Genomic DNA, 72,089 nt, shown 5'->3' on the forward strand with positions numbered 1-72,089 from the left:
CAGTACGCAAGATTCCACCCATTCTGCAGGAATATTCTTCCAAGAAAATAATATACTGATGAATGATGGTAGTAATTTTTTACTTGAAGATCATAACGAGGGACCGAAAGACAGAAAGCGGAAAGGGAAAAGCATGTCTACTTAATTATGAATCATTCTTTGTGGATGGGACCTTCAAGAGTTCGAACAAGCAGTTTGGACAGTTGTTTGCACTTCACGCCGACCTTAATAGTTCCTGGGAGAGAACTAACACCATTCCAGTCGTTTGCACTTTGTTGCCAAATAAAAAGCGAGAGACATATGAACGTCTGCTTTGAAATATTGCAACTGCAGCCCTGCATCTCTGATGATGGACTTCGAAATTGGCATCGTGCAACCAGCTAAAGTTTTGTTTTCTAGAACAGAGATCACTAGTTGCAATTATCATTTTAATCAATGTTTGTGAAAACAAGTTCAGTGTTGCGGCCTCGTTCCAGCCTATAAGGAAAACATGGAAATACAGACGACGTCAGAAAAGCAAAAGCGTCAGGACTTTTATGACTGTTTAGTGGAGCAGTGGCTCGATAACGAACTTTTGCCAAGAAAGATGTGGAGCTGCAGTGGAAGGCGCCATCGCATTTGTAACGTTACAGAAGGATGGAACCGAAGAATAAACACATTAATATCAAAGTTCACCCTAATGTTTACTCTTTAGTGAAGAATCATCGAGAAGATGCAGAGGACCAGAGCCACCATTTTGACCGACTAATTTTAAACGTTGATGGGAACACAAGACAAAAGTTAGCAATGAAGATGACGAAACGATTGCAAAGGCTTTGAAGAAACTCCTAGCTGATGGGAACTCAAAATCATTTCTGACTTGTGTGGCCTGCCCACAGAAGTTACAGTGACAAAGAAAACGTCAGAATCAGTGAAACATTTGCAAATATTGAAAAGTAGTTTGATGTTTTCGTTGGAAACCTTGTAAATATTGTAAACAAATTTAATCGGGGACGAAACGAGACTACCTTCTCTTGATGTTCTCTGGGAACGACACAAAATCTGCTAAATATATCTCGAAATTTGCTAAATATTCCCTAATGAAGATTGACAAGGTTACTCAAATACCAAGATTATTCTAGGGAATAATCGCAGCATTCGCCTTGAGAGGTTCTTGCAATCGAAAACTTTGTGGGCCGACACCGAATACTAAATATTTGCAGCGGAAACGCAGGAAAATGTCATGCAGTGAAACCCGTACTTTCTCCCTCCGTTAGAAGATGGGAAAACCAGCATGAAACTAGTATAGACAAAATAAATTATCATAAAAAAGTGACTGATCGCATTTTTGCAACCTTTCAACATATGTTAAAACTAATTTCAAGTAACTCATGTCGTAGGCTACAGCAGGCCTGTTGGGGATGCAGGTAGGCGATCAACAGCGGCCACCTTCGCTCGCCGCCTGTGTTGTGAGTGTTCGCGGTAAAATGCGACGGTCAGACGTCGTTACGTAATACAACGTGACCGACTGGTGCTACCTTCAGAAGAATTGCCATATTTAGGTTCGGCGTAGCCTTAGATACGAACACACAGTATATACGGCGCAGTGCTCAAGGGGAAATGCCACCCAAAATTTAAATTTTCTTGTAGTTTCCCGACGACAACCAAATTTTAACATCGTGTCTATCTTAGAATGATGAATCATTACCCAAATTTAGAACTCCATAACTTCAGTCGTTTCGATTTTTGAATTTTTAGTACGATTTTAATCGTATTGTTGAAAATCAACTTATGGTGCTCACAGCACAATTTCCACATGACAGATTTTAAAGGTATATTCCCAAAATATAGTTCAACGGTTCAGTCCATTAACTTTTTGAGAAATATTAATAATTTTGTTTTCATAGCTTATCTGAAATTTTTACCTTAAATTTTCTCAAATTATCAGTACATAAACGTGGTGATAAAATAAACATATTTTAGATAATATTAACGCATAGAAGTATGGAAACACATCAAGCTACTTCCTGCAAAAATTTCATTGGAATTTATTAATACTTATGCTAAAAAATGTTGGTAGTGAGCTTAGAATAACAAACTTATCGTAAAACGGATGTTAACATTCCATCAAAGAATGAAGGTGACTACAAGACACACACGCATTAAAATTCACCGGCATGATAACGTTTACCGTTCTTGCTTATAGGAGGATTCTTCTTATAATCTCAATATCAAGGTAGCCTTTTTCTTGAATTTCCTGAATAAAAATCTGCTCACACTCTTCCTGTGGAGGTACGTGGTAGGGATATCTGATCGCAAGCCAATGCCTGTTTCCTTGGAGCGTGTTGATGATACAGAACAGGACTTCGTTGTGTTCCCTAAATTTATATCTATACTGTCACCAGGCAAACGAATTGATTCCTAACGACTGACTGCCAGGTGTTTATCTTCAGTTTTCCTGGAAATCTTGCAGCTTCGTTTTCCCAGTTTGACTATGCAAAGTTCGCTATAAAGCTGGTTCTGTTTTATGACGATAGAAATCAAAAATTATCTTTGGCATCTTTCAGTGTCCTACGTCCCCTTACACAGTCCTTATTTCAAACATTTCTTAGACGTGCTTGTAATTCGAATACAGCCAAACTGATTTGGGATCTAAGAGTTAACACATCAAAAACGTGAAATAGTCATTAAATTTCTTTTGAAAAAAAAATTAATTTTTAGGAAGGTGTTTGTAAAGAGTTGAGAAGTAGCATAATGGTCGGGTTAGGAACTTCAAGGCAGTCAGACATATCAACATCAATGTATCAGTGCTGGATACCTAGTCTATATGTTTATTGTATGTGCTTGTATCTTGATACCCTTAGTGTTCTATTAATATGCTTCAAAACTTTGAACACAAAGAAAAAATTCCGGGTTAGAAGAACATTACAATAGCTTCCATGCAAAGGATTATGGATACTTGGAAGGCAAACAGTGAGAAGCTGAAGTTGAAAAAAAGAAGGAAAAAGGAAACCTTTTAAGTGATCTGACTGAAGAAATTGTTCATCATATGGGAGCAGAGAAATAAAGACCTCAACAATTTTCTCAACATTTTCACAAGGAAAAAACATTTTTGTTTTTTGAGGGGGAACACTCAGCGAATGAATCTGCATTTAGATACAGTTACCATAAACTACTTTTCAGCTTGCAAAGGGTCGCGGGCGCAACTTCACTGATTTTCTGGTTATGCTGGCAGTGCGGAAACTCGGCTACAGCTGCAACTTACACACCAACAGTGTGGCGTTTGGGCGATTAATATTTCACAGAAAAATTAGTTTCGTCGATTTCTGTTTCTTCTACGTGAAGTTTCGCGACTTCAGAAGTCTGCAGGTACGATTATGTCAATGTTTAGGCTTACATGTACATGGTGCTATGTTACTCAATGAAGAGAACGAAATTCGTCTACAGTAGCTCACTGGCAGATTTAAGAGCTTGACTTCGCATCAGAATTACTCAAAAACTGATACCATATGTCGTGCAAGGTAAAAAAAGTAATATTCATCGACATGCTGTCTTTTTACGAGGGTCATTCAGTAATGAAAGAAACAAATCGGCCTGGGGAAAACACTGTTAGTAGGGCAAGTTTGGTGCTTTTATGGCTTTAAGTTGGCATGACTGGGATGAGCCCTGATCAGCTGATGTACCAACGTTGTTTTGTTTACAACCTCAAAAATACATTTCTAGATCGCGATTCCGCTTTAAACGTTCACAATAGTTGAACAACGTTCTGTTATTCGTTTTTTACTTGCTGAGGAGGAGAAACTAGTGAATATATACTGTAGAATGTTTAAAGTTTATGGTGAAGGTTGTATGGATCGCACAAATTTTTACAAGTTGGTAGCGCAGTTCAAGGTCGTCGCGACTCATTGACTGACGAACACCGTTCTGGTCTACCAGTTGCAGTTTAAACTCCCTCACTTGTAAGTCGAATTGATGACATTATTCATGACGACCACCGTGTGACTGTGGAAATGATAGTTGATAAAGTTCAAGTTGGTACTGGTACAGTTCATAGCATTATCTGTAACAAGCTGAAGTACCGCAAAACATGTGCAAGATGGGTCCCAAAGGAATTGACTTGGCTACACAAGGAAACAAGGTTGAGAGTGTGCACAGAGCAAAAGGGACGTTATGAAAGAGAAGGTGAGGACTTCCTCAACAAAATATTAACTTGTGATTAATATTGGGTTTGCTATTATGAGCCAGAATCAAAAAGACAAAGCATGGAGTGGAAGCATACCAACGCACCTGTAAAGAAAATTTCAGAACCCATGCATTAGCATGAAAAGTCATGTTGACGGTGTTTTGGGTGCAGTAGGTCCAGTTTTTAGTGATTATCTCGAAGAGCAGCGTACAATGAATAGCCAATACTACTCGGATTTGCTTTTAAACAAGGTGAAGCCATCTACGAGAGAGAGACGTCGTGGATCTCAGAGGAGAGGTGTGATTCCACAGAAAGACAACGCACTTCCTCATATTGCTCGACTAACTCGTGAAACCATCGACAAAATGGGCAGGGCAGTACTGCCTCATCCCCCTTACAATCTGATTTAGCACCTAGTGATTTACATTTGTTTGGTGGATTGAAGGAGGCATTATGTGAGAAGAGGTTCCAGGACAACAAGGACGTGAAAAAGTTTGTGGGAAATTGGTTCAAACATCAAGATAAAGAGTTCTTTGCAGCCGGAATAAAAAAAACTTGTAGCCCGTTGGAACAAGTGCATAAATGTTCAAGGGGATTATGCTGAAAAGTGAATAAGATATTGTCTTGTAAAAATAAAGGCATTTTTCTCCAGACCAATTTTTCCCTTTAATTATTGAATGACTCTCAGATGTTCAACGTTTCAGTAAAATGACAATGAAATGTAAGGCTGGAAGTTTAAATTTCGTCCTAAAACGGCAGTCATCAAAAGGCTGCAATGTTGAATTTCATTGACATTTCCCATTATGCTGAATTTCATTGCAAGTACTCATTAATACAATAGTCTTAAAAATAAATGTGCCATAGAAGGCGTTAATGGGACACCCTGAGTGGTACATGGTTGCTCACTGCTGTGGTGTTAATGCAAACCCGCTAGCACGAGCAGGTGCGCTGAAGTGTAGCCTGTTAGCCCCAGCAGAAACCCGGGCTCCGTGCAAGTGTCACTTCGTGCAAGTGTTCCAACCCCTGTGTATCCATCTCGCCAAGTGTAATAGCTGACCATATAGTCAAAACACCCAAAGAACATCAGGACTGCAGTCTTATCAGCAGATAAAGCGAAGCTGCAATAGTAATTACATGTTCATGTCCCTCTATAGCCGACGAAGTGAATAGAGTCACAGATGACATAAAACCTGGAAAGTCTCAAGCTGAAGGCGGTGTCCATCCAGAATTTTTAAATGGATGTTGGCAGAATTTCCTAATCACATTTTACAATCTGGTATTATGCCACATCTACTTAAGACAGCAAACATCACCGAAAAAACTGCAGAAAATTAAAGCTTCCACTGGATATTGGAGGTACACGATCTTCATGGAAGACGACGATTTGTGAGCATCACTCATATTTTTTCCCGCTCGTGTCGGATCTGTCGACATGTCGTGTACAGAAGGATTCAAAGTGTTTTCAGAACTGTGTCTGTCTCGATCACCAACAAAACTGTGCAACCCACAGGAAGTTTTTATCATATTTTCAACAAATTCTGGAGGTACATTTGAAGGTCGGTCAAAAATTGTGGAATGTTTAGCAACACTGCCAAAAATACATTCAACACATATTCTGTCCCTACAGAGACTGTATCTGTAGAGCTTCTAAAACGAAATTGCTTCCGTATTAGCCCAGTAAGAAACATGACACAGCGAAACCTTAATCACGAACGGTACTAGAGGGAAGTAATCAAAGCCTTGATACAATTGCCTGCTTTGAGAAAATTTAGTTTCATTGTCAGTGAACTTGTTGCGAAGTACTCAGTTCCTGAACACAGGTCCACTATTTGCCCTAGTGTCAATGAACATCAGTCTGTGGTGAAATCACACATGGCTACTAATCTCGTAATAAAATGACCCCTTTCAGCTGCCTTGATGACAGGTGTATGTTTACCGTTTGTAGCAGCCACTCAGCTCGGTAAGTTGGCTGCACTTATAGACAGTCTTTAATTACTCTTCCTTCGAGGAGTGGTGGCACCCAGGATTTACTTTTAAGTAACCTCTTTTTGATATTCAGGAAGAGAAGTAAAAAGGAGGCATCATGCTCGACAGACTCCATGACGGAACGTAAGGAGCCGCCTGTGTTGGCCTGGGCTGTGTGGCTGGTCCTGGCGGAGGTTCGAGTCCTCCCTCGGGCATGGGTGTGTGTGTGTTTGTTCTTAGGATAATTTAAGTTAAGTAGTGTGTAAGCTTAGGGACTGATGACCTTAGCAGTTAAGTCCCATAAGATTTGACACACACGGTGTGGAGGCCCGGCGCGCTGCAGGCGGGCGCCCCTCAGTGCCTCGTGGGGAGCCGCCCTGAGTCTCCCCCCTGGGCCGCTAACGAGTGGTGTGGTTGACATTCCGCTCAGAGCTGAGTCTGACCTTCCTGAGCAAATGGATTCCATATTCGCAGGGCAGCCATCGGATCGCAACCGATACGAGCTGCAAAATCGTGGAAAGATATGCCGCAATCTTGACAGGCCCTGCCGCTGTCTAACTGCGAGTATGTTCGCAGACATTTCACGTCCATACATGAGGCAACAGCGACTCTTCTCACCAACAATCACTAATGCTACTTTTGAATAAAAGCCGGTTGCCATCTGTTACAAGCCATCTTCGTGGTATCGCTCTTCTGAAAGCCAGCAGTATACACATCTCCGACGAGTATTTGGATGCTCGTAGTATCGGATGCTATTGATTTGATTAGTTTTAGCTCAAGTACTTGCAAAGTATTAAGTGTGCAATATACTCGTGTCTTCCCCATCATACAGCATACACATTTTCATACACTTCTTTGTCCTTCCTGACATATTTTCAGGCATGCCTCATGTCGTAGTGCGAAAGGCATCCTGAACAGTGCTGCGCAGTTCTTCGTTTGTAGCATAACGACGCGCAAATACATGCGCGTTAATGAGTCTCCATGACAAGTTGTCAGGTGTGGTGAGGTCAGGACATCTTGGTGACCATTCCAAGGCAGCTGCTGTTGCTGATGAACCATGACCTACTCGCTGTCCTGCAGAGTGTTCATTTAGGAAATCGTAAACTTAAAGAGCGTAGTGATGAGGCATTCCGTGTTGCTTCAACCGTATGTGTTATGCGAGGCCCGTTACTTCGTGCTGAGGTATTAACCATGTTTGTAAAATTTGGAAACAGTTTGCACCATTCGCACTTCCTTCACAGAAGTCTGTCCGAGAAATTGTTGTAATGTCATCGCTGCCCATACCGTAACGCGTGACGGGTTCCTTTCTAACTCCACTGTGTAATGAGGATTCTCTTTGGTCCAAACGAAAACATTTCTAACACGTGAGATAATACAAACTTGGCACGGTTCAGTGCATTCGGAAACTGAGTTAACCAAGCAAAGCATGTTAAACGCGCTCATTTCACTCTCGTTTTCTAATGTCGGTCGAAGAGGTCTGACCTTAAAGGTCCTTCCTCGTGTGACCTCGCTTTGTTGTCCTTTGTATACCAAGTTCCGCAACATTTTTAAGTGCCGACTTTATATGAGATTGTTCCGTAGAAGCAGGGACTCCGGTACACGATTCTTCTCATATCCTCTTCCTTCCACACCGCTGTCTGTCTTTCACACAACCGAAAGCAAAAGTCCGCAGCCCGTGGTCGTGCGGTAGCGTTCTCGCTTCCCACGCCCGGGTTCCCGGGTTCGATTCCCGGCGGGGTCAGGGATTTTCTCTGCCTCGTGATGACTGGGTGTTGCGTGATGTCCTTAGGTTGGTTAGATTTAAGTAGTCCTAGCGGACTGGTGACCATAGACGTGAAGTCCCATAGTGCTCAGAGCCATTTGAACCATTTCGAAAGCAAAAATACTTCTTTCCCAGTCCAGAAGCTTTGCCTTTCGCCGTCGAGCCGTACTAAATCTTTCCTGTAATGCTCCGACAATCTGTTTCACTGGCTGTCCTGGGTGTTGTCGTTCGGCTACTCACACAGTCGTCACTAAGCGCTCCTTAATAGCGTACCTATGAACGCTCGAATCTGCCACGGCTACAAATTAAATATAGATTGCGACCATGAAAGCTTATAAACATGAATCCCAACAGCTGATAATGTAGGTTCCAACATGCAGTATAACATTTGTCACTAAACAGGGGCTACAGCGTTAGTGGGAGTACTCGTACACCCTGTAGGCATAGTGCACACTCCCCTCTCGAAATGTCAATTGCGATGGAGGGGACACATACTATGTGACTATTCACCATCACAATCATGTGTTTCTGCGTCTTTCACTATTCGATCAGGTTGGGAGGAAAGAGGTGTGGTCGCGGCGGAGGTTCGAGTCCTCCCTCGGGCATGGGTGTGTGTGTTTGTCCTTAGGATAATTTAGGTTAAGTAGTGTGTAAGCTTAGGGACTGATGACCTTAGCTGTTAAGTCCCATAAGATTTGAACATTTTTTTTGAAAGAGGTGTAGGGACAGGGAAGAAAACTGTGGTACTCAGCGGGCCCACTGGCTTCAGCCGAAGCTTACGGAGGTTTACTGGAGATTCTTCGAGAGTGAAGTCATTTCGTGCACTCTGAAAAAGTGTTACACGACATCGTCAGCGAGCAGCTACGTGTGTTCACATGTCAGCCAGCCACAAACAGTAAGCAGAAAAAGGTGACAGGGCGGCAGCTAACCAAGTCTGGGAGACAGCGGCGAGGGCGGCTCACAGAGGCCGCAGCAGCTGCGGTGACGTCAGCCACGAGGCTTGCTCACAAGAAACTGCGCCAGCGGACCAACTCAGAAACAAAAACTAACTCAGTGACGTAGGGCTGTGACGTAGGGACGCAGCGTTTATAGCACAGCACTGGCCTCTCGAGCCCGAGAAGCGGGCAGCGCCAGAGTTCAGTGCGCCATGAAGAGGTCGGTGATGTATTTCAGCCTTCTGCTGCTGACGATGGCCGCAGTCTCCAGCGGCCGCAACGCTAGAGACTACTTCGCGGAGGCGAGATTCCAGTACTCCCCTTCCAGGCCCGAAGACGCGCTCATCTTTTTCATAGGCAATGCTCCGCCCCTCATTTGTGAACCTGAGAAAACTGACGATCGAGTCAGGCGAGACCGTCGACAGGACGATTTTCGTCTGGATCTGCCACAGGGGTACTCGTCCTATTCATGTTCGTTCGAAGGAAACGCAACGAGAGACACGAACTTCAACCTAATACAAAACAGTGCACCGTATCTTTTCGAATTCACTGGAGGCCGGAAAGTAAGTTTTACCGGTTTGCCAATGTACTGCACCAACGATTCACAGCTGCCAGATGAATATTTCCACCTGAGAGTGCAGCGCCCTACTGAGGATCGTCCAGTGAAATGTCGTCTCCGGAACGACAGGGGAATGCTGTACCTAAGGTTTCCAGGATTTCCCACCGTCGTTTGCCATCTGGGTACTAGCAGAGAACGTTACCATTTTAATCTGCCAGGTATTGTTGATGAACCACTCAAATGCGCTTTCCGCGTGTATTCGGAACTACCCTTAGGGGACACACACACAGAAGAACGGCTCTACCAGTCTCTGATTAGCGGACTCCCGAGTCATGTGGATGGCGTTCGCCCACGTGTCGTGTGCTCCCACCGTACGATCTCGAATGGGACGGCGTTTTTTCAGCTACAGTTGCAGGGTGGCGCCATCTATGACTGCAGTTTCCCCGACACTATTCCTCACAATGAGGTAAGTGTGAACTTAACATTTTTTTATTACTTTCGTTGTCTCACAGCTTTGCCCATGGCTCTCACGCGAAGCACCAGTTTGATTCGAGCTGCACAGGAAAAACAGCCCGACTTTCTGAAGAAACCATTTCTGTGTTTGCGTCTACGCCTGATCTCCGACTGTGAATCGTATCCGGATATCCTCATTTTCATAGGCAGTCACTTTAACTATTTTGCTACTGTCCTAAGCCTTTTTGATTGACACGAAATATCATTTTCAGTAGTAGGGATACTTAGTAACTTCTGAAGCGTGGGGAGAGGTTCTCCCATAGCAGGAACAGGCACAGAGCAAGAAACGATGGGCTACGGATATAAAAAAAAAACTACTGATATTTCTTGCTATCGAGAATTTTCATCTGGAAAATACTTTTTTACTCCACAATATTAAATCTATACTTTTACTCCTACCAGCACTTTACAACAAGTATCGTCTCAGTGGATCCTAGTCATGATTTATTACATTTTTATTATTTACCCAAAATTCTGGCAGCATTTCTGGTGACTGCGCTGTCAGTAGAGTAGCAGAGACCGTATAAGGTGAGCTGCAAAAGCAAATAGGATGAACGTAAGCATTTGGAAGTAGTATCATGTCTGCGTAATACAGGTTTCGAAAATATACGTACTCGGAATCCCTGACTTGTGCTACGATGATTTCTACAATAAGACGTTTATCAGCAACTAACCTTGCTGATACCTCTGGAACCAGCAACTGCGAACAAGGTAGTGACTCTTCTCCTGAAGCGGTACGTTTGGAGTCATCATAAGACTTTAGTACACAGCAAACGAAACCTGGGAGGTAAACCTTAAAGGCATGAAAGTTTTATTCCTCCAGTTGCATAATCTAGCGAACGATAACCTGAAATTCCAATCACATCAGTGTCCTCAGGATTTTTATTATCAGATTATCTGCGAAACGATTGGAGACAGAATCGGAAATTTCGTAAAGATTTGATTTACTTTCTTTTCGGTTATGTTGTTTTTGTGGTCTTCACTCTGAAGACTTTTTTGATGCAGCTCTCCATGCTTTTCTACCCTTTCCAAGCCTCTTCGACAACAGTATCCTACATCCATCTGAACCAGCTTTCTGAATTAATGCCTAGGTCTGCCTCTACAACTTTTACTCCCTAATCTTCTCTCCATTACGAAACTGACTATTTCTTGATGTTTCAGGATGCGTCCCATTAACCGATCCCCTCTTTTAGTTAATTTGTACCATAAATCTTTTCTCAACAGTTGGATTAAGTACCTCATTAGTTACTCGACCTACTCACATAATTTTCAGCTTTCTGCTATAGCATCACATTTCAAAAACTTTTGTTCTCTTCTTGTCCGAACTGCTTATTGTCGACATTCTCTTACGCACAAGGCTACGCTCTAGGCAAACACTTTCAAAAATGACTTTCCAACACTTACATTTATACTACATTAACAAATTCCTATTTTTCCGATGTGCTTTTCTTGCTATCACCGGTCTGAATCTTATCTTATCTACATTACTTCAGCCACAGTCAGTTACTTTGCCAACTGAATAAATAAATTTATGTACTGCCTTTAGTATGTTATTTCCTCATGTAATTCCCTCAGAATAGCTTTATTTAATTTGACTAGCAGCCATTACCCTTGTTTTAACTTCGTTGAGTTTATCTTATAACCTCTTCTCAAAAAACTACGCATTTCTATCTTCCAAGTCCTTTGCCGTCTCTGACAGGACTACAATGTCACCACAAACTTGAACGTTATTAATTTTTTACATAAAATTTAGTTCCCTTTCTCAGTTTTTCCTTGGTTTGCTTTTCTGTTTGCTGGGTTTACAGACTGAATAACAATGAGACAGGCTAAAAACCTGTCTCACTCGCTTGGGTACTATTCAACTATTTGCTGTCAATCTGTTATGTAATTTTATATCTCAAGTTTCAAATTTAAAAAAAATTATCTACACTGACAGTTGAAACATTGGTCTTCAAGATCTACAAATCATTAAAATTACTAAATTCCATTTCGAGCTACATTCACTATTAACAACATGCTGTTGTAACATCTTATTTAAAGCGTTGAAGGTCGTATACACTAATAAAGATGTAGATGAAAAACTGTTTATATTTAGAATACTATTTGCACCACCGACAACTCGTTAAACGATAAAGGCAGACACCTTGCAAGAAAGTTCCATCACTTCTTGACGGTAGGGAGGATCTCTACTGGCTGCGAGGATTTGCTCTTTGCCTGCCGTTTTCTGGCTTACATAGTCAGTACTGCCAGACAAGTAGTAGCACAAGTGGTCTACCAGTTTACCTCTGCGTTACACACTTCCTGTGCCTTGGTTACCTTTTCCTCTTCCTTTGATGTGTCATCTCATTCGCAGGCTAAGCGAAACGATCTTTTTACAGAATAACCACGAGTTCATCATCACTAGACACTGAAGGCAACGGCTTGCTTATGTGGCCATACTTATCTTTCCCTAGCCAATTTTACGTCTGGTTGCACCTAGCGCCGTTAATTCCATTGACTTCAGTGTCTAAAGTACTAGTCCTACCTGCAGAGTTTTTCGAACATTTTGCCTTGCAAGATGTTTCTTAGAAGCTGGCGTGTCGAATTAGTGTCCAGTTAATTTCATTTTTATTCTCTGTAACATGTTAATCAATGTCCTTCTTATAAAAGTAAAAATTAACAGTTCCAATTTATTTCCGTCCTGCTGGAGGTAACCGGTTTCGGTTATAAAAATCGTCAGACTATACGAAGCACCGGTGCTCAGAGCTGCTGAGTGATACACACACCTTAACGTCGTTGCACATCAGCTCGGTTCAGCGGCTCTCCTTGCTGCCTGGTACGTTGTTCTGACTATGGTTTGTAACCGAAACCGGTTACCACCAGTAGAACGAAAAGAAACTGCGGTTGGGAATGTCGCATTTTGTTCTTATGTTATGAACAATCGCAAACGTTTCAACATGTTACGAAAAAATGAACTTCCTTTGCTGTTTAATTTCATTTCGTGTATTTTGATTGCATTTTCTTGCAGGCAATGATGTTCTTATACGAAAATTATGTAAATATACGGCATGGCGAATTTCTTTCTTGTTCCCATAATAAGTTGCATTTTGTTTACATATCGCTCTTATTTCTGAAGCCTTGGATGGTCATTGCTTTTATTACTTTATTTTACTGTGCATTATACTTTCCATGTTTCTGTTATTATCTACTTCTACAGCTATATTAGCGAGAAATCTTAATGTGAGTGGCTCCATCTGCCCCTTATAGCTTCTGCCACTGGAGTTTGTTGACCATCTGCATAACATTCTCCCGCCGACTAGAAAAAGCGATCACATGACGGTACACACTGCTGGTCGTTGGATTGTCTCTATCAATTCTATTAATCCTACTTGGTACATGAAAATGTTGTTGAACCGTGATTTATCTTTTTTTTAAAAATGTTCTTAAAAATTTATTTTATTTACTAGCGATTCATCAAGAATATTAACACATTTAATCACACTATGTGAACGCGGAAGTAGTTGCCATGGAATAACAGATGAAATCATAAGCAAATTCCTTTTTAACAAATGGTAATTTATTCACTTTAATGGTGCCTAAAGCATTTTTTAAAAGAAACAGATTTAAAATTATAATCAGAAAGCACCCTCTAAATATCAAATTACAATTTATTCAGCTGCAGAAAGAAACAAATTTTTGACTGTATTAGCTTTCGGGCTGAGAACCTTGCCACTCCCTTTTGACACGGCCGTAATTACGACCGCTCACAGCAACCTCTGAAAGATTACACTGGTGCAAATCTGCAACACACCAGATTACTTTAAACTAAACGTTTTAACAATTCACACAAGCACACAAACTATGCACCCTGTAGGAGGCATGGAAATGATACAAAACGCTAAAATTAAAATATTAACTTTGCCACCGAAGGTACAAATTGATTTTAATTTCCAAGAAAGTCTTACGGTGAAAGGGCAGCTACTTTATATACTAAATTGATCATTTAAATAAAGGCCTATGAAATGCAATCATATATAAAATTCTACAGGGTTGGCCAAACAATTTAAGATGCTCTACAGTACACAGATACCGCCCCGCAAGATCAAATATATTTCAGGAATTAGGCCGTTACACTCCAAGCAATAAATTCGTTAACACACCATATCCGACAAACGTGACAGAGGCAGCTACTAATGTACGGCAGATTGATAGGGAGATTACCGAACAACCCGAACCACAGGTGGCTCTAACCCGCCCCTACTCCACATGGGAAAAACGGACCACCCAATTCATAAATAACTAAATTCCCGCGGGTGGGCAAACGGAGAAGAATGGTGGGACGACCCCAAAACAAAGCGGCAGGTGACTTCACCAAGAAAACAAGTATAATTTAACAAGTAAATGAAACAACATATCACCAATCACTTAACTTCCAATAAACTGCGATTTCTGGAGAAGATCTGGCGCAGCACCCCCAAATCGCTCTCCCGAACCGCCGGCTTTCAGCCGCTTCAACGAACGCAGGAAGGCGCGCCGATCTCCCGTCTCACGGCGTCGTAGCTCGCACCGGCGAGACCGATGTCATGGGATGACTCCTGTTGCTCTCGTGTTGTCCGCGAAGCCACTACACCTCGCTATACGCCGCGGCCCACAGGACTCACGTGGCTGCCTCACATGCGCCGACGGTCAAGACGGACAAGTCATCTTGTGTCTCACTGCGCGACTGACCAACCGATCGATCCAACCGCCAATTACCATTGCCTGGGGAACTCGAGCAGACTGGCGGCCTAACGCGCAGACTCAGATGCAGGAACTAAGCCCCGACCGGGCGATCGCTCGCTGAGTTCTCTCACTGGCGGAGTGGAAAGACTCTCATTTATCCGGCTTTAACTATTGACCCCAACGAAAGACATACTAGCACTCCGGATGACAGACAGACACTAACTGCCTCACAAATTCGGACGAGAGACAGACTAGCAAGCTGGGGACGAGAGACTGACCCAGACTGACTCACTAGCAAGCTCATAACGCCCCTTAAATGCACGTGATAAGACAACCTTTCCCATTTCCCACCAGAGGGAGACACCAAAGCTGCGATTGCCACAGCGGCGGAGGGCGATTGCTTCACACTACGAGCTGCGGCGCGCTCTTCAAAACAACAACTTTTACCACGGCTAAGTTGTGTAGCTAGGGCCACCCGTAGGGTAGACCGTTCGCCTGGTGCGTGTCTTTTGAGTTGACGCCACTTCAGCGACTTGCGTGTCGATAAGAATTAGATCATGATCCCTGAGGGGAAAAAAGTCTCCGACCCAGCCGTGAATAGAACCAGGACCCTTCGGAACGACGTTCCGTCGCGCTGACCACATTTTTTTTTTTTTTTAATCTCATTTTTGTTCGGTTTCGTTCGTTGCATCTGCTCGGGGTGGACGTCGTAAGACATCCGTTTAAGTTCGTTGTTCATCGAATAACTCAGTACCACTCAGCTACCGGGGAGCACATCCGACTTCGTGAGGGAGTCAGATTCATAAACAAGACTCGAGAGTCGGTCAATCGAGTATTTTGTAAACCACTTCTTACGGGGATGAATTACAGTTCTTTACTATTTTTCCAGTGTATCTCAGCCAATATCGGCTGTTCCTACAATTTGTTTTGTGTGGTCATTCCATTTTATGTCGCTTAAGATGGTCACCTTCTATGGATTTAGAATGTTATGTTGTTGGTTATTGGCTTTTATGTTTTACGAGAAAGAGAAATCAAGTTGTATGTTCCCACAAGTTATTATTTAATATGATGTTACGTACCATCCATAAAGTGGTGACCTCAGGTTCAGAACTCTCGTACAGCAAGAAACAAGCAAGCGAGGAGACGCAAATTCTCCGACGCATACGACAGAAGTCATAAGATACATTTAGTACAGGTACAAAGTACAGTAGAGTCCCGTTAATCCGAACTAATTGGGACCGGACCTTGTTCGGATTACCGATTTGTTCGGATTAGTCGGAATTACGGTCGCGAGTTTCTAGAATAAAGTATACCAAGCAAATAAGTAGGTACACCATGGTAACAAATGGGAACAGGTGTGGGAACAATGGCTCACTCTCACTCCCTGCCCTTGTTGTTGTGCATTGTTGAGACCTTTGTAGTGTTTGAGGTCACTGCGCTGCCAGTTGGCTCGCAAAGCGCTTCGTTATGTTAGTTATCGATTGCTGGCAGTCGTTAGCAGTTGTAATGTATCCGTTCAGGTGTAGTAGTACACGTATTTTCGTTATGAGTAATCGGAAACACACAACGTTAACTCTCAAAGAAAACCTGAATGCTTTGAAGCGGATGGACAATGGTGAGAATGTATCTAAACTGGTAACGGAACTGGGAGTTGGTAAAACAACCATTTGTGATTGGAAGAAGATCCGAATGAAGCTTGAACAGTCCTGTGCAACGTCTTCGGGAAAAACACCCGAAATTCGGCAGACTCTGAAACAGTACCAGTACGATAAAGTGGATGAAGCTCTTTTCTTTTGGTTTACGCAGGAAAGAGAAAGGGGAACTCCTTTGAGTGAAACACTGGTCCAGGAGGAGGCTGTTTACCTGAACAAGTTAATGAATGGTGGTGAGTCCATTAGTGCGAGTACGGGTTGGGTGGACAGATTCAAAAAACGTCATGGAATCCGTCAGCTAACAATTACTGGAGAGAAGCTTTCTTCTGACCGTGATGCAGCGAAGGAATACTTGGGTGAGTTTGAAAAAAGTGATAAGAGAGGGAAAGTATTCTCCCCAAGAAATTTATAGCGCTGACGAGACTGGCCTTAATTTTAGGGCATTGCCAACAGAAAGCCTGGCATCAAAAGCAGAAGACCGTGCTTCTGGTTTTAAAATATGCAAATATCATGTAAATTTACTAGCGTTCAGCAACGGGGCTGGTAATCACAAGCTGCCTTTATGCTGACCGGTAAATCTGCTAGGCCCAGAGCTTTTAAAAACTGCAACATAAAGTCCCTGCCCGTATATTATCGAAACCAGAAAAAAACGTGGATGGATGGTAAGTTGTTCAAAGAATGGTTTCACGGCCAGTTTGTTCCCTCTGTTCGACGGTTTCCGAACGAAAATCATTATTCTCCCCGGTCAGTCCTTTTGACTGATAACGCGCCATCTCACCCCAGCACTGAGGAATTATGTGATGGAGAAATTGTGACGAAGTTTTTGCCGTCGAATGTTACACCACTTCCACAGGCGATGGACCAGGGCGTACTGAAAACATTAAAACTGATTTACAGAAAACAATTTGTAAGAATGCTGATCCAAGATGATAGCATTCCTATAGTGGACAAAATAAAAAAGACCAATGTGAAGGATGTTGTTTATTGGGCCGCTGAGGCATGGCAGAATATTTCGGAAAATACTCTGAGAAAATCTTCGAGAAAACTGTGGACATCTGTTGAATATCAGGACAATCTAGTTGAAAATGAAGAGGAAAATCTACTAAAAATGATACAGACAATCCCTGGATGTGAAGAAGCTGGTGAAGGAAACGTAGATGAGTGGATGGCACCGGATAGGTTATGTGTGGAGAACCTTACTGACGCTGATTTAGTTGCTGCTGTGACTCAAGACCAGGAAGAAGTGGACTGCTGTGACAGAAGTGACAATGAGCCCGAAAGCGACAAGGGAGAGCTGGTGCGACACAGTGACGCAGCAGGAGCCCTGGACCTCGTGCTACGTTACTTGGAGCAACAGCCCACTGCTACACCTGCTGATTTCATGTTTATGAGAGGGCGGCGCAACTATGCGTCATATAACAGACTGTCTTCATTACGCCAAAAACCGATGACAGAGTTTTTGTCATCTAAAAAAGTTGGGATAAAATGTCCCCTGTACTTTAGTAAGTTTGACAGCTTTTCTTTCATTGTTATGCGTTGTTTAAACCTAATGTTTCTTGCCAATTTTTCTACTACATGTTTACTGTACTGCGTAAATTAAAACAGTGTGTGTGTACAGCAGTTAACCGCACAGTTTTCCATGTTTAGACTATCATTTTTCATGTTCGGATTAACCGAACGTTCGGATTACCGGGGTTCGGATTAGCGGCGCAGTCAGATGCATATATAGCGCGGCTCGGAAACGTTTCGCCGGGACAAATTAATGATTTGCGGACGACAGGCTCCACTGTCGACGAAACTCCGAGAAACGAAGATTCATCTGGACGGCGTATGAAGGTGGGCACGTCTCCGTTCCTGTCTGTTAGACAGGAACTCTTCTTTTCGATGTTAGAGTTGGCGTTCACTCGTAATTCACTAACAAACAATCAAGAAAAGATCGCGATGGCAGTCAACAGTCTGGAGGCCAGAGCGGCAGCATTAGTAAATGACGAAATTAAGCGTTCACCAACAACACAGCAATATACAAGTCTAAAGAAGATTTTGATAAGCAAGCTTAGTAAGCCGTTAGATCAATGGATACACAACGTGTAACTCAGCGAGCGACAACGTGTCAGATCCCCTCAGAATTTTGGCGGCAGTTACGGGGGATAGTGGGAGAGGCAGAATTTTCGGATTCTGTGCTCCGGCACGTTTGGACATCACAGGTCCCCACGGCAGTAAAGGCGGCGGTGGCTACAAAGGCTGGATGGGACACGACCAGTAATCTCCAGCTGACCGGCAGAGTTCATGTGACAATGGAGACAACAAGAGCGGCAGCGAAGTTGGAAAAGTATCAGGCTGCGGCAATTCTCAAGGGTCAACGGGCGGATACAAACTGCGCAGTTTCACAAACTAAAAGACGAGCTACAGAGAAAAATCGAGGCTTGTAATATCACTGTAACGGAGGGTTCTGCAGCGCACTTAGGAAACAGTGGATAGACAGAACCTGAACAGCTATGTTGGTTGTTGTTGTTGTTGTGGTCTTCAGTCCTGAGACTGGTTTGATGCAGCTCTCCATGCTACCCTATCCTGTGCAAGCTGCTTCATCTCCCAATACGTACTTCAGCCTACATCCTTCTGAATCTGTTTAGTGTATTCATCTGTTGGTCTCCCTCTATGATTTTTACCCTCCACGCTGCCCTCCAATACTAAATTGGAGATCCCTTGATGCCTCAGAACATGTCCTACCAACCGATCCCTTCTTCTTGTCAAGTTTTGCCACAAACTTCTCTTCTCCCCAATCCTATTCAAAACCTCCTCATTAGTTACGTGATCTACCCATCTAATCTTCAGCATTCTTCTGTAGCACCACATTTCGAAAGCTTCTATTCTCTTCTTGTCCAAACTAGTTATCGTCAAATGTTTCACTTCCATACATGGCTACACTCCATACAAATACTTTCAGAAACGACTTCCTGACGCTTAAATCAATACTTGATGTTAACAAATTTCTCTTCTTCAGAAACGCTTTCCTTGCCATTGCCAGTCTACATTTTATATCCTCTCTACTTCCACCGTCATCAGTTATTTTGCTCCACAAATAGCAAAACTCCTTTACTACTTTAAGTGCCTCATTTCCTAATCCCTCAGCATCACCCGACTTAATTCGACTACATTCCATTATCATCGTTTTGCGTTTGTTGATGTTCATCTTATATCCTCCTTTCAAGACACTGTCCATTCCGTTCAACTGCTCTTCCAAGCCCTTTGCTGTCTTTGATAGAATTACAATGTCATCGGCGAACCTTAAAGTTTTTATTTCTTCTCCATGGCTTTTAATACCTACTCCGAATTTTTCTTTTGTTTCCTTTACTGCTTGCTCAATATACAGATTGAATAACGTCGGGGAAAGGCTACAACCATGTCTCACTCCCATCCCAACCACTGCTTCCCTTTCATGCCCCTCGACTCTTATAACTGCCATCTGGTTTCTGTACAAATTGTAAATAGCCTTTCGCTCCCTGTATTTTACCCCTGCCACCTTTAGAATTTGAAAGAGAGTATTCCAGTCAATACTGTCAAAAGCTTTCTCAAAGTCTACAAATGCTAGAAACGTAGGTTTGCCTTTCCTTACTCTTTCTTCTAAGATAAGTCGTAGGGTCAGTATTGCCTCACGTGTTCCAATATTTCTACGGAATCCAAACTGATCTTCCCCGAGGTCGGCTTCTACCAGTTTTTCCATTCGTCTGTAAAGAATCCGCGTTAGTATTTTGCAGCCGTGACTTATTAAACTGATAGTTCGGTAATTTTCACATCTGTCAACACCTGCTTTCTTTGGGATTGGAATTATTATATACTTCTTGAAGTCTTAGGGTATTTCGCCTGTCTCATACATCTTGCTCACCAGATGGTAGAGCTTTGTCAGGACTGGCTCTCCCAAGGCTATCAGTAGTTCTAATGGAATGTTGTCTACTTCCGGGGCCTTGTTTCGACTCAGGTATTTCAGTGCTCTGTCAAACTCTTCACGCAGTATTGTATCTCCCATTTCATCTTCATCTACATCCTCTTCCATTTCCATAATATTGTCCTCAAGAACACTGCCCTTGTATAGTCCCTCTATATTCTCCCTCCACCTTTCTCCTTTCCCTTCTTTGCTTAGAACTGGGTTTCCATCTGAGCTCTTACTATTCATACAAGTGGTTCTCTTTTCTCCAAAGGTCTCTTTAATTTTCCTGTAGGCAGTATCTATCTTACCCCTAGTGAGATAAGCCTCTACAACCTTACATTTGTCCTCTAGCCATCCCTGCTTAGCCATTTTGCAGTTCCTGTCGATCTCATTTTTGAGACGTCTGTATTCCTTTTTGCCTGCTTCATTTACTGCATTTTTATATTTTCCCCTTTCGTCAATTAAGTTCAATATTCCTTCTGTTACCCAAGGAGTTCTACTAGCCCTCGTCTTTTTACCTACTTGAGCCTCTGCTGCCTTCACTACTTCATCCCTCAGGGCGACCCATTCTTCTTCTACTGTACTTCTTTACCCGATTCCTGTTAACCAAGGATTTCTACTAGCCCTCGTCTTTTTACCTACTTGATCCTCTGCTGCCTTCACTACTTCATCCCTCAGAGCTACCCATTCTTCTTCTACTGTACTTCTTTACCCGATTCCTGTCAATTGTTCCCTTATGCTCTCCCTGAAACTCTGTGCAACCTCTGGTTCTTTCAGTTTATCCAGGTCCCATCTCCTTAAATTCCCACCTTTTTGCAGTTTCTTCAGTTTTAATCTACAGTTCATAACCAATAGATAGTGGTGAGAGTCCACATCTGCCCATGGAAATGTCTTACAATTTAAAACCTGGTTCCTAAATCTCTGTCTTACCATTATATAATCGATCTGATACCTTCTAGTATCTCCAGGATTCTTCTATGTATATGCTGGTACAGAGTGCTAATTATTCAACGATATGAAAAAAAGTACGGCGTGCACACACTTTATTCAATATCTAAACGTCACTACACATCATAGGATTTAGGTTATGACATGTTCGGTATGGCTACCATCATTGGCGATGATGTGGGGCAGCTGAACAGGGAAGATATACATGACCCTCTCAAGTGTCGGAACATAAATACTGCCGATGACCTTTTGATTGCTCCTGGTGCTTTCAGCTTGGGAATGGTTTTGGGGTGATTGCTGTAAACCTTTTATTGAATATAGTCCCTTAAAAAGGAGTCGCACGTGTTCAGGTCCGGAAAATATGAAGGCCAATCGAGGCCCATGCCAGTATCGCAGATCTGGGAATCCCAGAGTCACAATGCAGTCCCCAAACTGTTCCTTCAGGACATCAAACACTCTCTCGCTTCGATTGGGTCGAACTCCGTCTTGCACTAACCTCATCTCGTCGAAATCAGGGTCACTTTGGAAAATGGGGATGAAATCATATTCCAAAACCTTCATGTACCGTCCGGTAGTCACCGTGCCATCTACATCTATATCTACATGATTACTGTGCAATTCACATTTTAGTGCTTGGCAGAGGGTTCATTGAACCACAATCATAGCATCTCTCCACCATTCGACCCCCGAACATCACGCGGGAAGAACGAACACCTAAACCTTTCTGTTCGAACTCTGATTTCTCTTATTTTATTATGATGATCATTCCTACCTGTGTAGGTTGAGCCCAACCAAATAATTTCGCATTCGGAAGAGAAAGTAGGTGACTGCAATTTTGTAAATAGATCTCGGCGCGACGAAAAACGTCTTTGCTTTAATGACTTCCATCTCAACTCGCGTATCGTATCTGCCACACTCTCTCCCCTATTACGTGATAATAGAAAACGAGCTGCCCTTTTTTGCACCCTTTCGATGTCCTCCGTCAATCCCACCTGGTAAGGATCCCACACCGCGCAGCAATATTCTAACAGAGGACGAACGAGTGTAGTGCAAGCTGTCTCTTTAGTGGACTTGTTGCATCTTCTAGATGTCCTGCCAATGAAACGCAACCTTTGGCTCGCCTTTCCCACAATATTATCTATGTGGTCTTTCCAACTGAAGTTGTTCGTAATTTTAACAAAAAAATTGTTCAAATGGCTCTGAGCACTATGGGACTTAACATCTGTGGTCATCAGACCCCTAGAACTTAGAACTACTTAAACCTAGCTAACCTAAGGACATCACACACATCCATGCCCGAGGCAGGATTCGAACCTGCGACCGTTGCGGTCATAATTTTAACACCCAGGTACTTAGCTGAATTGACAGCCTTGAGAATTGTACTATTTATCGAGTAATCGAATTACAACGGATTTCCTTTGGAACTCATGGGGATCACCTCACACTTTTCGTTATTTAGCGTCAACTGCCACCTGCCACACCATACAGCAATCTTTTCTAAATCACTTTGCAACTGATACTGGTCTTCGGATGACCTTACTAGACGGTAAATTATAGCATCATCGGCGAACAACCTAAGAGAACTGCTCAGATTGTCACCCAGGTCATTTATATAGATCAGGAACAGCAGAGGTCCCAGGACGCTTCCCTGGGGAACACCTGATATCACTTCAGTTTTACTCGATGATTTGCCGTCTATTACTACGAAGGAATATCGCACTGATTATTCTGTGCCTGGACATTGCACACCACAGAGTCACCCGTTGGAGATGAAGAGGCTTCTCGATCTCGAAATACGGATTCTCGGTCCCCGAAATGTGCCAATTTTGCTTAGTGACGAACCCATCCAAGTGGAAGTGGGATTCGTCGCCAAACCAAGTCATACTGATCATTCTAGTTTCCATTATGCCTTGCGGCCAACCGTGCAGTTTGAATGCCCCATCACAAACCGTTCCAGAAGGTATGACGAATTTGTTTCATATAGTTCAGTAATTGTCATCCTGTATCACAAACGGTTCGGACAACGAGCAGCCAAGAGTGTTCCACCATGCAGTTAGGCACGTTTCGTCAATAACGTGGAGACTGTAAGTACAGACACTTCCTGTCTGCCCTTGTAACGACGACTGTGTGTACGAGATGTGAAAACCTCATGTTATTATCTGGTAGACACCAAGTGTGACGTAAGCACGCTGCTAGTAGATAGAGATATGTCAGTCAAGGACAGTTCATTAGTTTGCGACACGGCACAAAATAAACGGCCGATAACAGCGTACGGCAGCTGCAGCAACGATGTGAATTTAGGTTTTCGTAATACTTGGCACTGGACGTTTGTAACAGTTGACGTGCCGGAACCGATCTTAGGGGCGAATTTTCTGTACGCACCTAGTTATCCTCACTGAAATTCTGTTGTCTCGAGAAGGAATGGGAATTGGTCTTCTAGGAAAATTGAGAGAGAGAGGTGGCGGCTCGGTACAAGCGACGGAGGTAGAGCAGCTTGTGGACCTGACAGCACAGTCGCCGACTATAGTGGCACACAGTACGGTTCACCCCATGAAGACAGTCTCTTTTGGACCGAGAGGACTGTCACCAGACAGGTTCGCGGACGGAAAGACCGAGTTCGAACGTATGTCAGAAAAAGGAATGTCACGGAGATGATAGCGCATGCTCGTCACTTTTATATCTACTAAAGAAAAAAAAAAGGAGGAAGTTGGAGGCCTTGCGGTGATTACAGGGAATTGAATGTTCACACGATACCCGGTCAATAACCAGTGTCCAATATTCGTGGGAGCAAAATACATCAGCTTCATAGATTGTCAAAAGGCATACCTTCATATACAGGTTGCAAACGGTGACATACCGAAGACATCTGTTACTATACCTTTTGGACCCTTCGAGCTTTTGCGTATGTCATTTGCTCTTAAAAACACAGCTCAAACGCGGCGGCGTTTCATTGATGAGGTGTTACGGGGATGAGACTTCACCTTCGCCTGTCTCGACGATATACTGATGTTTTCAGCTACACAAAACCTCCATGAGGCTCACCTTAAGGCTGTTTTTTGGTAGACTACGTAGGTATGGGATAATAATTAATGAAAATTAGTGTAACTTGCGAAAAAAAACACGTGACGTACCTAGGGCACACAATTTCAGCAGTCGGCACCCGCCCGTTGGAAGAGAAAATAGAATTTATAGAATAAATACCAAAGAAATAGGATTTGCAACAACTATGTAAGTTTTGAGGTGTTGTAAATCGTTGAATGTGGATGAACCCCGACCAACAGGCGTTACATGTATTGAACAAAAATGATAATGCATTGAGAATGGCTAGTTTCTAACTGAAATCTAGATCTGCCAATAAAATTTCAAAAGGACGACTGATTGTTGAAATCCATTATTTACAAGAAAATATGTCTTCCAAAACATGAGGGAAGAGAGTAGTGTACGTAAAATCTTTTTCCTACTGTAACGTCATGAGAAATCTGTTGGCTTCAAAAGATGTGAAAGGTGACAATAAACGCCACACATTACGTTTCTGTAAAATGGTTATTAAGGTCATATGAATCAAAATCTGAAAACGTATTGCATGTGAAAAAACGTTTACTCAGTCACCAATACTGATGCTTTACAAATAAAGTTTATCGCTTCCGCTAAGAAAGTTTCTTAAAATGCAATACGTTTAAGACAAACAATAATCATATCAGCTAAATCGAAAGATAGCCACCCAGATAAAACTTGCTAAACCATTATGTGGGATAAGTGAAGAGAAACAGTGGCACGTCCGAAGCACTGCAGTGTTCATACATCAAGTTGAACGCACTGTGAGTCTGGTGCAAGTTGTTGGGATTTGCGAGTTCTGACCAGGGATACAAATTTTTTATTAGTAATCAGCAGGTGCAAGGCACTAAAAGTTTGCATCTGTCAGCGAGGGGAAGTAAAAGGATCTGTAAACTTTCTCTTATAATTCCACACCAGTCACATGACATTCAAAAAAAAAATTGGTTCAAATGGCTCTGAGCACTATGGGACTCAACTGCTGAGGTCATTAGTCCCCTAGAACTTAGAACTAGTTAAACCTAACTAACCTAAGGACATCACAAACATCCATGCCCGAGGCAGGATCCGAACCTGCGACCGTAGCGGTCTTGCTGTTCCAGACTGCAGCGTCTTTAACCGCACGGCCACTTCGGCCGGCCATGAAATTCAAATAAGGACTAATAACCTTACATGTTCTTGAATACGTATAATTTATTTCAATCTGCTATCTGTTATTTCGGTTGCACCCATAAAGCAAAATCAACAATTATTATCATAACAGACTTCCGGAATCCTCCAGATTGTCAAAACGTCATTTACAGGGTGGAGGGCAGTTTTCTCTAGCCCTGTGGAAGAGTTGTCCTAGAAACTAAATTTGGCAGTCCCTCTCTCTCTCTCTCTCTCTCTCGCTCTCTCTCTCTCTCCTCAACCTCAAGACAGCATTGCGAAGCGTTTCTTAAACAGGTATTAGCAGTAAAACCACTGGCATAAAATCTAAAAATACATACAATCATTTCACAGAGTAACAGGAAGTTAGGTAAATATTTTGTACTACAAAGTTGCGAACATGTTAACTAAAGCCTGCAGAAATCTTTCAATTATCCAGTTTTCTGTTGAATGTATTCTTATTGTTATGATATAAATTGTATAATGTGATCTTTCTGTTTCATTATTATCGCAGGCAGATTTTCGAAGAAGTTTTCTATTATCTGCTATGACTATATTTAAGTTAATACAGATAAAATTTTGATGGGCTTCCGTCTCCTCGAAGTGGACAGCAGGTCCAAAATATGTTCTAGGATGTCTGTTTTAAGTTTCTGTTACTTTTGAATTAGATGGACAGCTTGTGATGAAGTGCGGCTTAACTAAGATTGTCTGTTGTTTTCTCTGTTCCAGCTACAGCCAGGAAATACGCCCCAAGACTGAAGGCTACCTTCCCCAGCGAGGCAGAAAACTCGTTACGGCAACAAAGCAGGAATACTCTCCACAACTATCTGAAAAAAATCTTGTAATAATGCAATAAATATGGGTACACGACTTTCAACATTTCTGCTACATTACTTTATTCCACATTTTAACGATGCTTCTTTAAAGATCCTTCTGCAGAGTACATTAATTGGGTATGGCTGCACTTCCCTAATACATGTGGATTAGTCTGTTGTATGATTTAAATAACAGGAGTTCATAGTAATTGTAAACTAAAGTGAGTCAAATATGAAGCATGCAGCACCGCTGGTCAGCATCCACCGGAGGAAAAATGTTTATTATAGCTGTCGATTGTCTTTAGTGTTCCACTGCTGAGACAAGGAAAAGAATGGCTCAATGTCAACAGCGAATTCAAAGTGTATGATGCGGTATTCTGGTTGATGTTAATGAATTCTGGGCACAGAAAATTATTATTTATGATAATCTAACTACAAATACACTTTATGGATTCTACTATTGTACCAACCACGATTACATTTCTGAAGGAACAGTCTACATTATTAGATACTTTTCAAGAAAGCTTCGAGGTATTGTTATCCCCGTCAGTGATTACCTATTGAATACGTTTCAAGAAAGGAATGTTGGTGATTTTTAATTTTTTTGACGCTGAGTTATTAGCAAGGCATCGTAATTATTACACAACAAAACACAAATTGTAACCTGTGAACTAGCTAGGGGTTACCAACATACTACCACCACTATTGTCAGCAATCTATACGGACGGATTTGAGAACTAATTCCTTTAATCAGGACTTTTGGCGTAGTATGCAAAGTACTGCTATTGGTATGAATAAATTACTAGGCATGTCCATGCTTTTCTAGATGTATTAAAGGAGCGCTAGAATACGCTGACAACAAACACCGCGGTGCCACTGATTTCAGTGTAAACAACGGCGCTACTCCCAACCAAACATCAGGCACTCGTGTCGATAACGACGACTGCTGTTCTGGCTACAATCCTGTTTCCAAAACACACATATCTTCAATGACACGCTTAACACTACACCTGGAGAGAACATTGTACAACATTCCCAGGCTGCGACAGTCCTACTCTGAAGGTAAGTCCAGCTGGTGCACGTGGCGGTGTCGTACTTATAAATCCTCGGAAAAATGAACTGTGACAAACTGGAAAGGTACTGGTGACAGCTGCTGGATTTCGTTCGAACCCTATCAGGAATACCCGCTTGTGTGCGTGTGTGTGTGCTTTTTCTTTTCTTTTTTCTTCTTTTTTCCCCTGTATACCTTTAACCATCTCTGCTTCTAGGGTGTGGGGGTTGAGAAAAGTTTTGTGGCGGCGTTCGTAGCGACAAGCAATTCGCTGTAGAAACGGCTTACGAAGTCACCGCCACACTTTTAACAGCGGGCCTACCGGTCCGCTGGAACAGTGAACAGAAAGATGGAAACCCAAACACTCTGATTAAATAAAAGTCGGTACTTATCTTTATTAACGAAGATACAGAAACAGTAGTGAACTCCGTGTCTACAGAGATCTGTCTAGTTCGAGTCGGAGCGGCTAGGTCAGCGTCGGCTGACGACAAACAACAACTCTGCTGCGATGAACACACAACTGACTAGCAAGTACACAATTCGGTGGCGAGTATACGACTGAGCGGCGAATACAGAACTGTCCTAGCCCTCGCGACTCCAGCGCTTAAGAAACCAGAAGCCAGCGGTGGCGCGCGCAGCCTTGCGGCGATTTCCTGTCTCGCTGGCGCTGCTTATGCGGACGGCGTCCGGACTTTGATGCTGCCAACCTTTTGGCAGCGGGCTCGGGTGGCATTACTGGCTAGGATATAACAAAAAGCTTTCTCTTTATTTGGCAGTGTCACAGGATTGGTACACAGATCGGTCCCTATCACCTCCGGTATCATGTTCAAATCAAATGTTCAAATGCGTGTGAAATCTTATGGGACTCGACTGCTAAGGTCATTAGTCACTAAGCTTACACACTACTTAACCTAAATTAAGGACAAACACACACACCCATGCCCGACGGAGGACTCTAACCTCCGCCGGGACCAGCCGCACAGTCCATGACTGCAGCGCCTGAGACCGCTCGGCTAACCCCGCGCGGCCCGGTATCATGACGACGTGTGGGAGGGCTATGCTGTTAACCTGCCTAGGTGGAATGTATCAGCAAATGCGGTGTCCACCGGGCAATCAGATGTCGTGGGACTGATGTCCTGGTCTGGGACGTTGTTCCGACAGCTGGGACGTCTGATGACGCGGCATGGGTCGTCTGTCCCGATAAAAATTACAGCGCCGTGGTGATGTATTTTCTCGATGAGATATTTCTCATGGACATCTCTCGTACTCGTCCACGATGCATGTTCTAAACTTCATTTGATGCGTTTACTTTGAAGGGTACTGAGTTATCGGATATTGATACTGCAGGTGTGGCCGTGCTACACTATGGCACACTATGCTGTGTTGAATGGTCGCTTTGTAAAGACTAAAGTCTGTTGCCAGCTGGAGGTCTCTGAGAGCAACATCGTCATCAACGCCCGACTCATCTTAAATACCGTCGTCTTGCTATGGGTTGTAATAGTAAGTCCTTTTTATAACCATGTTGTAAGGTTACTTTCTTTGCACTGTCCAAGGTATCAGCTCATTGGATATTGTTTCTTTGCAGAGAGAAATGCTTCTACTGTCGTAGGGATAATGATAAATTTGTTCTGTAGTCCCTGTCTAGTTGGCACAGTATGCAATTTATTAACTGAGGTTTGTTGCATCCATTATCATCGGTATCATTTTTGCAGAGTCATTTGGATCACAATGTTTAATTGTAATCAGGTAATTTATTTATGTCGGCAATAACCGTCATTACATGTGATAATGCATTCAAGGTCTGAAAATGGCCATCAGCGACTGTGGTTAACTACCTGATTACAAATAAGCTTTGTGAGCCAAGGCCGGAAGACTGGAAGACTGGAAATATAGCCAAGCAAACAATGAGAATTATTTTGCCGACTGCTGTTAGCGATGTGACAGCCTTCGCTTCGAAGAATGGCAAGGGTGGTAGTTCTTCAACAGAGTGGATGAACGTTTGCTTAATGAAGATTGCAGTGAATTCACCTTTGTGTCCAGTTCTGGCCAATAGCCTTGTACATTTCGGAGTTTAAACAGCGTGTTTTCCGTCAGATGTGTCTCAGAAAGAAGATCGAAGCCTAGTCTGTAGGAGGAAACAAACTCTTAAAGTTCCGTGGCTCTACTCTTTAGTCCACTGGCGCTTCATATACAGAACCGGAGGAGAGGAACTCCTCTGAGTGCGCTGGTAATTTTTTGCGGAAGCACTGTCAGCAATTGCTGGATGTCCGAAAGAGCTGGAGTAATGGTGTCCATGACGTTGGTGGAACCGTTTCCTGCTTGTCGTTTTCGTGGTACAAGTCGGTCGCTAGCTCTTGCAGGCGGGTCGTCGCTGTTCCCGGCTCTGTTGTTGTCGAGGCCCCGGCGTTGCTCTGGTTGCTGAGGCTCGTCCTGGGTCGCCGGTCTAATGCTCGTCGTTCGTCTGGGTGTTTGTGGTCGGCAAGTTGTCCGTCGTTGGTAAATGGGGAACAGTCATTGCTACTTTTTGATTATAGTTTTGGGGCGCAAAACTGCTACGATTATAAGCGCCCATTCTGGGGCTTAGTGAAGGGTAAAAAACCGAAACTGAAATCAGCAGCAATGCGAGCGAAACTGAAGAAGGAGGGAAACTAAAAACGGAAGGAAATCTTAAAAATTACTGTTCAGGGGGAGAGTTGTTTTCTCCGAAAATAGCTTCAAATAACAGATGTCGTCACACTAGCACTTATAAACTCAAGGACGCTATCGGTTGAGCCAGCGTTATCTGGTAAAAGGGAAGATAGATCAGGCGACAGTTGTAAACGGGCGCGCAGCGGATTAAAATGGAGGCACTGAAGTAAAAGGTGTCTCACGGTCCACGGTTGAGAGCAGTGAGGACAAAGAGGGGCAGGATCGCCACTTAAAAGATGTCGATGGCTAAAAAGACAGTGCCCAATACGTAGTCCAGGTAAAACTATCTCCTCCCGACGACGAGGCCGGGAGGAAGAGGTCCATCCACAGGGAAGAGGTCTTATGTTCCGTAATTTATTATCGGGAAGTGCACACCATTGTGTGTGCCATAAAAGAGCAACAGGAATTCTTGCTACGTCTGACAGCCTCTCCATGAGCCTGGGTGATCCTTTTCACAATTGGGGCATTTGGGTGGGTCTGTCTTCGGCATTATACGTAAGTTGGAACTTAAATAGTGGCAACACTGCTGTGGAGACACTATGCAAATGAATCTACTATTATCGCTGATAGCACACGTTGTTGACATACCTAACTTACCTCCGAGCAAATGGACTCGCCCGTCCCACGTCAGCGGCGTGCGCACAATCGAGGGAAACATAGTCGCTTGTGAGCGAGCGGTCTATAGTAACGGTGTCACTATGTTTTCGAAACAGGAGCAACGGAGTTGGATCAAGATTGGATGTGCCAGAGATCTTACAGCACGACAGTGTCATCATGGTCTTCAAGAGGCGTGCGGGGAATCGGCATTGCTTACAGAACAGTGGCACGTTGGGTAAACGCCTTCAACGGAGGTCGGCAAACTGTGGCAGACATGCATCGGGCAGGTCGTCCTAGCGTCTCTGAAGAAGAAGTGCATGCTGCTGCCACGTTAGTGGACTGTGATCGACGCCATACGATTCGTGAGCTCGCCCACTAAACCGGATTAACGCATACGACTGTGCTTCGCATACTAAAGGAACGCCTGGACATGCGAAAAATTGCATCACGATGGGTTCCTCATGACTTGACGGAAATGCAGAAATGGATGCGTTACGACGCTGCTCAGACGCTCTTGGAGGGCTATGAGCGAGAAGGAGAGGCTTTTTTACGCCGTGTCGTGACACTGGATAAGACATGGGCCACACCGTACGAGCCACAACTGAAACGCCAATCCAACGAATGGCGTCATTATGGGTCGCCGCGAAAGTCGAAAGTGCGTCAGAGCCCCATTATGTTGAAAGTTATAGTGACTCTCGTGTACGACTGTGATTGTGTTATCCTAACGCATTACGTTCCTCCACGGCAGACCGTCAAAGCACAGTATTACTATTCGTTTTTGGAGCATCACCTGCGACCATCTTTGTGAAAGAAGTGGCGACACTTTATGCGTAACCCATCCATCATTTTGTACGACAATGCGCAGGCGCATACAGCGCAAGCTGTGGCTGGTCTGTTCGGTCTATGGGACTGAGAAGAACTGTACCATCCACCATACACCCCGAACTTAAGTCCTTGTGACATTGATTTGATTCCGAAGACGAAGGAGCCACTTCGTGGCATTCGCTTCAGAACTGTTCCAGAGATTCGACTGGCAGTAGATCACTCCATTCACACCATCAACATAATAGGTTCTGCTAACGGTATACTACGCCTTCCACATCGCTGGCAACGAGTTCTACATAACGCTGGTGACTACTTTGAAGGACAGTAAGAGTTGCAAACATGTAACTCTTTTGTGAATAAATAGTTGTCACTATTTAAGTTCCAACCCTCCAACATCCCAGCAGTGTTGACAACCAGCACAACGGGTATGGCTGGGAGGTCGCAGTAATTGGCCATATTCTGTAACTGCTGGCATTAATTGAATTGCGGAGGCCCTTCCCTTCGGATGTAATTCTCACACTGTGGTGTAAAGTGCATACTTTACTTCGTTGTTCTGGTCCTCAGGTAAAGCGACGAAATAATAGGTAGAGACCGAATATCTACCGTTGTTTCATCACGTTGTTTATATTGATAAACTGTGGCTGCAAGGAATCCCTTCGCGCTTATCGCCTTCGTTAGTTCGTGCCTTGGGGCATAGGCAGAAAGTTCCCTCACTACGACCAGTTGCTTCTTCTACGGGCGTTGACGACAAGAAATCCAATTTGTTGTGATGGAAAACTACTATTGCTTTTCTGTATTGATGTAACAATAAAAATGGTATTTTGTGTTGTTGCCTTGTAGGCAGCCTTAACTTCTGCTTCGATGTGCTTTTCTAATGTGAAATTGAACTGAGGGCATTTTCCTGTGTGGTAAATGGTGACTGGTGGTACTTCCCTCATTGGTCTCGGAGCGTCACTGTTTTCGCAACCTGAGTCTTTGGTTGGGACTGCTGTTGTTCCAATTTTGGGTCATCTACTTGAGTCCTCGGTGACATGAGTATTGGGAATCTGTTGGAAACTTCTAGTCGTTATTTTTGTGCTAGTATCCACTGCTGACGTATCATGTTTCTGTCGTACTTGGTAAAATCTTCATCGTCGACATTTTTGTGTCACTCCGTACCACTTCGCCACGCAGCTCAGACCCATTTCACTACAGACTACATGTGTTGCTCGTCCTTTGTAGTGAAATGGTTGTGAGCTGGGTCGCGGAGTGGTAAAGTGCTGGACTTGTATAAATCTCATAATACTTTAAACCAACTTATTTAAAATATTTAAAATCCCAGAGTGTGGAAACAGATTTGACTTCTCCTTTTCCAATAAAAATAGTGTATCATGGACAACAGGAAACAAGAATCTATATTAAAATGAGTTTATTGAAACGACTCCGACCAACAGCAATTATTAAACTCAGTTCAAACCTTAACATGTATAAATAATTTCTACAGCAGGTTAGTGTGTGATCTTTAAAAGAATAAACCTTCAATGTTTTAAAAAAACGTTAAAAGAACAATAGTAACTTCCGGAACCCGTCCCCCTGCAAGATCTTATGTACAGACTGAAGACCCAATGGTAATGTGGTCACATCAAATTACCTTTACTTGCTACAAAGTACGCCACAGGCTCCACATAAGCGCTTATAGTTTCATTGCGTTTACAATACAATAAATAAGGAACGTGTACCACGTCAAAAATAAATATGCAAAAATACGGTTAAAAATACATACAATAATTTAACCCATCCTAACTTCAACAGCCGAAAGTACTTAAAATTTGGAAACCAACTTAAAATTATTACATAACGGCCACTAGTGAATAAGCCACCAAAGACAAGGTACTTTGGTTCAAATAGTATATTAAAGGCTCAGGAAATTTACCGACCAAAACAAGAAAATGCTGATTAGTTGTTCTATAAATTAACGGCAACAGTACTCGCACGCCACTCGGGTCAGAATTACACAGTAATTTTTAATAAATGACAACGCATTCGCAAGTGAATGGCCACGGAACACATATTACTTGACATCACACTTTAAATACGGCTTTTTTTGCACTGCTCTTACTCACGGTTCAACAGATTGGAAACCAGGATAGAACGTAGTAAAGCAGACGCTCGCCATTCTGAACTGACGCAATCCGGCCGAAGTAAGGAGGTCACATGCCACGGTAGGAACCACGATGAGACAAGAGTGCAACTTGGAATACACGGCCTGGCTGCAGTGTTGTCCTCGTAACGGCCAACGCACCGCGATAGAAGCAAATTGCCAGCCCTGTCGAAAACCTCGTGAGACCCACCACCACTGCTGCCTGCTGCCTCTCAGCTACACCCCACGCTGCATTGTCCTCTCCTGCACTAGGCCAAACTCGTAAAAACAGCTGAGCGTTCTTGTCGAGAGCCGCGCTCACACTGCTTCGAGACCGGAGCGATACTGATTGTTGCTGCTCTAAGAGCACTGTCACCAGCGAGCACTTCGAGTACCACCCGCGCATGCAAGCCTCTATATTTCCCATCTTCTGCCTGCCGTCTGGTGACAACCACCGAACATTCACCTGTCGAACAAAAGAAAATACACTCCTGGAAATTGAAATAAGAACACCGTGAATTCATTGTCCCAGGAAGCGGAAACTTTATTGACACATTCCTGGGGTCACATACATCACATGATCACACTGACAGAACGACAGGCACATAGACACAGGCAACAGAGCATGCACAATGTCGGCACTAGTACAGTGTATATCCACCTTTCGCAGCAATGCAGGCTGCTATTCTCCCATGGAGATGATCGTAGAGATGCTGGATGTAGTCCTGTGGAACGGCTTGCCATGCCATTTCCACCTGGCGCCTCAGTTGGACCAGCGTTCGTGCTGGACGTGCAGACCGCGTGAGACGACGCTTCATCCAGTCCCAAACATGCTCAATGGGGGACAGATCCGGAGATCTTGCTGGCCAGGGTAGTTGACTTACACCTCCTAGAGAACGTTGGGTGGCACGGGATACATGCGGACGTGCATTGTCCTGTTGGAAAAGCAAGTTCCTTTGCCGGTCTAGGAATGGTAGAACGATGGGTTCGATGACGGTTTGGATGTACCGTGCACTATTCAGTGTCCCCTCGACGATCACCAGTGGTGTACGGCCAGTGTAGGAGATCGCTCCCCACACCATGATGCCGGGTGTTGGCCCTGTGTGCCTCGGTCGTATGCAGTCCTGATTGTGGCGCTCACCTGCACGGCGCCAAACACGCATACGACCATCATTGGCACCAAGGCAGAAGCGACTCTCATCGCTGAAGACGACACGTCTCCATTCGTCCCTCCATTCACACCTGTCGCGACACCACTGGAGGCGGGCTGCACGATGTTGGGGCGTGAGCGGAAGACGGCCTAACGGTGTGCGGGACCGTAGCCCAGCTTCATGGAGACGGTTGCGAATGGTCCTCGCCGATACCCCAGGAGCAACAGTGTCCCTAATTTGCTGGGAAGTGGCGGTGTGGTCCCCTACGGCACTGCGTAGGATCCTACGGTCTTGGCGTGCATCCGTGCGTCGCTGCGGTCCGGTCCCAGGTCGACGGCCACGTGCACCTTCCGCCGACCACTGGCGACAACATCGATGTACTGTGGAGACCTCACGCCCCACGTGTTGAGCAATTCGGCGGTACGTCCACCCGGCCTACCGCATGCCAACTATACGCCATCGCTCAAAGTCCGTCAACTGCACATACGGTTCACGTCCACGCTGTCGCGGCATGCTACCAGTGTTAAAGACTGCGATGGAGCTCCGTATGCCACGGCAAACTGGCTGACACTGACGGCGGCGGTGCACAAATGCTGCGCAGCTAGCGCCATTCGACGGCCAACACCGCGGTTCCTGGTGCGCCCGCTGTGCCGTGCGTGTGATCATTGCTTGTACAGCCCTCTCGCAGTGTCCGGAGCAAGTATGGTGGGTCTGACACACCGCTGTCAATGTGTTCTTTTTTCCATTTCCAGGAGTGTATCTCCTCACTACAAGTTTAATCGGAAAATCGCGTTGGCGACTCATGTGCGTTTTGCGTCTTCTTGCTGCATGTCTTCGACCATTGCTTCAGCATCGTCGTCTTGTCCTTCTTCGACGTCGACGTATTCCACACCTTCTTTTCTTGTACTCTTACGAGGGTCACTCCAAAAGAAATGCACACAATTTTTCTCAAAATACAGTTTTCATTCTGCATGTGTGAAAGTTTTGCAGTGTGTGTATACATCCTTTCCGCATGTTTTCAAAGTTAGTTCAACCTGTTCCCGTGAGTGGCGTCGTCACAGCATGTCTTCAAGATGGCTGCTACACTTGACGTTCGTCAGAAGCAACGTGCTGTCGTAGAATTCCTGTGCTGTGAAAACGAGACGGTGGGAAACATCCACAAGAGGTTGAAAAAGGGGTATGGACATGCTGCTGTCGATCGCAGTACAGTTAGTCGGTGGGCAAGCTGGTTACGTGATGAAGGCGGGCAAGGCAATGTAGAGGATTCTCCTCGCAGTGGCAGGCCTCGTACTGCACACACTCCAGACAATGTGCAGAGAGTTAACGGATTGGTGACTGCTGACAGACGCATCACAGTGAACGAATTGTCACGCTACGTTGGGATAGGGGAAGGAAGCGTTTGCAGAATACTGAAGGTGTTGGCGTAAAAAACGGGTGCCCAGGATGTTGACGGTGGCTCACAAAGAAACAAGAAAAACGGTATGCAGTGAACTTCTGGAACAGTACGAGAAAGGTGGAGATGAATTTCTTGGAAGAATCGTGACAGGTGATGAAACATGGCTCCATCATTTTTCACGAAGTGGCAATCAATGAAGTGGCATCATGAAAATTCACCCAAGGAAAAAGATTCAAAACCACACCTTCTGCTGGAAAAGTTATGGCTACGGCGTTTTTCGATTCCGAAAAACTGTTGCTTGTGGACATCATACCAAGTGGAACCACCATGAATTCTGTTGCATATGTGACGACACTGAAGAAACTTGAAGCTCGACTGAGTTGTATTCGTCCACATCGGCAAAAGCAGGATGTTTTGCTGTTGCACGACAATGCACAGCCACATGTCAGTCAAAAAGCCATGCAAACGATCACAAAACTAGGATGGACAACACTGAAACACCCGCTTTACTGTCGTGAGCTGGCTCCATGCGACTATAATCTCTTTCGGAATCTGAAAGTCTCTCTTCGTTGAACAAGGTTTGAAGGTAATGACTCCCTTGTGCACGCTGCCAAACAGTGGCTCCAACATGCTGGTCCAGAATTTTACCGTGCGGGTATACGGGCATTGGTTCCAAGATGGCGTAATTCAGTTGAAAGGGATGGAAATTATGTGGAGAAATGAAAATATTGTTCTGAAAGGATGTATCTACACACTGTAAAACATTCAAACGTGTAGAATAAAAGATGGATTTAAAAAAAATATTGTGCATTTCTTTTGGAGTGACCCTCGTGTATCACGATGCACATTGGTAGGTTTGCATCGTTTCTTCCGGTGCATTTGTCAACGTGAATTGTTACTTCGATATTGTTCTTGTGGAGTGCTTTGTCCCGTTAATGTTGAATAGTAAGCGATTTTGTACGGTTTTACTGTGTTTGGTTTATTTATTTATTTGGTGGGGGGGGGGGGGCGGGGGGAGCTTCCTAGCCTTGGCCTACTAGTCTAAGCTTGTTTTGGGGAAAGTGGGCTTTACATGCATCCTATGTGACCCTTGTTGCCTTTCCCTAAAAGTCTGCCTACCCCAGACTACCTAGCCTAGACCTATATCGGTTTTTTGGGAGTACACGACAACTTTGTGGAAAATCTAATCTTGTTGGAACAAGCCCTTTATTTAACGATTAACATTTCCCTGCACGAAGCCAGTTGGCCAGTTGAACGGCACATGCCGCTCATGATTTTGTCGCAGCTCTCGGAACACCAACCGGAACGTGACGAACACCTTCTCGAACACGCCCTGCCAGTTAAGCCTCTGAACCCCAATTTGTCCTGCAGTATGCTGCTATAAACTGCTGGAGAACTGACTTCGCCTGTAAAGTAGCCCGTCCTGTGTAGCTTCTGTCGTTTGAGGTATGTCTAGCTCACACGAGGTGCGACTCACGGCAACGACAACAACTTGATCAGAGCAACCAGTTAAAACTCAGAATGACCATTTCCACCTTAGGATACATCATTGTCTGTACGTTCCTATGTCCAGAAATGAATTTGAGCATGATCACGCTGCTGTCGAAGCAATACCTCTAAACCAGGATTATCGGTTCACCCGCACTTACAGCATGCTCTACAGGCTCAGCCATGGAAATGAAGACACCTGGATCTTATGACATATGTTCTAAGATGTGACCAAACGGTAGTTTCCGACAATGTAACCTCCACCGTGGCAACCAAAACCGATTTCGAAATGATTGGAATTCCTTTTGTGGTTTCTCATATAACACCCCAAAACCCATGAATCAAGGTAATCTGATTGATACAGTATTTTTGATTACCAAGTACCACACCAACGCTTTTTAACGGATCCACTGTCTTATGGGGTATCAAACGAAAATTATCAGTAGACTGAGAATTTATTGGTAAAGAGGAGACAGCTTGTGATCTTGGGTGGACAGTCGCTGACAAATGTGTAAGCATCTGTAGGCATAATCAAGAGAAGTGTGCTAGGACCCTTGCTGTTCATATTTTACTATAATAACTTCGCAGACAATTTTAGTAGTAACTTTGGACTTTTTGTGGATAATGCAGTTGTCTAGAATGAAGTAATGTCAAGATAAAATACTGCCAAACACTCTCTTATTTCTTGAAAATATTTGAAAGAGGTTCGAAGTTGACTGCTTTCTTCACATCTTTACAATCATATTCTGCACTACATAAAACAAAAAAATACACTGTACTCTAACTACACCATCAATGACTCATAACTGAAATCTGTCCACCCGTACACATACCTGAATGAAAAAAATGCGTGGGAATGTGAAATATGTTGACTACACAGGCTCAGCGATGCGTAAAAGAGCTGAAAACATCGGTTCATTGCTAGAATAATGGAAACATGTAATCAGCATACAAACATTATTGCTTACAACAGACTGAACCTATCGTTTAATATTGCCAGTCGTATGGAACTCCTGCTAAATAATAGTAACAGGGGAGTTTGAAAGCATAGAAGGAAGGGCGGCAGTAATGGTGACAGATTTGTTTGACTAAGAGGAGAGTGTCACGAAAATGCTGAGAAACGACTTTACCAGTCCCCTGAACATAATCGTCAGTTATCCCGTGAAAGTCTACTTACAGAGATTCAAGTATCAGTAAAAAGCAAGTAATAACGGGGGCGATCAAAAACTTTCTGTTTGAGAACGTTGCTGCACATCATATGCAACGTAGAGCGTCTCCGGTGCTGGTATATAAGCATCGACAAGTAGGCAAGGGTTAGTATGGCATTCGTGCCTTTCCGACTTGCGTGCGGTAAACGTGGAAATGTGAAATATGGCGACATTATTACCAAATGCATCCAAAGAGAACGCCGAAGGACCAACACCGGTGAACACCCATCGGTGATAGAGGAACGTGTGTGGTGCAGCATATCCGTTGAAAGCCACCGTTGTGGAATGGTGCGCCGACAGGGGCCGCTGCTTCATGGCAACGCACGTTCCCAAATCGCAACTGTGATGACGCATAAGTCAAACCAACCCTAATGGGAGACCCTCCAGTACCAGACCTACAGTCACGATCTCTCCTCACACGGTTATCTCGCCTTCGGTCCCTTAAATAAGGCCTCGAAGGGTCGACGATTGCTGTGGGACGAGGACGTGCAGCGGCCAGCTGCGGAGCTCTGCACTCAGCAGGGCGCCTTGTTTCAGCCAACGGTTGTCTTTAATTTGATGCCACGGTGGGATGATTGCCTCAATTCTCACGGCCGTTTAGTCTGACTGACGTACCGCTTTTCGACTCCACGACCGTTGAACGGAAAATTTTTGTTCACCTTTACAGAAATATACCGTAACCCTCTTTGTATTGACCCCACAGTGACTGATGAGAAAACATTACAATAATCATAGCACGCAAGAGGAACTTCAGAAGTCTCTCGTGTCTTGTTCCATAAGCTAAAGGAACGGAAAGAAATCCGAACATGCGGTACAGTGAGATATATAGACCCTGCCATGCTCTTCAAAGTGGTTTGCACAACCTAGGTGTAGACGTTGACGTATGTGTAGCATTTTACACAGTAATTCCCAAATTCCATCTGACACAACTTCTGTGAAGCTGTTTGTTGACAATTCCAACAGAATCGGCCACGTCTATAAGACAGTAAAATATTCTGCGTTTACTACAGTAGAGCAATAGCGGCAGTGAATCTGTTCAGCTACGAAGACAGGGAGTATCCTCTATTTGGATGTGGCCCGTTTGAGATGACAAGGCAGGAATGCGGCGAAACATAAACATTCCGTGTCGAAATATTGTACTCAGGCTAGGAAGAAGAGGTACGTTCTGGGCTCGAAATATTAGTAATACAAAAATTTAAAATTAAATTAAAAAAGCATCAGAAGGGCCACCAAGAACTGCTAGTGTCTGATCAGGCTCCTGGGTAGTGAAAAGTACAAGAAGGTAGAGGGAGTCGTGGACGACCTGCCACCTGCAATGTACCGTTAATTTATTTAACTTGTACCTATATCTCCATCCTTAAATCCTGCCACAAATGCTGAAATTAACTTTGTTCTCTATTATATAGCAAATGGTGTCCCGTCATAAAGATGGTGTTTCGCAAAAAGGGCACTGAGATGGTACAGCACTTGCGCGCGAAAGGCAAAGGTCCCGAGTTCGAGTCTCGGTCCGGCACACAGTTTTAATCTGCCAGGAAGTTTCATATCAGCGCACACTCCGCTGCAGAGTGAAAATCTCATTCTGGAAACATCCCCCAGGCTGTGGCCAAGCGGTGTCTCCGCAATATCCTTTCTTTCAGGAGTGCTAGTTCTGCAAGGTTCGCAGCAGAGCTTCTGTAAAGTTTGGAAGGTAGGAGACGAGGTACTGGCAGAAGTAAAACTGTGAGGACGTGGCGTGAGCCGTGCTTGGGAAGCTCAGTTGGTAGAGCACTTGCCCGCGAAAGGCAAAGGTCCCGAGTTCGAGTCTCGGTCCTGCACACAGTTTTAATCTGCCAGGAAGTTTCATATCAGCGCAAACTCCGCTGCAAAGTGAAAATATCATTCTGGAAATATCCCCCAGGCTGTGGCCAAGCCATGTCTCCGCAATATCCTTTCTTTCAGGAGTGCTAGTTCTGCAAGGTTCGCAGGAGAGCTTCTGTAAACTTTGGAAGCTAGGAGACGAGGTACTGGCAGAAGTAAATCTGTGAGGACGGGGCGTGAGCCGTGCTTGGGTAGCTCAGTTGGTAGAGCACTTGCCCACGAAAGGCAAAGGTCCCGAGTTCGAGTCTCGGCCCGGCACACTGTTTTAATCTGCCAGAAAGTATCAAGTTTCAATGTGGACATTGTTGTGGTTGATGAAATACTTAACTGTTGCATACCAATGGGAGGGTCAGTAACTGACCCCAACGAAGTTTTTAGGCTAAAACTCCTGTCGTGTTCAGTAGTTTATTTAATAAATACATGATATTTATCGTAATTATAATTGCTACAATAGACAATAAGAACAGCTTTTGGTTTACAGTCATTGTTGAGTTATAGCGATTGTTATAACTGAAGATGTAGCAGGTCAACAATCACCACTCGAAGTCAACCAGTATACAGGGTGGTGAGTGGAAGGTAATATCTTTGTGGCATTTGACAGAATGTACAAGAAGATGAAATTAACAGATGACGAAATTAGAAATTTGCTTGAGAGTTAGGACAATGAATTTAGTGGTGAACTATCAGAAAGCTCAAGCAGTGAAACTGAAGATGTAGTCATGGAAATTCCAGATCAAGTAGTTTCTGACAGCAGCGAGCTGGATGAAAGTGAAGAGGGTAAGTACTGATTTTTATTACTTTTTGCAGATATTTTGGAGTATATTAGGATGTGTGTCTCGGTAGAGCGTTTAGTTTGCTAGTGTTCGGTTCTGCTTTTATATTTTTAAAGATATTCAACCAACAAGAAGACGAACCAGACCGAAAGCACAAACTGATAAACTTGAAAAAGACATGGTGGCCCCGTGAAGTATGATATGGAAGAGAAGCCCTTACGTAAATCAAAGGAGGAGGCTTGTTGCTAACGTAATGAGAACCCCGAAAGGAACTAAGCCAGGGATAAAACCTGATACACCAGGTAAAGCTTTTCTCATGTACTTCGATGACAACATCCTGGATACCATTTTGATGTTGTAAGACGTGTATATTTCTATTGTTTATTGTCAAATCACAATTTATGAAAGATGTTTATATTTTATTAATAGGATTAAGTAGGAATAATTAATATTTGTCATGTTGGAAATAATTGTGGTAGCAGGGAATGTCTGCACCAAAGTATTGTTGACAAGAGAGACAGCAAATTGATATAATTTTAAAAAGGGTGGGAGAGACCGCATATGGATACATTTTAAGAAAAGAGCGGGAAAGAACACGCATTGATACATTTTGTAATGGTAGCAGGGATTATCTGAACCAGAAAGCATTGTTGGCAGGAGAAACGGCACTTTAGCGTTCGTAGAAAGTCAGTAGTAAGCGAGAAGTAAAGCGAGTTGGTAGCAGATCTGAAGCAAGAGGTTGAGAGGAGCGGTATGCCTGCCAGCCACTAGCTATGGTTTACAAGAGATTATAAACGGATGTACAGAGACATCAGCTAACTATTTTAATAAGAGGAACTAATATTATTGAATCAATTTTTTTGAGAAACTCAAGACTACTGAAAGTATGTTTGCTCATTGCTAGTTGTAAGATTATTGTAAAAAGTAAGTCCCATTTGAACGTTTGTAAAATCATTTCATTCAGAATATAATTAACTTTTGCCAGCAAGATTGCATTTCTAGTTATAATCCCTCCCGTAAACAATCAACGTAAAACTTTGCAAAATTTTATTGTTGTCAAGAAAAAGTTTAACTATGAATTACGTAACTTCAGTCAAATTAATTAAAGAATAACGTCAGCTTTGCTATTAAAGAATAACGTCAGCTTTGGTAATAAATACAGCCACTTATTATGAAAGCCCACCAGCAGCTAATAGAGTATAGTAAAACAGAGTAAGTATATTCATGTCGCAGTTCAATGTAGCAGTCAGATGGCGATCCAGTAACAGTAAAAAAGGTAAGGAACAGTTTTGGGTTATTGCAGATAACGACTGAGGGCCACGACGACCATACATTCCATGTTTCGTCGAAATAATCAGCAATTAAATTTTTATGCGAAGATAGAGAAAGAGAATAAATTTCAAAGGGAAGATTTAATTTGTTATTATTAAGCAAGAGTTAGAAATCCTAAGGAAAGGTTTCATAGGTTATTGTAAAAGGGAAGGTTATCAATAACAAAAGAGGTATAGAGGAGGCGGGAAGGTTTCAATGTGTACCAATCAAAAGCTTGGAAATCTTAGGGAATCATCTGAAGATATTTTCCTAAAAAATTCGAAAGCATTTGAAAGGGAATAAATTGTGTCAGCAATTAGAATTCTATTGAACTGTGGAGTCTATAGACAGAACAAGGACAGTTTATGTGATATACCGGGTGATCAAAAAGTCGGTATAAATTTGAAAACTCAATAAATCACGGAATAATGTAGATAGAGAGGTACAAATTGACACACATGTTTGGAATGACATGGGGTTTTATTAGAACCGAAAAAATACAGAAGTTCAAAAAATGTCCGACAGATGTCGCTTTATCTGATCAGAATAGCAATAATGAGCATAACAAAGTAAGACAGAGCAAAGATGATGTTCTTTACAGGAAATGCTCAAAATGTCCACCATCATTCCTGAACCATAGCTGTAGTCGAGGAATAATGTTATGAACAGCACTGTAAAGCATGTCCAGAGTTATGGTGAGGCATTGGCGTCGGATGTTGTCTTTCAGCATCCCTAGAGATGTCAGTCGATCACGATACACTTGCGACTTCAGGTAACCCCAAAGTCAATGATCGCACGGACTGAGGTCTGGGGACCTGGGAGGCGAAGCATGACGAAAGTGGCAGCTGAGCACACGATCATCACCAAACGACGCGTGCAAGAGATCTATCACGCGCCATCTGTCGGACATTTTGTGAAGTTCGTTTTTTTTTTTTTTTTTTTTTTTTTTTGTTCTAATGAAACCCCATGGCATTCCAAGCATATTTGTCAATTGTTGCCTCTCTATCTACATTATTCCGTGGTTTATTAAGTTTTCAAATCAATACTGACTTTTTGATCACCCTGTATTTAGTATAGAAAACTCTCCGATGTACCGAGCTTCATTTTCGGAGCAGAGACTGAGGCTCTTACTGCAGTGCTTGCGTTCTGATGATGCTCTAACTGGAGCAGCTAGAAAACAGACCGACAAATTTGCTCCTGTCAGGGATATATGGAACATGATAGCTAGTAAATTTCCTGAGTTTTATAATCCTTGTGAGTTAGTCTCAGTGGATGAAGAACTTGTGACCACCCATGGGCGATGCCCATTCCGGCTGTATAGTCGGACAAAACCAGGAAAATATGGAATAGAGGTGAACCTGTTATGTGACTCAGATACGAAATACTGCTTCGCTGCGGATCCCTACGCTGGAAAGCACACTAATGAGAAGAACCATAACAGTGGCCCTGAAATAGTTAGAAGATTGATTGAAATGTCTAACTTGAAACAATCTGGAAGAAATGTTACCATCGACAGAAAGTTCACTACCGTTCCACTCGCATCTGATCTTTTGAAAGAGAAAATAACTGCAGTTGGTGCTATTCGAAGTGACAGACGCGATGTTCCTACAGAGCTCCGCCATGTTTCTCTAAAAAAAAGCTACACCGGGAACAATCCGATTTGCCTTTAGTGGGCTGGCTGGAGTGGCCGAGCGGTTCTAGGCGCTACAGTCTGGAACCGCGCGACCGCTAAGGTCGCAGGTTCGAATCCTGCCTCGGGAATGGATGTGTCAGATGTCCTTAGGTTAGTTAGATTTAAGTAGTTCTAAGTACTAGGGGACTGATGACGTCAGAAGTTAAGCCCCATAGTGCTCAGAGCCATTTTTTTGCCTTTAGTGATGATGCCACTTGAGTCAGTTACGTGCCTAAGTAAGGAAAGATTGTTACAGTATTTTCAACCCAACATCATGATATGAATGTGACAGAACAGAAGCCAGACATCATCCTATTCTACAATTGTACAAAGTCAGGAGTGGATACATTCGATAAGTGTGTAAGAACGTACAGCTGCCGTCGAGCAACGCGTCGATGGCCAATGGCGGTGTTTTTCAACTTGTTGACGTTGCAGCATACAATTGATATGTTTTATTTCAAGATACACATTAGGAATGGACAAAGAATTACTCGACAAAGAGTTTGGAAGAAAGAAGTACCTGAAAGATCTTGCTCGTGAACTTTGTGACCTCAACATGAAAAGTCGCGCTCAAAATGCTGTAGGCCTACGCTCAAAATACACTACAGTGTTATCAACTTTTGGGTATGAGTGTAATCGAAATCAAGGTGCTGTGAGCAGAGGAAACAACGTTACGGAGCCGCGACGGAAAGTAACACGTGCAGCTGTGCACAATCTGCCAAAGAAAGGACGCTGTTAGCTATGCGCCAGAAGCAAAGACCGTAAGTAGATGAAAGCTTGCACACACCAAGAAAGAAGAAGTAGTTCGTATTGTAAAGTGTTTTGAATGTGAATCTGAGTAATACTTGTAATTGTGAGATTAATACAAATAAACATAAAAACTATTTATTTTTTACTAAAAATGTCCCAGAAACCATTTCCCAGTAATAATAATCAACATTTTAATCTTCTAATCTGCCAAATTTATGGAAATACATAAGTAGTGTGATTTATCCTAGATACAGAATGTGTGATGGTTGTGGGTCAGTCGCTGACCGCTCCCATTGGCGTTGGCCAGTGCAACATACAGCATTGGTATGCAACTGTTAATTGTTTCTCTTTTCTATAAGCAGACGACGATAACAAAATGGTTCAAATGGCTCTGAGCAGTATGGAACTTAACTTCTGACGTCATCAGTCCCCTAGAACTTAGACCTACTTAAACCTAACTACCCGAAGCGCATGACACACATCCATGCCCGAGGCAGGATACGAACCGAGACTGTAGTGCCTAGAATCGCTCGGCCTCCCCGGCCGGAGACGATGATAACACTTTGTACTATTACAATTACCAGTTTTACTTGTAACATACAGTCACCTTCAAATCCAGTATTGCAACGGGAGATTACAGATAACACCGATATTTTCAAATGCAAAACCAGTGGCTATGTTGCGGTTACGTATAAGAAGAAAAAAATGGTCTTTGAAAAGTCTTTGTGTAGCATTAATTACAAGGTTTTACGCCTATTTATGCAGTAACACCTTGACTTTTTCGATTTTACTGTGTTTCTTTGTTGACAGTAGATAATTTTAGGATGTTTCTTCAGAAAGCGTGAAGAGCACACACTGGCTCACCATAAGTGAAACACCTTGAAGATATGGACGGGTGGCGGAGTATCCTCGTACACGTACCCACAAGCAGCGCGTAAGTAAATGATTAGAGTTGCGATTCTACATGAGAGGTGTTGTGGCGTAACAAGCTAGTTACGCCACTCTGAGAAGGGGGCCGAAAGGCACGCGTACACACACGCCGACTGGCGTCAAGTCTGCAACAGGATAACTATTGAATGGTAGCAAGAAAAGTACGTAGCTGGAATATACTTAACTTTTAATCACTCCTTGTGATACATATCTCTTGACTATACCAATGAGACTCGTAAGATACATGCACTGTTACAATTGGCGCCTTGCTAGGTCGTAGCCATGGACTTAGCAGAAGGCTATTCTAACTGTCTCTCGGCAAATGAGAGGAAAGGCTTCGTCCGTATTGTCGCTAGCAATGTCGTCCGTAGAACTGGGGCGAGAGCTATCCCGTATCTCGAGACCTGCCTTGTGGTGGCGCTCGGTCTGCGATCACACAGTGGCGACACGCGGGTCCGACATGTACTAAATGGACCGCGGCCGATTTAAGCTACCACCTAGCAAGTGCGGTGTCTGGCGGTGACACCTCATACCTCCCCCGCAAATCGGCGAACGGTCGTGTTATAAGGCTTCCGCCCGCCGTGGGGAGGACCCCATGTTGACGTATGCGATGAGGTGGGGAGCCTAGCAACAGGCGAGGCTGTGCCACCCGCACCCGGCCATTCGGTCCGAGGGGAGCTAGGAAACGCCTGAAAACCTAGTCCAGCGTGCACGTCAACATGCGGTGTCTGCGCCCGTAATGAGACAGGAGGGGCCGAAGGGTCGACCTCCATTGCGTCGGGGTATCCGACGCGCGATGACGTCATGTGGTCCGGAGCGGGCAAGAATTCCATGGCGGAGGACGGCTGGTCACGGGAAGCGATCGGCGGCGCGTGACCCAGGGAGGCGCTTGGCGGCTGCAGCGAAGCGTCCACTGCGGGCGGCGCCGGCGGGAGAACAGGCGGCGGCTGCGGCGGCTGCGGCGGCGCGTCGCCATGGGACGAAATGGAAGGCAGCGTCGGTAACACCTGGGGATGAGGCGAGCCAGTAGATGGGTCCCCAGGGCGCTGACCGGACGGCACCGTCGCTGAAAGCAGACGCGGAGCGGCAGAACCCGTGCGACGACAGAGGCGCAGCTGATTGAGATGCCGACGCACCTCACCAGAGGCCCCCAAAACCAAATACATCGCGCGGCCGAGGCAGCGAAGAATGCGCCCTGCGAGCCAACGCCGTGAACCGCGATAGTTGCGATAGAATACAACGTCGCCTGGAGCAAAAGCAGGAGTCTGCCGCTGCACAGGAACCTGATGCGGCGGATGCAGCAAAGACATCAAGGTTCGATGAGGACGACCGTGGAGCAACTCAGCCAGCGAGCGACCATCTCGGGGCTGAGAGCGATACGAGGACAAAAAGAGCAACAATGCGTCCTCCCGAGAATGCGACTCTTTCAACTTCAACATCTGTGACTTGAAAGTCCGGACCAATCGTTCAGCGGCACCGTTTGACTGAGGCGAAAACGGCGCGGATGTCAGATGTTGAATACCATTGGCCTTGCAGAATGACTGAAATTCTGCGGACATGAATTATGGGCCATTGTCGGAAACAATAGTCTGCGGAAGACCTTCAATACAAAAGATAGCAGACAGCGCTTGGATGGTGGCGGAGGACGTCGTGGAAGACATCCAGACAACAAAAGGAAAATTACTGAAGGCATCGACCAGAACCAACCATCGAGCATTCCAGAATGGACCAGCAAAATCAATGTGCAAGCGTTGCCAGGGGGAAGTGGCTTTTGGCCATGCAAAGACTTTCCGCGGCGGCGCGGATTGTTGTTCGGCACACGCCATGCAAGAAGAGCACATTTTCGTAATCGCAGCATCGATTCCGAACCAAGTACAGTGCTGACGAGCAAGTTGTTTCGTTCGCACTATACCCCAATGTCCTTGGTGAAGAAGCCGTAAAACAGAGGACTGTAACGAACGTGGGACCACTACTCTGGACTGATCATTATCAGAACGCAACAACAAAACACCACGTCGAACAAAAAGTCTCTCCTTGTGAGCAAAAAATCGGCGAACCAACGGATCCTCGATCCGAGACTTTGACAAAGGCCATTGCGTAGCAACAAAACGCAAAACGGTAGCAAGGACAGGGTCAGCAGCTGTGGCTGTAGCTACACGACGAAAATCAATCAGAAACGATTCGACCACTTCATCGGTTTCCGAATCAATGAACAGGCAAGCAAGTTCGGAAGAATCGAATGCTTTATCCTCAGCAACAGGCAAACGGAACAACGCATCGGCGTTTCCGTGCTTAGCAGTGGACCGATACAAGACATCGTAGCGGTACTGCGAGAGGAAAATAGACCAGCGAATGAATTTCTGCGCTGTACGTGGAGGTACAGGCTTGGTCGGATGAAAAAGCGATGTCAAAGGTTTGTGGTCTGTGATGATGGTAAAGTGACGACCATACAAGAAATCATGGAACTTAGTAACACCAAACACGAGAGCCAAAGCTTCTTTCTCTATCTGGGAATAATTTCTTTGCGCAGACGAGAGCAATTTGGACGCAAAGGCAATAGGGCGATCATGGGAGCCAACTTTGTGCGCAAGCACAGCACCGATCCCGAAATCCGATGCATCTACCATCAACGAAAGGGGTTTCTGGGGATCGAAAGGCGTGAGGCAAGTATTAGAAAGCAACGCCGATTTCAACTGGCGAAAGGCGCGTTCGCATTCCGTCGTCCAGACGAACGGAACACCTTTACGGCGTAAGCGATGAAGCGGAGCTGAAATGGAAGAAGCGCGCGGCACAAATTTATGATAATAGTTAATTTTACCCAACACACTCTGTAGCTGCTTCATGTTTTGTGGCGAAGGCAATTCTTGTATGGCACGGAGGTGCTCTGGACTCGGATGTATGCCTTGGGCATTAATGACATGTCCCAGGTATGGTAAGTCACGAGCAAAAAACACACATTTGTCCGTCCGCAAGCGAAGACCATTTTGTCTCAAGACCTGAAATAATGTTCGTAGGTTCGCAAGATGATCTTCTGTCTGTCCGGAGATCACTATATCGTCCAGATAGTTTGCTGCAGTAGGGACCGACGCACAATAGTTTGTAAACATTGCTGAAACAATGCAGGGGCGGATGCACACCCGAACGGCAGTCTTTTGAACCTGTAGAATCCAAGATGCGTGTTAACCACCAATACGCGCTGGGATTCGTCGTCCACCGGTATTTGCAAGTACGCATCGGCTAGGTCCAACTTTGAAAAATGTTTTCCCGGGCACAGTTTAGCAAAAAGATCTTCCAGGCGGGGCAAAGGAAAAGTAGCAGTCACTAGTTGTGGATTCACTGTGGCCTTGAAGTCCACGCAAAGTCTCAATTTTCCGGAAGGTTTTGGCAAAATTACTAAGGGTGAGGCCCAGAGAGAAGCTTGCACACGTTCAATTACACCCTTTGATTCTAGATCGTTTAATGTTCTTGCGACCTCATCATGCAATGCGTGGGGAACATTGCGCACTCTGAAAAATTTCGGTTGCGCGTTTACTTTCAGTTCCAAATGTGCTTCATAGTTTTTAGCGCAACCTAAGCCCGGTGCAAAAATGTCTGCAAATTCGTCACACAGACGAGAAACACTGTCTGAAGGCACAGTTTGATTCACTGATAGGACCTGATTTACAATAGACATGTTAAACAACTGAAATAAATCTAAACCAAACAAGTTCACTGCAGTAGAAGAACGAAGAACGTAAAATGACACAAGTTTTGTTTGTCCTTTATATGTTGCAAGAAGAGTGCACTGTCCTAACACAGGGATGAGCTGTCCTGAATAACTTTTTAGCGTAACATTTGCGGCACGCAACGGAGGTGTGCCCAGTTGTTTGTACGTGTCGTGATTGAGCAATGAAACTGCAGCTCCGGTATCGAGCTGGAATGGTATGACCTTGCCATTAAAGTCCAAATCTACAAAAAGTTTATTGTCCTGCTGACGACAAGAGCGACTGTTTTGGGAAATTTGAACAGACACTGGTACAGAATCACTTGCTAATTGACGTGATTTCCGGCGACGTCGACGCACAGTTTTTGTGGGACGAACACAGTCACTGTTAGAGAAAGTGGCACTGGACGAAGCGGAATTAACTACATGAACGTCCATGGGCGAAGGTCCATGATCCTGAGTGTCCTTGGTTCGATGCCGGCGCGAAGCAAAGGGCCTGGAATGATTGTGATTGTCTGATCTGAGCTTTTTCTGGCAAACACTTTGAACATGTCCTTTCTTATTACAGAAAAAGCAAATAGCTTGGCGTGACGGGCAATGTTCACGCGAATGTCTAGTAGCACACCGCGGGCATGATTTCACTGCCTTTTGTGTGCTGGCGCGGCACACCTGGTTTAGAGCGCGGCGGCAGCTGCGTCGAAGTCCGCGAGGGCAGGTTACCGGGCCGCGCAGCGCGTCCAGCGGGCCGGTTAATGTTACACACGGCTGGCGAAGTTTCAAAAGATTCCTGAGCACAGTCAAGTGTGTCTTGTCTATCCAATATGTCTATCACTTGTTGAAGGGAGGGATTAACTAGTTTCAAAATTTGCTCCCGTATGCGAACATCAGAAACGTTCTGTGCAATTGCATCACGTACCATTGTATCTGAATAAGAAAGGCCACAGTCACATTCAAAGGCACAGTCCCTAGTAAGACCTTGCAATGTTGCTACCCACTCCCTATTAGTTTGACCGGCCGTACGTTTTGTACGAAGAAACGTATACCGTTTTGCAACCACATTAACTGTTTCTTTGAAATAGGCATCTAAAGCAGACAAAATTTCTTCGTAGGACAGAGTTGCTACGTCGCGTCGGAGAAGCAATTTCACTATCACACGGTAGGTGGACACACCGACACAAGAAAGCAAAAATGGCTGCCGCTCATTACCTTGAATTCTGTAGGCGGCTAGATGAAAGCCAAACTGTCGGGACCATTCTGGCCACGATTCTTGCGCTGGATCGTAGTGCCTAAAAGGCGGTGCAATTGCGAGTTGTGGCTGCGGTAGCGGTGAAGAGGCGGCTGCCGCATCGGTTTGAATGGCACGTTGACCCTGGACGAGCTGTCCAAGGGCATCCAATAACGCCTGCGTCTGCTGATTCTGCAAGCGATAAAATTCGGACAGTACATCTGGCGAAGCCGTGACACAAGTAAATGTAAGCAATCAGAAAGAACACTTCTCTCGTCGCCAATCTTTTGTGGCGTAACAAGCTAGTTACGCCACTTTGAGAAGGGAGCCGAAAGGCACGCGTACACACACGCCGACTGGCGTCAAGTCTGGAACAGGATAACTATTGAATGGTAGCAAGAAAAGTACGTAGCTGGAATATACTTAACTTTTAATCACTCCTTGTGATGCATCTCTCTTGACTATACCAATAAGACTCGTAAGATACATGCACTGTTACAATTGGCGCCTTGCTAGGTCGTAGCCATGGACTTAGCAGAAGGCTATTCTAACTGTCTCTCGGCAAATGAGAGGAAAGGCTTCGCCCGTATTGTCGCTAGCAATGTCGTCCGTACAACTGGGGCGAGAGCTATCCCGTATCTCGAGACCTGCATTGTGGTGGCGCTCGGTCTGCGATCACAGAGTGGCGACACGCGGGTCCGACATGTACTAAATGGACCGCGGCCGATTTAAGCTATCACCTAGCAAGTGTGGTGTCTGGCGGTGACACCACAAGAGGTCCAATGGAAACCAGAGTTATTTGTATTTGTTCCCAGACCTAGTATGTCAGTACCATATTTGGACTGACCACTCTGAAGGAAACGGTGGTGTCGCGCACTTGTGTTGGACAGCGTTCTCATCACCGAAAACAGTTTCTAAGCGGCTTCATTGTACGTCTCCATTTGGCCGAATGGTCGGATCGTGAAATATTAAGAGTTATGGGATATTCGAACGTGACAGTGGCTCGACGTTGGAATGTATGGGAATGTGAGGGCAGACAGTCTCACCGCCAATTTCCTAGTCTACCACGTCTGACCATCAACAGCGGGGTGCACCAAACGCATCGCATCCGTTCACACCTTAACCTCTCATCCGAGAACAGATAGCGGACTCCCTGCAAAGTTCTGTCCCACCCCGCCCCGTTGGTCGAAGACTAGCAGCAGCAGGTATAACCGGAGCTACCACGCCACGTGTCAGTCGCCGTTTAACAGCACAGCACAAGCCGGCTGCGCGTCGGGAGGACTCGTGACCGTGAAGTGTGGACTGCTGACGAGTGGTGTCGCACGTCGGACGTCAGCTCCGTCCCAGTTTCGGTACCCAGGATATCGGTGATCAGTTACAACAGCTGTCGGATAGCTTGCCTCAGGAGCGATGTTTTGGCAGGGTGCTGGATCTAAATTGAATGATTCACTTTGACAAAGATATTATTACACTCAGTTTCAAAATACAATGACGAAATTATGAAAACTGATACTATGATAGCTTTAAACGTTTGCATAAAATTATCTAAGACTTCCAAAACCACTGCCATGAAAATTAAAGTTATTTTCTTCAAAACGCAAAAGTTTTACACTCTGATTAAGTTTTAAGAAAGTAAATTTAAAAAAAAAAAAAGTGCCGGCCGCGGTGGTCTAGCGGCTCTAGGCGCTCAGTCAGGAACCGCGCGACCGCTACGGTCACAGGTTCGAATCCTGCCTCGGGCATGGATGTGTGTGAAGTCCTTATGTTAGTTAGGTTTAAGTAGATCTAAGTTCTAGGGGACTGATGACCACAGATGTTAAGTCCCATAGTGCTCAGAGCCATTTGAACCATTTTTTTTTTAAAAAGTGGTGGTGGCCAACCTCAGAGTGGGAGTTAAGGCCACAGTATGGAAATCTAATGAACCATCAATAATAGAACCTGTAATTCAGTAAGCCCTGTGGTGGAAGCATCTGGAATTTCACGTAGCTAGGCTCCCAGTTACAGTTCCATCGCTTTTAATCAGCATTGTGAAGAGCCAAAGAAACTGGTATACCTCCCTAATATCGTGTAGGGCCCCCACGGGCACGCAAAAGTGGCGCAACACTACGTGGCATGGATTCGACTAACGTCTGAATTAGTGCTTGAGAGGACTGAAACCATGAATCCTGCAGGGCTGACCATAAATCCGTAAGAGTACGAGGGGGTGGAGATCTCTTCTGAACAGCACGTTGGAATGCATCCCAGGTATGCTGAATAATGTTCATTTCTGGGGAGTCTGGTAGCCAACGGAAGTGTTAAAACTCAGAAAAGTCTTCCTGGAACCACTTTGTAGCAATTGTGGACGTGTGGGGTGTCGCATTGTCATCCTGGAGCTGCCGAAATCCGTCGGAATGCATTATGGATGAATGGATGAAGCTGATTTGACAGGATGCTTACGAATATGTCACCTGTCAGTGTAGTATCTAGACATTTCAGGGTACTCCTATCATTCCAACTTCACATGGCCCACACCATTACAGAGCCTTCACTATCTTCAATAGTACCCAGCTGACAATCGGGATCCATGGACTCATGAGGTTGTCTCCATATCCGTACACGTCCATCTGCTCGATACAGTTTGAAACGAGACTCGTCGGACAAGGCAACATGTTTCTAGTCATGAACAGTCCAGTGTCGATGTTGACGAGTCCAGTCACTGCGTAAAGCTTTGTGTCGTACAGTCATCAAGGGTACACGAGTAGGCCTTTGTCTCCGAAAGCCCATATCGATGATGTTTCGTTGAATGGCTCGCACTCTGACACATGTTGATGGCCCAGTACGGAAATCTGCAGCAATTTACGGAAGGGTTGCACTTCTGTCACGTCGAACGATTCTCTTCAGTCGTCGTTGGTTCCGTTCTTGCGGGATTCTTTTGGCCGCAGCGATGTCGGAGATTTGATGTTTTATCGAATTCCTGATATTCACGGTACACGCGTGAAATAGTCGTACGGGAAAATCTCCACTTCGTCGCTACCTCGAATGTACTGTGTCCCATCGCTCGTGAGCTGACTACAACACCAGGTTCAAACTCACTTAAATCTCGATAACCTGCCATTGTACCTTTTGTGGACTGGCAAGACAGCCAATCCACAAGGACGGGAGGCCGAAGGGCACGCGTTTAGCTCACGCAGGATGGCGTGAGGTCTGGAACAGGTCAAGTAATTGAGACTAGCAAATAAAGTACGTAGCTGCTGGAATACTTAACTTTAATCCATAATTGGTGAACATCGGTCTGACGGTACATGCATCACAAGATAAATAGCAAATGATAATGGCGCCTTGCTAGGTCGTAGCAAATGACGTAGCTGAAGGCTATGCTAACTATCGTCTCGGCAAATGAGAGCGTAATTTGTCAGTGAACCATCGCTAGCAAAGTCGGCTGTACAACTGGGGCGAGTGCTAGTAAGTCTCTCTAGACCTGCCGTGCGGCGGCGCTCGGTCTGCAATCACTGATAGTGGCGACACGCGGGTCCGACGTATACTAACGGATCGCGGCCGATTTAAAGGCTACCACCTAGCAAGTTTGGTGTTTGGCGGTGACACCACAGTACCAGCAGTAACCGATCTAACAACTGCGCCAGACACTTGTTATCTTATATAGGCGTTGCCGACCGCAGCGCCGTATTCTGCCTTTTTACATATATCTGTATTTAAATACGCAAGCCTAAGCCCATAGCAGTTTCTTTGGCGCTTCAGTGTGTATTATGGTGGGAAGTTTTAATGAATGAAATAGTATCATTAGCAATCGCTTTAATACATCTATTTAAAAAATACAAATTTGTCAAAATCATTTACGCATAACATAGATACATACAAATCAGCTGCTACCAAAACAATGCACACACAGATATTTTGTCGATCTTGTCTTTGCGCACAGTAATAGAATGTTCAAGGCAAACGTACATCTTGTAGGTTCAACAAACATAACTGGTTCTTCGGTTTCGCTTTTGTAGTTCATACATATTCCTCGTGAGCTCGTAGTTGATTCCACTTCAGAACTCTTCATACCACAAAGCTCACCAGTTCTCAATTACCCGTTTTGGCAAAGTTCTTGACATTGCCCTTTGTTGAATATGGTATTGCAGAAGCGCAAACGAGAACTGCCTCAAAAATTATCTTCTTCCCAGTTGTTCTTACTCATCTGTTGATAATAATAGTGGCATTTCTTTCAGCTGTGTTGATGGCGCCAATCGTTGGCCATCTTCTTTCATTTCTAGCTACATTATATCATGCCTTGGTTCCAGGTATCACGTCAAATCCATCATTAGTAAGTTTATAGAATGTGATCATATCTGGTTTGTTTCTCATTCCTCGTATTTTCATCAATATTTCCATCGTGATTTATCGTAGACAGAAGTGTTTTTGCAAGCTCGTAACTTGTAAAATAACTGTCGCAAGGCATGCTGCGCCATTTATTCATGATAGGGCGCCGAAGTCTCTGAACAAGTCCTTTTCTTTTTTGTCGTTTTCACGAATTTAGAAACTGTATAAGCCATCTAAAAGTTTTCAACATGTTGAAAATCTGTCTTATTGTAGACATGTGATCTGTTTCCTTCACATGTTTTTCCTTTATCGTTGAATCTGCGGCAACGAAGGAGAAAACGAACCTGTTTATGACCATGACGAGATGATATAGCTCAACTCCCGTGCCATTTGTTCGCCACAAATCTAGCAGACTTAATAGATGCTCAGGCATTACACAAGTGTAGTACAATGATCACAAGAAAATCTCATTTCGCCTTTATTAGTATGGTGAACATCTCTCTCTGTAGAAAAATTCCCCTGGATGCTTTCAGTGTACCTATTAATACAGTTAATAAGTATGTGCATAACTTGTTCATCAAGAACCGGCAAATAAGTTACGATATTATGACAACGTGTGCGCGAGTTCTTTGGTGGAGCACGTGACTTCCATCCATCCTTACCGACAAACATCTCACTATCTGCTCCATTATCATTGTCTCCTGTTTCATCATTCGATGCTTCTTGTTCAGCACCACTTTCACATTCTGAGTCCTGGATTACTTCGAAATGGAATTCTCAGTGTTCGTAATCAGCATCTACACTTTCGGCCATTATTTCTTTCAATCAGCTGCCGAATTTTCTTATCTTCAGCCTAGTATAAATATGCCATGATGCAGTTTAATACGTCAGGATGCTAAAATAAGTTGTCAAGTAAAGAAAGGTCTGTTATAATACAAAACAAAGGTAATACTGCATAAATGCGTTGACGGGAATAACCTACGCGGAGCTAACAATAAGCTGACAACAGTGCATGCGACTCATCGGTGATACACTTAGAACTGTTTCACGTAAGCTATCCGAAAGTGTTATTATTAAAATACCAGGTACCCCATACCAAACGGCTTCTATTAAGGTCACTGAAAGGTACTGAGCTTCTTAGAAGCAATTTTCTGACATTGTGTTAATGTGAAAATACTTTCCTTGGTCTCACAGACCACCTGCGTGTGTTAGAGCAAAAATTTGAATGGTTTCTATAAAACCAGTCTTAGTCGATTGTAACTGTGGTTACGTAAAATGTCCAGATTTTTACAATTTTTGATAAAAGGCTGAAAAAACGTGCTGTTCCACCGCACCAAATTTAAATTTCCACACTTGGCTTAAAACTCAGTAACACATGCTGAGAGTAGCTCACATTAACTTATACCGCCTGCAACAAATATTTGCTCCTCAAAGCCTAATCTAAACGCTCAGAGCTAATATCAAGACTCAAGTTTGCAGCAAGCAGTAAATAGTTAATGATCAATATTATGTAACTGCAAGTGGAACAATTTTCCAGTGAGTAAATGAAATTAACAACAAATTGCTGAACTTACGCAGATGGTGTCGCATTCAGCCGTTAACAGTACGAGAGTCGCCCTCTGTCAAAGCGGTCGTCATGCAAGTCTGTCGCTTTCTATGGCTCAGACTGAATCTGCGAAATTTTGAACAGGGCGGAACAAGTATACAACAAATTCCTGTACCATAAAACGATTACTGCATGCGCGAAACAGTATACAAAATACACAAGGTATATCACTTACAAGTTTAAAACAGAATCATTATTTTTCCGTATTTCTGCATTCATAAAATTTCAATTTATGCTAGAACAACAAATAACGTGACCGCCAGTCAGGTCACTTTAAGGTTATGCAAGTTACTTAAGTATTTAATGAAACTTTCTTAGGTTTCACATAAATAAACACTCTTTAACCAATGCGCTGAAAAATCAAATGCTCGTGTGGCACTCGCCTCCCAGTTGCAAGTCCGTTCAGTTGACGCCACGCTGGGCGATTTGGGTGACGATGATGATGAGGTGATGATGAGAACATCACAGCACCGGTGATCGAGCGCAGGGAGGTCTCCGACCCGGCCGGGAATCGAAGCCAAGCCCGCTGCATGTCAGACGTGTTGACCACTCACCTAAGGGTGCGGACTCCCAGTGCGCTAAGAACTAGTCTATCATTATAGAGCAATTCCGCATTGCTTTTCCGTGGATCTGAATATTGTGGAACACGTTTTAAATATTTCAGTTTCCTCTTCTAACTGTGACTGTAGCAACATCGTGGCGACAGTCTACTGGAATCGGGATGTACGACCAGGACTCCCGTGGTCAGATTGTCGTAATGCTGAGAACGTGCCACAACAGTGATGATAATGCAGTTTGGATATATATTCCAGAGCGATGGCTGACCCACACAAACGCACCTCACTGCCCCGACAGGACACCACGAAGGCACACCCACCACACCACATCGAATTCACACAGCCGCCGCGCTGTACTTGACACACACACAGCGAGCTGACTGTACTGGCGCCAGTATCAGGTATCAGAATTGAGGTCTTCACCGCCAGAAACACGCCGTCGCGCCACTAGTCAACAGACCTGTACAACGTGGCTTACCTCCGGCGCCACCGCGCATGCTCCCGAATAGTACACCTCTCTGCACTCGCTACCCTCTGGAGGGAAAACTAAAGACCACAGTCGATTAAACCAAAGAGACAGCAAGGCGGGGAAAATCGAAAAAGATGACTGGGTAAAGATAATGGTGCGCTGCTCAAGCTACTTTATGACACCCCTACGAAGAGAATCGCTGAATGCATCTAGTGTAGAGAGGGTACACTGTCATACTGATAAGTGGGCTCAAACTGCCAACTTCTTTGTATATCTGTCTTGATTTTCTAATCACCGCAATAATCCTCCTGGGTGCTTCACTTTTTTTTGTCAGGTACTCTGTAAGAGTAATGCCAGAAAATGTCTTGGTACACGAAATGTGGATAATATGAAATAAAAAGATGTGAAACATGTGTAAAATTGGGTGTTTGTGTCCTATGTAGAGACTTTACCTCCTCCACTTATTACTGCGTGTGCGTTCCAAAAATATAGTTTTTTACCTGATAGTCGTGTGTTTGCTGGTCTGGATATGTGTAGCAGATTGAAACAGTTTGTTTTACTGGGATCAAAAGACTCATCTGCTCTTCAGTGGCAGAAGTTTTACAACGTTACCGTAATGGACAACATTTTCCCAGTCAAATTAATATGTGAAAGACTGGACTGGAGACTCATGTTGAACCGATTGACGTAGAGAAAGCATATGATAATATACCCACCAACAAACTGGGAAAAGTTGGAACGGGTAGAGACAGATCAAAAACTATTCCACTATGCCTCTAGTATATTAGGACATGTTTTTATAAAACAGATCTGAAGATGGTCATTATATACCGAAACCGGTAGTCTGATGACCCAAAAATTGTGACCCTAGACGTGAAGTAAAGGAAATTTGTTCTATATTCGGGTCACAGTTCAATTCGCGACCTCGTCACATTTTGTGAGATCAAAAACTGCTAAAATATTTCATGAAATTATACGAAAATAACGCAGTGATTATATGGATTGGGCATGGTTGGAAAGAAGAATTCGAGGTGAATAAGGGTTTGAGGCAAGAATGTGGGCTGTCACCGGCTCTCTTCAAGCTGCGTCTAAGAGCAATCGTATAGCCTTGGCAAAGAAAATAACAGGTTATGGTAGTGACAGTAGAGGACAGCAAGACATTTAGCTTGTACTTTGCAGATGACCAGAGTGTACTAGCGGAAGACGAACATGATCTGAGCTATATAATAACACAGGTTAAAGATGAATACAGTAAGGCTGGCCTGAAGATGAACATTAAAATAGCAGGTTATGGTAGTGACAGTAGAGGACAGCAAGACATTTAGCTTGTACTTTGCAGATGACCAGAGTGTACTAGCGGAACACGAACATGATCTGAGCTATATAATAACACAGGTTAAAGATGAATACAGTAAGGCTGGCCTGAAGATGAACATTAAAAAGTGTGAGTACTTGGCTTTTAGAAGGGAAAAAGCAAATAATTTGAAGGGGTATGAAGAAGTAATTATAGATGCGGAAAAGCAAAATATCTTGTGATGTTATTTAATTAACACGATACAAGCAGTGATGAAATCAGTAATATTATTAATGAAGAACAAGCTGTAACAATGGCAATGAACTCTCTTCTGTGGAACAAAAGGATAAGAAGAACAACGTAGAAGAGAACGTGTAATTCTATAGTCCAGAGTGTTTTCTTGTACGGAGCAGAAGCCTGGAACGTTAACAAAAGAAATAAGAACAAACTGTTTGCCACTGAGATGGATTATTGAAGACGAGGCTCAAGTATTGATAGGACAATAAATGACGTAATCCTATAAAGGACGAAAATCGGTAGGGGTATCTGTGACGATGTCCAACAAAAACAGCTGATCTGATTTGGTCATTTGAATAGAATGAATAAGGACAGGATACCAATTAGGATAGTATGGTGGATATCACCCCAGCAGAAGAAAAGTGATCGGCCACTAAGCAACTGGCAAAATGGTGTTCAGGAGGCACCGGAAACAAGGAATATGAACGTTGAGGAAAGCCAAGCCAGAAGAAGATGGGTGGGCGGGGACGGGGGGGGGGGGGGGGGGGGTGCGTGGCGAAACGTCGTCAGCCGTAGAGAATTCGCAAGTAGTAGTAATACAAGAAGCCAAAGATTTTACAACAGGGTCTTATGAAGAAGCTTTGAAGATAGATTAAGTGGAAGATAGGGATAGTGGCTATATGAAGTCACATTCAGAATTTAAACTCGTTAGAGAAAAGTGCACGTACAATACATACTGGTGTAATCCACGATGCAGAAAAATTATTGTGTCGTAATTTCTGCCCGTCCAGCTTAGTACTGAGCGATAAGCGTGCATGCTGGGCACCTGGTGAATCTAGGTTTTTGTCTCCCATTGTGAGAATTTCACCAAGTCCCGAGGTCGAACCTTCCTCCTGTCAACCACACAGTATGTACGCTTCCGTACGAAAATAAATCGCAAGACGTGGGGCCGCCGCCCGAAATATGCTCTTCTCCTTTCTATTCTTAACTTGTTGCAAGTATGCGGTGTAAAATTTAGGAAAAGACCATTTACATGTACTTAGGCTATCATTATGCTACGTCGACTGGAAAAGCATTTTTTTATTTCTACGCCTTTCATTTTCAGATCCGAAACCTCGCAGTCGAATCACATCTACTATTCCTCTTTGAGTCATTAATTTGAAAAAAATTATCAAGAATACACTAGTATAAGAGAAAATTTTACTAATAGCACTACTACCACTAATAATAATATCAACACCAATAAAAATAATACACTTATGTCCAGAAAAACAGAACATCTTGAACGACTAGAGACCGGACGTTCATATCCAGAGGACATGTACATTAGTATGTTCTGCAGAAGTGATCAGCATTTTAACAATGTCGGCCCGTGAGTAAAATATTAACATCGATGGCGCGTCGCAACACCACCTACCGTTAAAATGTGCTTGAGGCTCTCGTTGTCGCTATAAACCGAAGATAATGGGACAGTGTGACTTGATCAGACGTGCAGGATGCCTCGCAGACGTACTCGCGAACCGTACCGTCAAATCAGTGAACTTGAAAGAGGGCGCATTATTGGCATGAAATAATGTGATGCACCCATTCGGGAAATTGCTGCTCGTGTGGGACGAAGTGTTACGGCAGTGCAACGGGTGTGTGCAGAATGGCTCACGGAAGGGCCGTAGGACGAGAGGGGTCAGGTCGCTCCACTCAGGCAACCCCTCGATAAGATAGACTCCTCATCCGAATGGCATTTTAGGACAGATCTACGTCCTCCTCGGCTCTGGCGCAACAGTGGAACAGCGTAACACATCGTACAGTATCAGTGGTGACAGTCCTTCGCCGTTTATTACGGCACAGGTTACGTTCGCGTCGACCACTTCCCCGCCTACTTTCGACGAATGTGCAGAAAAATGCTAGATAGCAATGATGTGTGTAACGACATCACTGGGGACAGGAATGCCGTTAGACAGTGTTTCCGGACGAATCCAGGTTTTGTTTGTTTGAAAATGATGGCCGCATTTTGGTCCGCCGCAGACACGGGGAGCGACATCACAGTGACTGCATCGCACAAGACATACAGCGCCAACTCCAGGACTTACGGTGTGGTGTGCTATTGGATACAACCACAGATCACAGTTGGTGCGTGTCCTGGACAGTGTAACCAGAGTGACCTGCTTGAATGACATCCTGCGATCAATAACCATAACCTGTCTGCGCAACACCCCAGACGCCATTTTTCAGCAAGACAATGCACGACCACATGTTGATGCACGAACACTTGCTGTCTTGGACTCACAGGATGTCAACCTTTTGCCCTGGTTCGCCAGATAACCAGACGTGCTGCCAATCTAAAACGTATGGGACATGGCGAAATGACGATTGCAGCACCGCGGTGGGCCCTGTGCCTACTAGGCAACAGAACACACGCTGAACTGCGCTGACTGAAATGCTAACAATTGCTGCAGAACATAGCAGTGTATATGTCCTGTGAACAGGAACGTCCTCTATCTAGTCGTTAAATGTGTTCTGTTCTTTTTCTGACCAAGGGCGTAATAACAGTAACAATAATAATAATATTAATAATAACAAAAATCCCATGCTGCTCAACGACCTAGTACAATCTGTTAACTGAATGCCATCAAGGCGACTTGCATGACTCTGACGTACGCTCGCAGAATCATGGTTTTTGGGGTTTGCGCATGATATTTTGCGGAGTAATTCTTCCAGATATATACATTCGAATTCCATAATACAAACTTAATATTTTTTCGACCGTCACCCTATTGCTCCCCCTTAATGAGGGATACCAACCACGTGATCTTCCTGAAGATTCTTCATATGATTGAAAGGTGAAGGCTAAGTTAATGGGTGACTGATAATTTCATGGCTGACAGGGGTTCCATCTCGTGACCTTTGAGTTTCTAGACGGGCAGTTTATCGCTATACGACCGGGTACAAAATTCCGTTCACTGAAATGGCATGTCATTTTGAAGCTGTTTTTATGGGCTTTCAGTTGGTGTTTTCAAATTTTACATATTTTACACCTCTTCTTAGTCAGTAATTTTTAGTGATCACGACTTCTATTAAATGCTATTTTCACTACAAAATCAATAATATATCAACAAGCTTTCTACACAGTAAGATAAGTAAAGTATATAATTTTATCGTACTGTCATTTTTTTAAATATTTAAATGTCTGAATTACGGTGTCCTATCTCAGTCTGAGCATTCCGTTCTTTCGAATAACATTGTAGCTTCTGAACTGTTTGATGAATACCTGAAATATTTCGGCCATATGCATCTGTGAACAGCAAATATAGTTTGACATAGTGTACGTCTCTTGTAGCTATTAAGCTCCATCTGTGTTAGAAATGAAGTCCCAAACTCCTGACACAGCGTAGGGGAACGATGCTTGAGACCCGCACCGCCGTACTAGGCACGGTCCTAATGCAGGTAGTTTGCCATTGCCTTCCTCCGACCGTGATGGGGATGAATGATGATGATGAAGACGACACAACAATACCCAGTCGTCTCGGTGCAGGTGAAAATCCCTGAACCTGCTGGAAATAGAGCCCGGGACCCCGTGCTCGGGAAGTGAGAAACGCTACCTCGAGACCACGAGCTGCGGACCCATCTATGTTAGTTTTATTAATTAATGTAGTGATGTATTTCGTGCATTTGCTGTAACTCCGTCAGTTTTCATAATCCAGACTATCATGATCTGTTGACGAGATCGAATCACCGGTACACATGAGAAAGTAACCCTAGATCGTAGCAGCAATAGGCCACACATAACGTTCGCTCGCCAGATACAGTGGTCTGCCCTTTCACTTGCTGTAGGGACCAGAGGATTTTTCCATAGAGCAAGCGTACAAAACTTCACCACCTCCTCCCAGTGAACACAGCACGGATATGTCACTCTGTGATTCAGGTTACATCAAGCATGACTGCCGGCTGGTGACACCGCATTCTGCTGCTCCTGGCACCAAGCACTTTTCAGCCAATGTAGAGAATGTCGCCTCACGTTGTCGCTTTGCTTTCCACTTTTCTGTCCGTCGTGTTGCAGGACGCATAAAGCAGCTGTTGTGCAGAGTATAACAGTGGGTAGCACAGAAAAAGCTGAAATATTAAACGCCTTTCTTCTACAGCTTCACCTTTAAAAAGGCATATATCAAATAGGTGAGCCTGGAATATAGAAGTAACTGAAATGTCAGATACCAATTCCACTCTACACATAATGTGTGAAAGATCTGGCCTCTCTTCTAGCAACAGCATACCGTAGGTCTCTAGGGAAGCGAAGCGTTCCTAATGATTTGAAAAAAAAGCACAAGTCATTCCCGTTTCCAAGAAGAATCATGAAATAGACGCACAAGATACATATCTCTGTCGTATGTCTGTTGTATAATTATGGAACACGTTTTATGTTCGCGTATTGTGACATTTCTGGAATCCGAAAATCTCCTCTGTAGGAACCAACATGTGTTCCGACAACAATGATCGTCTGAAGCACTGTAATGTCAGTTCGTCCACGAGACTCAAAAAGGAGTAGATACAAGTACCAACGTAGATGTCATGTTCCTTCACTTCTGGAAGGCATTAAATATAGTTCCACACTACCGCTTATTAAACAAAATACTGGCGAACGGGATATCATAGAAACCACGTGATTGGACTGAAGAGTTTGTAACAAAGAGAATACAGCATGTCATTATGAGTGGAGAGAAGTCGTCGGACTTAAAAGTAATTTCCGGCGTGCCCCAAGAGAGTGTTATAGGACCATTATCTATAACAATACTTACTGGGTGTCAAAGAAGCATTGCGACAAACTTCAAGTGGATGCAGAGGGTATCTTGGGTACCAAATCGAGGGCAGGAACCAATGTCCAGAAAGATTATCCCACAACGCTAGAGAGCGTCGACGTTACAGGAGGCAGCGCCTGCCACTGGTCACCCCTGCGGCAGGAAACGTGACTTTGGTTGTTGACAGACCGTAGTTATTCAGTGGTGTCGACTGACTGCCACGATTGACGACGGAGCTAGGTGCTGCCTAGACAGGCCTTGTTTTCCACGAATGTAAAGCTCTATTACCTTGGTGGTTAATGGTTTCGGACACGGGTTTCAGTCTGCTGTTCATTTTTCTCATGTATTTCCAAACACTGTGAAGATTATGTAATGTTCCACGAGGGAAATAAACTGAGGATAGAGACCTGTGTCCGAAATCTCCAAGGCCTCAGAGCATCACATAAGCACGCAAACTTCAATTCAGAACTCTATGTTTTTCACCAGCTAAAGGTCTTCTACCAGATGTTTTGTTTCTGCTCAAACCAAAAGAATTACGTTGTTCATGGCTGTCTTGAAACTGATTCCCAAGACTGAAGATTATGTTCTGTTTTCTCAAATAAACTTGGTGTTCTTTCTGTACCAGAATCTCCACTTTTCTTTGACCGCCTGCGGCAGATTCTGTAATGCTATCATTACAGAGAAGTCGAGACCTTAGAAAATTATAGCGAAATGCTGGAACACCTAGGGAGGAGTGGTGATTGGATATCAACATAAACAAATGCAACGTTTTGCGAATTCAGAGATAGAAAGACCCATTACTGTATGATTACGTGATTGCTGAACAATCACAGGAAGCAGTTACTTCTATAAAATATCTATGAGATGCATATGAAGCGATCTGAACTAGAACCATCACATAAAATTAATCGCGTGTAAGGCAGATGCCAGACTGACATTCACTAGGAGATTACTCGGGAATTATAGTTCATCAACAAAGGAAATAGCTGACAAAACACTTGTTCAACAGTACTTTGATATTGCTCGTCAACGTGGGAACAATACCAGAGAGGACTGAGAGAAGAAATAGTGGAAATAGAGCAGCATGTTTCGTTACAGCTTCAATTAGTAGACGTGAAAGCGTCACAGAAACGTTTAGTCATCTCCAGTGGCTGACGTTACAGGAGAGGCGATCTTGTCACAGTATTACCTAGGATTAAAATTCATACGTGTACTTTCCTAGAAGCGTCTTACAGTATACTACTTTCGACTACGAATATCTCAGAAAAAGACGATGAAGATAAAACTAGATCAATTAGAGCCTATACAGAGGCTTACCGGCAATCGTTACTCCCGCACACCACACGTGACAGAAACAGGAAGGGGGACAATTGACAATGGCGTATAAAGTACCCTCCATCACACAGGTGACGGTGTATTGCGAACTATAGTTCTATACGCAGATGATGTTGAGGAGTATGCTATGGCAAACTTAGGTGACAGGTTTCCGCCGATTTCATAGTCGTTGTTCTGTCTTTGGGACAGCTATACAAAGATTAAAATTTTCTACGCACTGTCAGCTGTAATTTCATTATCAACTTTTTGGCTATCAGTTTCGACGATACACTTCGTCATCAAAAAGGATGGAACCCAGCATATATCACAATAAACGACATAATTAAAAATATGTGGTTAATAACATCGTGCAAATAAAATATCCACTAATACTGGGTATGATCGCTCGTACAACAGAATTGCCAACATAATTTAGTGGTGTGAGGTACATGCACCTCTGCAACTGGTCTATATAGTAGCCAGCAATAAAAATGAAAATGCGTGCCCACATACAGCATAGAAGTTAAAATAAAAGACCTAAAGAACAAGGCAAATACAGAGCACATAACCAATCATAACCCTACACAAGTTTGTATGGAAACAAGATAGGAAGAAGAGGACCAACTTGTGACATTAGACTCATCCATCAAAGCTCTGACGCTATTGGATCATGAGATATAAATGGATGTGTAGGCATGACTTTATTGTTAAAGCGTCAACACTATCGGAACACAGTTAACTGTGAACTCTACAAGGTGAAAAGCCTCATTTAATGCGCTAGTGAAAGCACGTGTGAGTATACGATATAAATTGTCATAAAATGGAATAGGGTCTGAGCAGGTAAACCAATAAGAACCACGCAAGAGTACACGATATATAAAAGTCACAAAATAGGATGCAGTGGAATAATAAAAAAAGGGGATCGTTGTATATTATGTGGCGCATAGTGTTAAAAGGGAATATAGTGTCGTAAGACTTATGAAAAACGTACCAAGAAAGGAGGGCACATCAATATTACTTTGACATATTACGCACTTAAAATATTAACGGCTCATTTTGGCTATACAGTGGAATTCCTTCACAAGCTTGCGGACATACGTACTATACGATCAAAAGTATCCGGACACCCCCAAAAATATACGTTTTTCATATCAGGTGCATTGTGCTGCCACCTACTGCCTGGTACTCCATTTCAACTACCTCGGTAGTCATTAGACACAGTGAGAGAGCAGAATGGGGCGGTCCGCGGAACTCACGGACTTCGAACGTGGTGAGGTGATGAGGTGTCACTGACAGCGACCGCCAACAGTTCAAGTGGGTCGCAATGTGTAGTAGGCAGACATCTATACAGACCATCACACAGGAATTCCAAACTGCATTAGGATCCACCGCCAGTACTATGACCGATAGGCGGGAGATGAGAAAACTTGGACGTCATGGTTGCTCGTAAGCCACACATCACGCCCGTAAATGCCAAACGACGCCTCGCTTGGTGTAAGGAGCGTAAACATTGGACGATTGAACAGTGGAGCGACGAATCACGGTACACAATGTGGCGATCCGATGGCAGGGTGTGGGTATGGTGAATGCCCGGTGAACGTCATCTGCCAGCGTGTGTAGTGCCAACAGTAAAATTCGGAGGCGGTGGTTTCATGGTGCGGTCGTGTTTTTCAAGGAGGGGGCTTGCACCCCTTGTTGTTTTGCGAGGCACTATCACAGCACAGGCCTACACTGATGTTTTAAGCACCCTCTTACTTCCAACTGTTGAAGAGCAATTCGGGGATGACGATTGCATCTTTCAACATTATCGAACACCTCTTGATAAGGCATAGCCTGTGGCGGAGTGGTTACAGGACAATCCCATCCTTGTAATGAGCTGGCCTGCGCAGAGTCCTGACATGATTCCTGTAGAATACCTGTGGGATGTTTTGTAAAGCCGAATTCATGCCAGGCCACACTGTCCAGCATTCCGTGAAGAATGGGCTGCCATTCCCCAAGAAACATTCCAGCACCTGATTGAACGTATTCCTGCGAGAGTGGATGCTGTCATCAAGGCTAAGGGTGGGCCAACACCATACTGAATTCCAGCATTACCGATGGAGGGCGCCCCGAACTTTTAAGTCATTTTCTGCCAGGTTTCCGGATACTTTTGACCACACAGTGTATGACAATAGTTGACTAACTACCCAAAGCATTACCAAGTAAAGTGGACTATATGTCGGAGCTCATTAGTAACAGCTCAAGAAATCTGAATAAAACCCATAGACTGGAATCTGCTGTAATAAGGTTATTACAGCTAAAGTACCTTTCTTATTTCTCCTGGCGTCAGTTGCTCGCGTGCTGTTTCACTCCCGATACGCCCTGGACTCCTGCTCCAGTACCAATTAACTTTATTTGGGTTGACGATCTCTATCACCACTCACATGACTGGACACCAGCTCACGGTCCCGTCTCAAGTCTGCTTGCTTCACAAAATCAAAGTCGATAATTAAGTGGGCTAGTTCGCCAAAGATTAGCGGTTTCTGTGAAAACACAACACACGAGCGATCCTTCCGATTAAGCACTTGTAAAATTGTGACCCCATTCTCCAGTATAGCAAAATGCACTTCAAAAGCGAGAGCGGCAGAGCGAACCTCTCGTATAGGATGGGGCTTGTAAAGGGGCCCAGGGAACAGACTTCCAGTGTGCACAGAACCACAGAAGATGAAAGGAAATACAGTACTTAAACTGACTACAGCAAATGTTGGCACTTTTGGGCCCTGATCAGCAAGTTGTTGAGGGCGGATCGAAGCTGGATTGCTGGGATTGCTTCAGTCTCACTCGAAACGTTCTGCTGCAGTTCTTGAAGACAGTGTTGTTACAATATATCTTAGACTTGAGGGCACCCTACACAAAGTAATCACATACTGACTTATCAGGTGGTCTGGGTGGTAAGCTTGGGCCGCAAGCAGACTGACCTCTACTCTGTCAGGAGTGAAGATTGTGTAAATGTACGTCAAAGTTCGGCCGGCAGTTGGAAGTAACTGTAGGTCTTTCCCCCCTCCGTTAATGCTGACACAGATTTACGTCTAATCGTATCAATTCGTCCTAGTCACTTATTTGCCCCACTCGGTATATATTCCTCCGTGGTTCACGTGAACGTAGAACCCGAAAAAAGTAATCATTAATCAACTCATTTTCAGTTATGGCCGATAACCTCCCTCTTAAGACCTGGGTTTGCAAATCACGAAACAGCCTTGTTGCGCCAGTACATCTCCCACCCTTTCGGCTAAGGAAATCCAACACAGTCGGAAAAGTAATTGGAAAACAGTCTCTCAACCTATCCTTAATACTTTCACCTCTTTTTCCAAGTCAACGGAGAACAAAAAAAATACGGAATTGTTGCACAGCATCTGTAGCAAGATACTCCACCCTGCGCAACACGCTTAAGAGAGTGTTTGCCACCTTAGCGAAATTACATGAATTAATCACGTTAGAATTTCCCATACTGCGAGAGGCGCTAGCGTTGTCTATTGACACATGATTTTCGTCCTCACATTCCCCGGTGCTTCTAGCCCATCCTAAAGTGCTTAACTGCCCAGCGTGTCCATATGGACACAACTAAAATACTCACTTCATAAACATAAAGTGAACCGATGGATGAAAACTTGCCTATAATGAAACTCTTAATAAACTCATTTAGATTTACTGCGAACAGATTCTTCATAAAACAACAAAAAATGGTTCAAAGGGCTCTGAGCACTATGGGACTCAACTTCTGTGGTCATTAGTCCCATAGAACTTAGAACTAGTTAAACCTAACTAACCTATGGACATCACACACATCCATGCCCGAGGCAGGATTCGAACCTGCGACCGTAGCGGTCTCGCGGTTCCAGACTGCAGCGCCTAGAACCGCACGGCCAATAAAACAACACTTACTTCAGATCAATATACTGAATGCTGTGTCAAAGCACTATTTACAATACAGAATGTTGCAAACTCAATGGGAATAGTAACAAAGAAATGCTAACACAGTAAATGTAGAATTATGCACCCATCTGACAAGAATACATGACTACCAACTATGAAATTGATTGTAAGCTGACAGTGAAGGAAGATCAAAGAACAAAGCTACTCAACAATTGTGTCCATATGGACACCCCGGAAACTTACGGGTTAAAACCAAGTATATCCTATATGAGTGGTGGAAACAGAACTTTTGCTGCAGAAGCAAGGTTCTGAAACAGAACTTAAATTGATCTACGCTAATGATGATCTTCTACTAGTTTCTCCCTTTTTGTCTCGGCTCACAAAGCTTTGTTTGCTGATGAATTAGCTAATTGCTGACTGCAATTAATATTGCTGAAAATGCAACAAGGCGTGAAATAGTGAGTCGAGATCCACTAATACTTAAGATACAATAGCGATATAAATCATTCTATCCTTGCAGAAAATGTGAAATGAAATATGACTCGTCTGTCTCACATCTTGCCCATAGTTTCCTTCACTTCGTAACCCGGGTACGAATTAGCATGGAATTTTCTCCTTATCGTTTGGCATCCAGCATAGCCTTTCGTAGTCAATCTACCATCCATTCGCCAGGCTAAATACACCCTTATCCTCTGCACTTACGTAGCAGTCATAATTACGTGTTACAGTTGCTTGATACAGTTGCTCATACTGCTATCGCTCTTAATAATGCCCAACATGAATCTCTCATTTGCTTTTAGAGTAGCTTAAATTTTGCATTTTTGCCATTCAGATGACTGATGTTGTGCTTTCGCGATGCTATTCCAGGGGCACAGGGAGCAACAGAATCAGGTGAAGCCTTGTTGTACCTCAAGTTATATGTATATGACTTTCAGATCCCGGTAAATCTGCCATTTAAACTTGTCATAGTTGAATCGCAATAACAATTGTTTCATATTATCACACGTGTCTTTCATGTAAGATGCATGCCCAATGGGAGTCGATGATAACACGTTTCCATTATGCTGTAGCACACATTTGACATTTTGGAGGAGTCGATGAACAACCTCCACTAATCACTTGTAAGTAGCGTGAATAAAAGGACGCTATGTGCAAGAAGCATGAAGCGCCCTTTGAATGTATCCTGATAGCGCGCACTTTGAATAAGAAAATGCTACTTGACACTGAAATCAATATAAAAGATAGGGTCACCACCAACTCTAGCCACACGACAAAGAAGAAGTAGCACTGAGTCGGAAAATTACTTAATTTATTAATAAGAAAAACTCACAAAAGAACATTCATTGTAAAGTCATTGATAAAGAATGGAATGTAGTTATTAATATGATCCAGGCATTCTTCCCGTGAATCAAATATTGAGTAAAGTAAATAGGTCGTGAACACCATGCGTAAGTGCAGCCTGCAGCAAGATTCGTGAAAACACGATCTATTCTAGAGCATTCGTTTCAGATAAAAAAAGGGACACTAATCACTACACCTGTGCACATGGAAACGCTATAGGTGGGCCAACAAGGAAAACTACAAGGTAAATGGCGAAGGTAACGGCGACGTAACATCGGTACACAAGATAAGATTGAAGGCAAAATTATTTATTCCTTAAAACATTGATGTAGTGCATCTATAGACTGCTGTTGATGCTAACTATGTACAATTGCTTGTGAAATACTATACGTTTCATAACAGACTCGCGTGCCCACTCGGTCCGCGGAGACAATTTCTATGGACCGTGGCCGAATTTTAATCACATGAGACAAAGAAAATTCACAAATACACAAAAATTACCAAGATCCGGAAAAGATTAGAAGCATACACACATTGTTGTAGGCACATAAACACTCACACTGAACCGAGGGCACTTCAACATATGCAACTCCCTTGTGCTGCGTTCCTCTCTCGGATCAAAGTCAAGACTGCATTGGGAATCAAACTGAAAGTCTACAAAAGCCTTGCATTCCCTGCTGCAACCCAGCAAGTAAATCTTTATAAGACGAAATTCGAGACCAAAAGCTAAAAGCTCCCCTCTCTATGTGACAACGCGCCACGCGGTCAGTCCAACTCACCCTTCTTCAACTGGAGCACAGCTGTGTACGCTTCCCGTACCGGCGGCAGACTGCCTCCCGCTTCTCCAGCCTCTTCCACGCTCCGCGTGGACCGGAAAACCCCAGGATGCCATTTCCGCCACCAACCTAACGCAGGTGGATTTCTCCCAAGTAGCGGAAACCTCTTTGCCGACTTGACCACTACGAGAGTTGGCAATGAAAGGTGGCTACAGGACCCTTTCACACTTTTGCCCATATCTGTCATTAGTCCGTGCACATCACTACGAAATAGCAAGTTCATTTCACTTTCGAAGAATGGAAGGAATGGAATACGGCGGTTACGGAACGCAGTCACATTTACCATCTTATCAAGATAATTCCAATTTTCAGCTTTACCTTTCGGCAATTTCAGGCCCCTCACTGGGTCATTAAGTTCACATTGTGTTATTTTGTGAACCTCCATATACTCATCGTTACACACAAAATCAGGATCTCTTGAAGAACTGGGTTTTGAAAGTGACGGTGCAGCACTTGTCTCACTAATGTCCTCGTCACTAACATAGTCAGGTGCAGCAGGTACAGGCACTGATCGCATGGTCGACGGCATGCTAGGATATGTCAGGGAAGAATT

General features: G+C 43.9%; 1 protein-coding gene and 1 non-coding gene across 2 annotated transcripts; both read left to right on the plus strand.

Annotated features, from left to right (window-relative positions):
- Positions 1-9,009: 9,009 nt before the first annotated feature.
- Positions 9,010-26,199, plus strand: LOC126418950 (uncharacterized). The gene is made up of 2 exons (XM_050085985.1): positions 9,010-9,849; positions 26,052-26,199. Exons 1-2 carry the CDS (start codon positions 9,037-9,039, stop codon positions 26,079-26,081), a joined length of 843 nt encoding a protein of 280 aa, XP_049941942.1. The 5' UTR covers positions 9,010-9,036; the 3' UTR covers positions 26,082-26,199.
- Positions 26,200-40,701: 14,502 nt separating this feature from the next.
- Trnas-cga (transfer RNA serine (anticodon CGA)) lies at positions 40,702-40,776 on the plus strand. Its single transcript has one exon. It is a non-coding gene; the product is annotated as a tRNA-Ser (tRNA).
- Positions 40,777-72,089: the final 31,313 nt, after the last annotated feature.

The sequence above is a fragment of the Schistocerca serialis genome, chromosome 9 (genome assembly GCF_023864345.2).
Source record: "Schistocerca serialis cubense isolate TAMUIC-IGC-003099 chromosome 9, iqSchSeri2.2, whole genome shotgun sequence".
Lineage (NCBI taxonomy): Eukaryota > Metazoa > Arthropoda > Insecta > Orthoptera > Acrididae > Schistocerca > Schistocerca serialis.

What these genes read in the sequence shown, in the direction of transcription:
- LOC126418950 (XM_050085985.1), top strand. Translation starts at nt 9,037, where the DNA reads ATGAAGAGGTCGGTGATGTATTTCAGCCTTCTGCTGCTGACGATGGCC. An exon ending in ACACTATTCCTCACAATGAG is followed by an intron (nt 9,850 to 26,051) that starts GTAAGTGTGAAC and finishes TCTCTGTTCCAG; the next exon opens with CTACAGCCAGGAAATACGCC.